Raw genomic sequence first — 72089 nt, 5'->3', positions numbered from 1 at the left:
AGTATGCTCTGCCGCTCTGTTGGATGTTAAAATAACCATTTTCTCCTAGAGAGAAATTGATAGTGATGATAATCATGGGAGGTTTCTCTCTTTAAGTCTTAATTAGCAAAGTGAAAAGTTGGCGCTCCTGCAGAGTCCCCTGAACCACTTCCCTCTGCTGCTGGAACATGGGCAGGGCCTTGGGTCACATTATCTTCCCAGCGCCTGGCACCAGAGCCCCTTGGTAAATAAATACTCGTTAAATTTGTTTTACTGGGTTGTGAAATCTAAAGGGCCAGGGAGAAGAAAAGCTGCTTGAAACATAGAAGTTATTACTGACGTGGATTCCAGACAGGTATGCCTGCACACTGACCCAGCCCCACACAGGCGTCTGGGATACCCCACTGAGGACACGGCTGTCCAGGCCTTCCAGCCCACAGGACAGCACCGCAGACAGGCCGGGATCCCCACATGTAATTCATACGCCACACATTTCACTTGGAACCTTTTATCCCCCAGGAGGGAAAGTATTGCTCTCATATGCCTCTCAGAAGCTAAGACGTGTCCTGACACCCCAAAGAGGATCACTTGGGATTTGATTCTTTCCAGTTAAGGAGGAAGAAAACGCCTCCAGTAATCACAACAGGGAGAACCCCGGAGCTCCCATCTGGGGTTTCCCTGCACTCTGGGTGGACACAGTGGGAAACTGCCACTTACTCCCCGAGACCTGGCTTCTTGGCACTTATACGCATCTACATACCCACCCAATGGTGGCTTCATTTTAGCTCCTGGATACAGCCATGCCTGAAGTTCAATGTTTTATATTTAATTAGGTCTAAGTTTTTCCAAGAGATAGAGAGCAAGAGAAAGGAGGGCTTCCTTCCTCCTGAAGACCTTCCACAAAGCATCCCTAACCCAAAGCATCCCTAACCCCACCTCCGGATGGGGGCAACAGCTGTCCTGCACAACTGGAAGCTGTCTTAGTCTGCTCCGAGTGTCAACGGAAACCACAGGCTCAGTGGCTTATATACTACAGACATTTACTGCTCGTGGTCCTGGAGGTTGGGAAGTCCAAGATCAAAGCACATCAGGTCCAGTGTCTGGGAGGGGGCGTCCTAGTCCACACAGGGTTGTCTTCCTGCTGCATCCTCACATGGCAGAAGGGGTGTGGGGGCTCTCTGGGGTTCCTTTATAAGGGAGCTAATCCCACTCATGAGCGCTTCACCCTCATAAACCATCACCTCCCAAAGGTCCTACCTCCTGAGGCCATCACTGTGGGGCTTAGGTTTCAACATACAGATTTAGGGGTACAAAGACAGCCAGCCCATAGCACTGACCCTTGTATTGGTTTTGAGCTCCGGCCTGTCTTTTGTTGTTGTTCCACTGAAATTAATGATTTTCATGAGATGGGAGTGAGGGACCAGTTGGTAGAGAAGGTAGGTTTCACACAGTGTTTGCTTTGACCTCAAGAGAGACAGGGTAAGGTTGCAGGGAGCTTCAGAAAGTTGCAACACTCTTGAGCAAGCCCAAGAGGGTGTCAGAACCCTCAGGCCTGGAAAACGGTGCCTGGCTTTGAATATCGGTCACTTTTGGGGCATCTTAATCTCTCCACAGGCATCCAAATCTCCAGTTACAGTTTGCCTATTAGGATGAAACAGAAAAGCTCCCCCTCCCTAAACCAACCCCTCCCCCCCAATGCCTCCAGTGTGGCAATGTGTACCTCTAAGACATTTCAGAAGAAAACACTCGGAAGGAAGTTGGAGCCCATGGAGATGGACGGGAATCGCCGAGGTCTGCAACGCAGCAGGGGCGCTTGGGATTACGGTTATTCAAGCATAAGTACATGGCAGAAAGAGGAGGGAAGAGCGAGACAGAGAGACCATAAACAATGCAGAGCGAGCTTCTGCCTCAGGAGAGCTCCAGGCGGGAGCTGGGAACACCTGTGTCCCCTGATCCCTGATCCCGTCCCTTGGGTGCGATGAATATTTAAAGATTGCTGGTTCCTGTCAACATGGCCCCAAGAAACAATCGCCTCGTAGCTCACCTGGAGAAGCACTGTGAGCTGGTCCAGGTCTGGACAGAAGCAGTCTGGCTGTGTGGTCTCCTGAGAGGCCGCACACGCTGTCTTTTCCAGGGAAGTCAACAAATCACTCCAGGGCGTCTTTGACAATACATGCCTTTCACCCCTCTGACTGACTGGAACCCCCATCTCATCCCTACCTGGCAGGGGTGGGGGATCACCCATCACTTCCCAGGTTCGAGCCCCAGCTCAGGCATCTCTGCGCCTCACAGCAACCCCTGTTCTTTGGCTTCATCCATGGGACCCTCTCGCAGCCCAGCCCCTGGCACCCTCTCTCAGCCCAGCCCCTGGAACCCAGCGCCAAGAGGGGGTGCTCCTCACACACTTGTGGCTGGCATGGCCAGTCGTCTGGGGCCCTGGGCAGCCTCCCTGACCCACCTCAGGGCCCAGCATGGCGGGGTTGAAAGGACACCGGGCTCTGGCACCCCAGCCGAGGCAGGATCTTTGCCCCGGGGCGGCCATCATCTTGACAAACGCCAGCCAGCCGCCTTTGTGCTTTTCACTTGGACACACAGCCCTGACTTTCCCTCCTTTGTTGATGGCGCACTGTGAGGAGAGAGGGAACAGATCCAGTTGTCTTTTCATAGCCCTTGCCAAAGGTCAGGCTTTTCTTCATGGCTGGACGTGCCCAGACACACTGAGCACACAAAAGGGCTGGGCTCGGCCCTGCTGTGCGCGGCTGGGCTGGGGCTGGGCCACCTCCCTCGTCCTGGGCACCCCCCACCCGGGGTGGGGGCTCCTGGATGTGTTTCATTTCTAAGCCTGTGTGAGGGCCATCAGCCTGGCTCCCCCATCTTAAAGAAGGCCTCGAATAACACTCCCCTTGTTGATGGAGATGACCAGGGTGGGGGCCACGCCCAGTGCTCCCTCTGCCCCACTGAAAACAAGCTGAACTGGGCACAGCCCATTGAACCAGCTGAGGACCCGGAGCCAGGCGTGCTGCTGTGCAGGCCCATTTCACCAGGACATGCCTCACCCCCCAGGGTCTGCTGAGAGCCAGGGTCCACTCCAGCCCATCCTGATCAGGTGCTTAGAACAGTGAGCAAAACAAAGGCCGTGGCCCTCACCACGCTGACCCTGGAGCCTTGCCCACAGCAGTGGGGGCCTGGAGCGTCTGTCCACACAGAGAGGGAGAGTGGTTGCCAAGGACAGTTTGGGCAGGCCTGGGCGAGCTGCTGAGGAGCTGCCTTGTAGCAGACCCAGTGAGACAGTTAGGTGCTTTGTGAGTGCCAGGTTTGAGCCCCAGCTCAGGCACTTAGTAAGGGCATCGTGGGCAGCACGTCCTTCTCCCTATGTTCATGTGCCAGGCAATGGGCCCGAGCAACAGGCCCCAAGGGCAGCATCGACTCCAGCCTGGGATACAGTCAGGAACTAACAAATATTGGTTGTCCAGGCCTCAACTCAATGCCACTCCACACACACACACACACACACACACACACACACGCACACACACACGTTTATGAGATTTGGAAGCTACTCTTTAATACCTAAAGCAACTGACCTGACTTTGCAGAAAATCTATCGGAAGTTTCTACTGCAGGTAAGGAGAGAGCAGCCAGCGAGATCACAACCCTTACACACGCACTGGGGTTTCCTCTCTGTGCTCAGCAGAGTTTATCTTCATCATGTCCCAAACGGTCACAATCGCTATAAACCACCCATGTTTCTGTCCACCCGCTTTAGAGACAGGGAGAGCGAGGCAGCGAGCAGGTTGGCCAGTGTTTTCCGCCAAGGACGAGGGCGTGAAGATGGCCAGACGGGCTCTGGGCGCTCTGGGCCGCGGTGCTGAAGCAGGAGAGCGGCCAGCACGTGCCGGGAGGGTGCGGCCCCGGCTCAGGAAAACCTTATTACAAAAGCGCTGCATTTGGCTCCCCGGCCATGGTTTGCTGCCCCCTGGCCTGGAGGGGGCGGTGGGATCGGAGCTGCACTCACTCACACTCCCGTTCAGGGTCTTGGTTGCCTCCAGCTCAGTGCTTCGGGGATTTTCCTCCTCACAACAAACAGAGCCCCTCGTCCTCCAAACAAGAGGTCCCCTCCCGGCAGGTACTCAGGTAGGTCACACCCTTGTTGTCACAGAAGATGTGACAGTAAATATCCTCTGGACAAATGTCCTTTGGCGCATATCCAACCGGATCAGATTCAGTTTTTTGGAGAGAAACTGGAAGCGGGGAATTGGGGTGCCAGCACCTAATGCACACAGCAGACAAACTAGACTCTGAAGAGACGGTACAAAGGGAGGGCAAGAACCTTCCTCCACCCCGTGCGTAGGCCTGGCATGGCTGACCCCCCTCCAGCCCCCTCACCATGAATGTGGAAACAAGAGACCAGTTCAAGGTCCCAGGGGATTCCAAGGAGGTGGGGGTGGCCCAAGCTGTCCCTTCCTGAGGTGGGAAGGGATAGCCTGAGAGTGAGGAGACCCTCGGGGAGCCGGATGCTCAGCCTTAACTGCCACACACGGTGCCACCTCTCCCCGCCATCTTTCCTCTACTCTTGGACCTGTTTGGACCAAGGGCATTTTCTAGAAAAATTGTAAATAACTCTTCCTTGGACACTATCTCACCGCTCCCCACCACCACCACCAATAAACCCTTAATGCAGTGAGCAACATCCCGTTTATCACCTTAAGTAAACGGAGCTGCAAAGCACACTGTATGTCCACACACTTGGATCAACACCAGTGCTTTCTACTTCCTAATTTCATACACAGCAGCTCTTCAAATACCTCAAATATTTCCGTGGTCCTCCTGAGCCCTAAGTGAGATCATCACACCACATGTGGGTCTAGCAGGAGGAGAGGATGGTGCTCCCCATGGAACCCCGCTCCACCTGCCAAGGACACAGGCTTGAAAGCTGGGTGAGGAGGGGGAATTATAGGTCATAAATTAATCTGATGGTGAAGGTGAGGCTGGAGAGAGAGTGGAGGATAGATTTTGGCCTCCAGTCTAGGTGACCAGCTGGATCTTTTAATTCCTAGCAACTGGCATGCTGTCTGGCACAGGGCAGGTGCTAAGCCCATTTTGTGAAAGAAACACCAGTCACTTCCCTTATTTGGATTTGCCAATTTCTATCCTATGTTTTCCTACTCATTCAGCCTGAAACTCACCATTGACTCATCTTTCCTTGTGGTCCTGTATTAATCAGGGTTCTCCAGAAAAACAGCCCATAAGATGTTACATATGGCCAACCTGCTTGCTGCCTCGCTCTCCTTGTCTCTAAAGTGTGGGGAGTGGGCTCATGTGATTATGGAGACTAAGAAGTCCTCAGATCGGCAGTCACAAGGTAGAGACCAGGAGAGGCCACAGGACAGCTATCCTTTGAAAGCTGGTCCCTCCAGAATCAGAAAAGACCAATGGTTCAGTTCAAGTTCAGAGGCAAGAGAAGGCTGATGGCCAAGTTCAAACAGTCAGGCAGGAGGCATTCCCTCTTACTCTCAGGAGGGTCAGCCTCTTTTGGTCTAGTTCTTCAACTGATTGGGTGAGGCCCACCCACAGGAGGGAGGGCAATCTGCTTCACCCAGTCCAACGATTCCAATGTGGACCTCACCCACAAACACCCTTATGGACTCACTCAGAATAATGTTTGACCAAATATCCTGGGCACCCCCAATTCTTCTAATTACCCTCACATGTTCTGCTCTTCTATGCAGTCAGCGGTTTGGCAGGAAAGAGAGATGCCCTCAAAAGGGGGGGGGTCACTGAAAGGAGTGGGACTTACTCAGAAAGGTGAGGGCAGGATGGAGGGAACAGAAGGTTAAAAGATGGTGAGGCCCCCAACAGCCTGTGAAGGTCAGAAGTTGCTATGACCACAGGCCAGGTGGTGCAGGCAGAGGGAATGTGTCCAACACTGACTGTCTTTTAAAAGAGTTTTATCAAAATAATAATTCACACACCACACAATTCACTCATTTATGGTGCACGAGTCAATGTCTTATATATCACCACAGTCAATTCTAGAATATTTTTATCACCCTCACAAATAATCCCTTTTTTTTTATCACCCTTCACCTTCCAATTCCCCCCATCCCCAGCCCCAGGTAATCACTAACCTAGTGTCTGTCTCTATAGATGAGCCTGTTCTGGACATTCTGGGTAAATAGAATCAAGTTAACACCTGACCCTTTCACTTAGCACACCGCCCAGAGGCAATTATTTTACAATGAAGGCACAGAGAGGTTAGGTAACACCTGGTGAGGAAGTGGCAGAGTAAGAATTCACCTCCTGGGGGTGCAGACCACTGTACCACACTGCCTCCTGTGCCACACACCCCTCACCACTCCTCCATCACTCCCAGGGGGTGCTATGTAATGACCCCTGATCCATCTTCTCTGCTCCAGCCTATCCTGAACCCACTGCCCCACTCACATATAAGTTCTGACCCCAACATGAGGTCCTGGACTTCTTACCTGCTCACCATCTGCTTTCTCGCCTCTGGCGAGAGGTCTCAGGCTTCCTTTGTGGGAACCACTCCCACCCCAGTCTCAATCCACTGGTTTCAGACTTGACCACATGACCAGGGCCCACAGGGATTGGTGAGGATTGGGAATGAGACCTAAGAGGAGAAAACAAGGCAAGAAATGAGGGAGGAATGTGTATGCTCAAGATTTTGAAAAAGCAGAGTTTTCTCTCTGCTCTGTAGAAACCAGAGGAATAGATCCTTGTTCTTCTTGTGGATGGAGGAGAGTTGGGGAGTGATGTGTGGAACAGCAGCGACAGTCCTGTTGCCGTCCCTGAGGAGGGCCTCTGGGGCCACCAGACGCCTAGTTCCAATGTTGCAGAAAGCAGAGGAGAGGGAGAGAAGCCAGGTATTTGGTTTGAGCTCCTGGAGCAAGCCGTGCCTGAAGAACATCAACTCTGAATCTTTCCTTTAGCAGCGCAAAATAGGTTCATGTTTGAAGCACAGATGAGATGTTTTGTGTTTCTTCTAAATGATACAAGGGGTGTGACTTTCATGTTCTAAAATCTGTTTCTCATACAGCACTTAGAATTTCTAACAGGCTCCCTTAAACCTGTTATATTCTCCCATAATAACTGAGATAATTATTCTTTTAATGCCCGTGTTCTTCTTTCAATGCACACACACAGCATCAGGAAGCAAGTGCAACAGGTGGCATCACCACGCAATGTTTTAAAACTGTGGCACAAAGCTCCTTGGAAGTAGGCCTGGAAAACACTACACAAAGGCAGCTTCCCCCGCAGCTCGGGGAGCATGGCTGCTCACCATTGTTCCCCACTGATGAAGACAACTTGGCCTGGAACATGTTCGCAGCTGTCACGGCACAACTGGGACGGGGAAACAGCCATCACAAGTCACATCCCAGCAGAAAGCAGCGCAGGGAAAAGCTGGAGAGAAGGCAGATCCTGCATCAGCCCAGAAAAATAGGGTGTAAAGCAGTGAGAACCATCTTTTCGGGGCAGCTTTTAAATAAGGCCTTTGTACAAAAGCAAAATAAGAAAAAAGGAAAAAAGAAGGAATATAAAAAAATCAACACAATAACCAAAAGGAAACAAGAAATGAAATAAATACAGTGGGTGGGACAGAGACATTGCTTCCAAATCAGAGCCACTCAGCAGAGCCCCTGGGAGCACTGCCTCTGGGAGGGCTTAAGGGGAGCACTATCCCTTAGCCCCACCCTGCAGGACTACTGGGTAGGGAAGGCACAGGAGCAGATTTCATAAGGGCATATTCTTTTTTTTTAAAGATTTGTTTATTGGGGCCTCCCCAGTGGCGCAGCGGTTGAGCGCTGGGTTGGGAAGCTGCCCGTAGCATCTGCAGCGCCGGTTCGATCCCCGGCTGCTCCCCGGCCACTGGGTGAGGGTCTCTCATGGCGCGCAGACCTCTCCTGCCGCCCGCTGCTCCCCTCAGCAGTGTGCTTCGGTCCTTCTGCCTGCTCTGCTCCCCGCTCTGGCTCTGGTGAATTCTCTCACCCTCCCACGCTTCTGACTGTACCCAGTGCTTGTATAAATAAATAAATAAATCTTTAAAAAATAAAAAAAATATTTATTTATTTATGCATACAAGAGCTGGGGTACAGGCCAGAGGTGTGGGGGGTGAGAGGATTCACCAGAGACAGAGTGGGGAACAAAACAGGCAGATCTACCGAAATACACTGCTGAGGGGAGCAGTGGGCGAGACAGGAGAGGTCTGCCGCGCCATGTGGGTTTCTCCCTGGTCGGGGATTGAACTTATGCTGCAGAGGCTGCGGATTCCTTCACAGTGTGGTGCTTAACCCCTTGTGCCACCAGGGAGCCCCTCATAAGGGCATATTCTGATGCGTGTGCCTGGTTGGTAAGTCCAGGGTCAAGCATCAGGACATTCTGTATAACCCTGGAAATATGATGGACACTAAAGAAGAAGAAGAAAAAAAAGGAAGACCACATGGTGGTGAGAAATTCTCAAGAAACGCAGCACAGCAGCCACAAATAAAAAGCATTTCGGGGGAGAAGAGTCAAAAATGGTCACCGGTTCAACTGTTTGCCAGGCTCAGGCCGGGTGTGCGGAGGGTGGACGGGGGACTGAAGGACGCTCACAACGTCGTCCCTCCTTCCCTGCTTCATCGGTTCATCCAGAACTTTCCAGGCCTGTTCACCAGCAGGGTGGTGTGTCGTCCCTGTCTCAGTTCTTACTTTTGCGGGTGGGCGCGACCCCGCCGCCTGCTCGCCTCGGCCGGGCCTCGGGCGCCCTCTGGTGGGCGCAGGCGGCGCCCCCACCGGCTCCCGCCAGACCCGCCGAGCCCCGCCCCGCAGGCTGCCCTTTGGGGAGGCAGGAATGGGAGGAAGCACGACCCCCGGGCAACGGAGTGTTTCCAGCCTTTGAAAGCAGAGTCAGCGGAAAAGGGCTGGGAAAGGTCGAGTTTTCTTCTCCCATGGCCCCATCCAGGGATCTTGAGGAGGGCTTGGAGGAGGCCCTGGGCGCAGGGCGAGAGTTTTATCACATCTCAGAGGGGTATGGGATCTCTAAGAGTAACAACCGCAGGGTCCCTGCGCCTGAAATTTCATACAAACCATGTCCAAAGGTTGAGGCTGCAAATTCTGTTATTAACCCACATGCTCGCCGTAGGGAAGAGGGGAAATCAGAGGCCAGGGGCCTAAGGACTAAGTTCACCGCCCCACTCCCCGCCATGGCTGCCAGGGTGCACAGTACCACCTGCTCTGCTGTAGAAGTGGAGCCAGAGCCAGGTAGAGGAATGAGGAGACTTGGCTAGACGGCCCATATGGGGGGCGCAACGAAAAATACACTACCAAGGCCTTCCTGGTGGTGCAAGGGATTAAGTCGATCAAGTCTTAGCCCTATCAAGCAATCAGCCACCACTGCAGCACGGGTTCAATCCCTACCCAGGGAGCAACCCACATGGCCCAGCAGACCACTCCTGACTTGCCCGCTGCTCCCCTCAGCAGCGTATTTCAGTCAGTCTATCTGTTCTGCTCCCCGCTCTCTCTGCTGAATCCTCTCACCCCCCACACCTCTGGCCTGTACCCCAGTTCTTGTATGCATAAATAAATAAAATAAATCTTTAGTAAAAAGAATAATGCAACATCAAGATACAGTGTTATTCCTTCCATTTGGGGAATAACAGAAACCCAAGTGTGTACCTGGGTAAGAGATTTTAACGAGTCTAAATGAATGAAGGAATCTGATGAATTACTAACACAGTGTTTACTGCCAGGGAATATGCTTGGAAGGGGCACTTTTCAAAAAACTTATATGCAATTTATGTGCATTGTAACAAGTATTACTTTTGGGAGGGGGTGGCCTGCCCCGCGTGGCAGGCAGATTGCCAGTAGTTCACAAAGGCAGGCAGGCCTCATGGGCAGGCAGCCTGGGGGAGGTTCTGGTTCACTGTAAATACCCAGCACGGTGGCAATGTCTCACCATGAACATGGATGCATTATTTATTAACAGGAAACTTTATTTTTTTTTTTTAAACAGGGCAATGTAACCTTGTATCCAGTGCAACAGAAATCACCTGAGTGATAAGAGCTGAAGATACAAAAATGACTAAGATGGGCTCTGCCTCCCAGGAGTTCAAGGTCTAGTTCAAGGCTTCTGAATGCCCTGTCTTTGTTGGATAACAGGTTACCCGGAAATTCAGCAGCTTTTCGCACACACGTACTATTTCATGTTGCTGGGGGTCAGGAGTTCAGAGTGACTTGCCTCTGGGTCTCTCATGAGGTCGTGGGCCAGACAAGGGGACCACGGGTCGTGGGGAGACTTGACTGGAGCCACAGGGTCCAGTCCAAGATGTCACACACCTGGCTGTAGGAAGAAGACCTCAGTTCTTGGCCATGTGACCCTCTCCCAGCTTAATGGCTGAGTGTGCTTGCCACAAGGTAGCTGAGTTCTCCCAGAGAGTGACCTGGAGAGAAAGGTGGAAACTACAATACCTTTTAGGACCTGACAGCCTCGGAGGTCACACTCTATCATTCCCACCACATTCTGTTTGTAAGAAGAACAGCCACACCCACGGCTACCGGGAACTGGCTCTGCCAAACAGAGGCAGTAGCAAGGAATCAGTGGGTACTTTAAAAACACCACCTCCGTTAAAAGCTGATTCTGATTCAGTCGGTCCGGGGTGGGGTTCCACATTCTGTACATCTCACATGTTCCCAGGTGACACCAACGTGTTGGTCCACAGGCCACACTGAGTCGTGAGGGCATCAAACACAGGCAGAGAACTCTAGTTTCAGATGGCAACTTAGGATCTGAACTGCATGCAGAATAACATCCTTTGTCATCCTGGCATCATCTCTGGATGGCATCCAAGTTTAAAATCACATTTCCCCTGAAAGGTCAGAGCAGTAAACGCAAGGAAAGACATGATTGCCTTGTTAATACACGAGGACAAGCTGTAATGGAATTAAAAACCATCAAAGAGGGATTCAGAAAGTCTCTCGTCTTGTTCTAGAAGCTCTCAGAGGCATAACCCATCAGCCATCGACTCTGAAGGGGATGCTAAACAAACAGCAGCAAAAGTCAGCTGTTCACAGGAGTGTGCAGAGGGCCCTTACATGACTAAGACTCCCGACCACAGCGAGCAGCGAATGGAAGCCAGAAACAGCGCCAGCATCTCAGAAGAGCAAGGTTTCTACTTGCAAGACCTGTTTGAAGACTGGAAGGTTGGAAAAATCTATTCCCTATTCAATGGCCTGAATCAAAATCTGCTTTCAAATACAGACTAAAATTATAGGCCCTGCATTTTTAAATTGCTATGATTCACATATAATTCACCATTTAAGGTGTATGATTCGGTGGGTTTTAGCACATTCACAATGTTGCCTGACCATCATCACCCATCAAATTCTAGAACATTCATCACCTCCAAAAGAAACGCCATATCCATTAGTGGCTACTCCTCATTCTCCCCACCCCTTGCAGGTCACTGTCAGTCTATTTTCTGTCTCTGTGGTCTAGCTGTTATGGACATTTCCTATAAATGGAATTCTACAATATATGGCCTTTCGCACCTGGGTTTTTTCACTTAGCACGTTTACACTATTTATTATTGTGGCCAAAACATATTTAACATCCTGACCATGTCCATGTGTGCCGTTCTGTGGCAGTAAGTAGGTTCACACCACCCATCTGCAGGGCTGCTTTCATTCCCATTGAGAAACCCTGTTCCCAAACATCATGTCTTTAAGGCTCATCCATGTCCTAGAAGGTATTGACACTTCATTCATTTTTTATGGCTGAATAATATTCCATTGTTTGGATGTACCACATGGTATCCATTCATCAGCTGATGGATGATGGGATTGTTTCCATTTCAGGATTAATATGACTCATGTTGAACAGTCACATACAAGTATTTATTTGGGGTTTATACAGAGGAGTTACTTACTGTATCTTGTGGAAACTGCCAGACTGTTTTCCCAAGGGGCTGTACCATTTTACAGTGCCAAGCAGTGGACGAGAGTTCCAATTTCTCCATGTCCTCACCAACCCTTTTCCATCTTTTTTACTACTTTCTAGTGCCTTGTGGGTAGAAAGTGATATCTCATCGTGGTCTTCTCTAACCATTAATAATGCTGACCATCTCATCAAAAGCTTATCGACCATGTGTAGGTCTCTGGAGAAATACCTGGCAATTCCTTTGCCGATTTTTAACCAGGCTGGGCTATTTATATTGTTGAGTTGTAAGAATTCCTTATATTTTTTAGATAGGTGTCTCTTATGTGATTTGCAAGTTCCTTCTCCCATTCTGTGGGTTATCTTTCCACTTTCTTTGAGATGCAAATGTTTTTATCTTGATGAAGCTCAATTTATTTATTTTCTTTTGTGGCTTGTGCAACAAGCAACAGATATGGTATTATAGCTTATATATCTTATCTAGGGTTGCCTAACCCACAGCTACACAGATTTAACCTTGTATTTTTTCTAGGGGCTTTAGAGTTTTAGGCATTACTATTTAATTTTTAGTCCATTTTTAATTAATGTTGGTATTTGCTGTGGAGGGGTCCAAACTCATTCTTTTGCATGTGGATATCCAGCCTGTATTTTTCCTTAATGATCAGCAAGAATAGAGAATGCCATGTCTTTGATTTTCTAGTAGCTTTTTTCCCCTTTCTTTCTGGCTGGAAGACTTTTGAGTTTTGTAGCAAAACAATTTGTGCAGACCAGGGGTCTAGGGACCCAGTCTTCATGGATACAGATTTTCAATGAACCTCCACTGAATTTTGCTGAGACACATACACAGACATAATCTTGAATTAATTATGTGAAAATGATATCCAACAAGGCAAAGTGATTTCTTTATTCAACCCCATCAAAAACTATTTAATGAGCACCTAATGTGTGTCAGGAATTAAAGAAAAGTTTAAGTCCTATAGAACTTGAACTCTTGCAGGGACAAAGACAAGAATCATAACCAGTAAGTATATTATATAAATGCTAGAAGGCAATAATTGGGGGTAGAGGAGCAGGGCAGAGCACAGCAAGGGGGTGAGCCATGTGGTATGTGGGGCTGCAATTTTACAAAAAGTGGTCAGGGTGGGTCTGCTTGAAAGGTGACATTTGAGCAAAAACCTGGTTGTTGGCAGGAATCCGAATGTGTGAGTATCGGGGGAAAGCATTCCAGGCAGAGGGATCAGCCACTGCAAAGATGAGGCAGGAACAGCAAGGAGGCCTGTGTCACTGGAGCAGCATGAGGAAGGGGGAAGGGGTCATAGAGGACCAGATCACACATGGTCTTTGAACCATCTTAGGGACTTTTTTTCTGAGGGAAATGGGAAAAGCTACTGGGGGGTTCTGAGCTGAGCAGTAACAGCGTGTGGCTGTCAGGTTGAGAAGGGACCATTGGAGGACAAGAGAAAGGCAGGAAGAACAGTCTTCTGAAATAATCCAGGTGAGCGATGAGGGTGGCTGGGCCTGGGCGGCAGCAGGTGAGGCAATGGAAAGCATGTGGGCGAGCATGCAGGATGACCTGCTCAACAGGTCGGGGGTGTGACAGAGGCAAGTGTCAAAGGTGACTCCAGAGATTTCATCCTGAGGAACAGAAGGATGGAGCGGCTATGAACAGCAATGGGGAAGACCAAGGAGGTTGTGGGGAGAGTTCAGCCTGAGGCAAGTGGAACTTAAGATTCTCTTTGAGTTCCAAGTGCAGGGGTCAGACAAGAAGTTGGGGGGGTCAGACAAGAAGTTGGAGATTGAGACGAGAAGGAATCTGCCAGAGGCCGGATGAGCCACTAAAGAGAAGGTGATAGATAAGGACCGAGGGCCACCACTGGGATCCAGCACTGAGATCCAGAGGACTGAGATCAGCTTTGAGGGTCCAGAGGAGGGAGCCGAGCCCAGCCCAGAGCCCTTCCCCCCATGTTTCTGCAGGGCTTTAGGAACATCTGCCTCTTCCGCTCTCTCCTGTTTCTTTTTCCTTTTCTCCCCTCCTTTCAATGGCACCTAGTGTGTGCCAGAAAACAGAAAAGGTGTTTTGCCTCAATAAACAGTCTATAAAAAAGACATAAAATGCACAGTTAAAAAGAATGTGACACAATAACTGCCTTGGAACTTGCCTTTTCTGTGGTTGCCAACTGAGCGTACTGCAGTCTGCTGTTCGTGACCCAGCACAAAAGGGCTTGAAATCTCAAGCTGTCTTTAACCTTTCTCTCCCACATTGAATTTATTGCAGTGATCAGAAGGCTGATTCACTTGATTAAATAAAATGAAATTCGCCCTTGGTTCAGGGAAAGAGAGGTTGGAGAGGATGAATCCACACTAACCCCGTGACCCCTGTCCTTTAAAACTGGACCCTGGTTAGTCACGCGTGGTCGTGAGGCCAGGGAAGAGGCAAAAACTGGACGACGTGGTTTCACAAAAGGCTTCCACTCTAGCCGGGGTGCCCAGCCTGACTCATACCCGGGAGCCCTGGGTCTGCAATCTGAACAATTTTATAAAGCTCCACAGCACATTCCAGTGTGTAGCCAGAGAGCAGAACCACGGATCTCAGATTCTCACAAATCATTTAAAACTGTGTAAATCACGTAAGATTTCTACAAAGTATGAAAACTATAGTGAGTTTTGGTTCATTCTTTGGCAACAGACCCAAAAAAAGATTATAATTCAATGCTGCGAAGAATCCACAACGTCTGTCTTCTGTGAGGGGACTACACCACCCTCCAGTACAAAGTGGACACAATGAGATGCTCCACAGCTCCTGGCCCGGGTCCACCTGATAGTCCTGCTCGGTCAGTCAACACCCTTGGGTTTAAAACGATCTTTCATTACCAGTAAACTCAGAAAAATTTTTTTTCTCTTCAAGATTCCTGTTACTTTAATGCTTCATGTTCCAGGAAAAATTAACTCTGGACCAAACAAGGACAACTGTGTTTGCTGCAGTTTGGACATTCCTGATAAATTGTCCGTCTATGGCATTAAGACAGCACAGAGAAAAACCAACGTTGGACAGTTCTATTCATGAAAACCCCCTCAGTTTATTAACAAAATTCATGTAACAGTAACTGTACAGTTCCTTTTCTGCCACTGTCACTGGCCAGACTTTAGAACCTCTCCGACAGATAGATCGCTGCACTGCATCCAGCCTGGATGACTCTCTTCAAAGCAGCATATGCCGGCGCCTGTTGAGAATGGCAACAGTCAGCCAACAGGAGACATGTCACGTGGCCACACTTGGTGGCTGTCAGAGGCTGGTCTGCACGGCAGGGGTGGGGGGGGCAGTTCTCCAGATAAGATCTGAGAAACAACTTCTTTTCATCTGGAAAAAGACCTATTCAAAAGACTTCAGTGCCCCTCCTCAGCCTCAGCCACAGCTCCCACTCATCTGGGTTCTCCCTGGAGGCACAGGGGCAGGAAGGAAGCACTAAAGAGGGATCGGATCAGGAGCAATGTGTTTGCTCACTTTTGGTCAAAGCAGTGTGTTAGTTTGCTTCCTTTGGGGTCTCTCTGCAATTTCTATTTTTCTGGGAACAGAAACCTTCCCACCTCCTCAGCCTTCCCAATAAGGCACCCCAAGCACTACAAGCGCACAGTGCCACAGGCCCTACCAGCTCTGCGTCGTGCTCGAGGCCTATGTCATGGTGCTCGAGCTCTTCGTCCCGAAATTTCTTTATCACCTGGACAGACAAAAAGGAATTGAAGCACGTCAGTGGTCCCGTCTTCTGCTGCACAACCTGATTCGGGAGGCGAAGGGCTCCCATCTCATCTAACAGCAGGGAAGCACACTTTCCCCCAAAGTGGGCACAGTCACGATTTTAAGCTTTGTGGGTTGTCTGGTCTCCGGTATGACTACCCAGCTCCGCCAAGGCAGGGACAGCAGGCCCAGACGTGGACACGGAGAGCGTGGCTGGGTTCCTAAGATGCTGTATGTACAGAAACTGGAGCTTGGCCACAGGCCGTGGTTTCCCAACCCCAGGTTCAGCTGCCTTATTTGCAAAGATAGCTTAGGCTATCTTTAATTATTAAAATTGAATTATTTAATTCTTTATTATTAATCCAAAGGGCTTGTGTACACAGCATTTAATGCTCAGAATCCACCAATGATCCAGAAGTGGAGAAACAGTGGTCTGGGTTCCGGAGCCACGGGTTCTAGTCTATCCAGAGCGCATGGCCCAGCTCTCTGCTCCTCAGCTATTTGCTTTAAAATGAGGCACTGACTAGACTTCTAAGGCCCCATCATTCCTTAATACTCTGCCTGTTTTCTTCTTCCTACTCACAGATCTGCCCTTTCCCCCGGAAGGGTCTTTTTCCAGAGCACAAATACCTGAAGCAGCTCCTGGTATTTCTCAGGATCCTCCTCCATCAGCGTCCTGATCTGGTTGTTATAGTGACGCGCTATGGACTCTTCCACAGCCACAGTGCAGGCCATGGCGCCCTCCTTCCCAAGAAGGGCAGTTCCCGCGCCTGGAATTGGCAAGTCCAGAGCAGTAAAGGCTGGGGTGGACACACTGGCATGGGAGGTGGTGGTAGGGCTGGGCTGGTCAGCTTCGGCACTATGGACCTTGGGGCTGGTCAGCCCCTTGCTGGGCCCTCCTGGGGGATACTAAATGGCACCCCTGGCCTCCACCCACTAGAGGCTAGTAGCATCAGTCCCTAGTGTGACAACCAGAATGACTTTTCTAGATATTGCCAAGTGCCCTCAGGGGCAAACTCACCCCGGTTGAAGACCACCATGTTAGGGGGTACCAGGTCACAGTGTCAAACCTTGAATCACAAGGTAAGGAAGCTGTTCTCTCTTCAAGCCTCTTTCTAAACTCCTGACTATGGCAAGGAGAAAGTCTTCATTTGGGGTATGTCTTTGATTCTTCTAGATCATTTACTCTTCTCCCTTTTAACAGTGAGCAGACCTCAGCTGAGCACCTCTGTCAGAGCGCATCCGCTGGCTACAGCTGAGTGACTCCAGCCTTTTCTTCTGTCGTGCTTATGCTTACTTTACCTTCCTTTTATGAAAGTTCTGATTCTGAGACTCACTTTAAATTTAGGCAAAAAAGAAAACTCAGTCCACTTAACTTCAGAAAATTATTAAAGAGGTCACAGCAAGAATTGGGGAAGTGGGCTCTAGTGATTCCACCCTCCCTGCTCTCTAAGCTCACACAGCTCCTGCGGACGGACACGGACCCAGAGCAAAACCCGCGACGTTCCAAAAGGGCATCAGGATTGTCGGCCGGACCCGGAACGCGACCATCAAGTCACTGAACTTTTTCAAATGATCCTTTTCTTGATCCCACATTTTCTATAAGAAACACAAATAATGACATGCAAGCTATAAAAGGAGGCGTGCTACATACACACCAGGCCACATGCCCATCATGTAGGGTGAAGAAGCAAAATGGAAATGGAGAAAATGACGCTATTTCCCCCATTCCTCTCAAGTCATCTTAGCAAATGAGCAAAACATCTGACTGAAAAAGACTCTGGAGACAAAGAGCGTGTCCGCAAAGCAAGAGAAGGGCATCCCTAGTGAGGGGCGGGGCCCAACCGCGAGAAATGCCACATCCACGCCATTTCAAACTAGGAGGGCAGCATCTTGCTGTCCTGTCTTGCGGACTGCTAGCGCGGTGGGGGGGAGGGGGGCGGGTGTCACTTCCATCAATGGGAAAGGCAGAACAGGAATAACAGCTAACACACGGCACTTGCTCAGTGCCAGGCACTGTGAGACAGCTTCACGCAGGCATCTTACTTAATCTGCACAACTGCTTCCTGAAGGACAACTGCTATCATTCTTATTCAGATGAAGAGAGTGAGGCACAGAGAGGTTAAGGACTAATCCAAGGACTCAGAGCAGGCAGTTCAACTCGTGCCAAGTGTCTGTTACAGGCAGGCGGGGGTCAAGTGTTCCACAGCAGCAGGCTCCTCACGCACAGCTCTGAGGTGGGATTAGCAGCCCACCTTGTGGCTTGGAAACAGAGACCCAGAGAGGCCATGGGGCCACCCCAGGTTGCACAGGTGGGTGCGAGCCATAATGTGAACCCAGGTGTGTGTGACTACAAAGCCCAGGACCTCCCTGTGCCCCCAGTGGAGGATTAAATACGATTAAATATCTCAGCAACTGGCATTTTCAACTAATGCAGCTACTCTCAAACCTACTGTGAAATTTAAATCTACAGATTTGTTTGTGTGCTACATGCTCTAGCTGTGCTTCATACATCAAAAAGAAAAACATGCTTGTCACTCCCCAACCCTAGTAACTAACTTGTGCTCTCTTGGGGCAACAGCAACCCCCTTTAAAATGCATAACCTGATGTGATTCATTACTGGCAAGTCTGGAGCATTTCTACCCAACCCCCCACCACCAGACCCACACTCCCAGGCTTGGTAGCTCAGGCTGAGAGAGGAATAAGAACCCACCTGAATGACCGGCCCGACACTGGTCCGACCCAGGACGGCCATCTGCCCAGCATAGATGCGGTTTGCTCCATATTCACCTGCATGATCCACCCGGATTATTCGATCCACAGTTGCTCGATTGATACTGTCTAAGGTCATTTGTGAACTACACAATCTGACACTGATTCTTCCTCCATGAGCTGCAAAGCAAGTATTTATTCTTTATTACTCTCAGTACATTAGGCCAAATGTCACAAAGGAGTTGCCTGTAGGTGACATAGGCCCACAGGTGTATTCTACGCACATTACTAAACATTATCTTTTTTTTTTAAAAGTGCATTACTTACCAACACTTAAGTCAGAGAAGATTTTATTTAAAGATTTGGATTTCTAACGCTACTTGAAATGTGGCCTTGAAATCCCGAGACTTCTTCTTAGTAGGTAGCTAACAAGGTAGCTAAAGGGGCATGATGCTTCAGATCACCCACCCCCCCAATCCAGTGAACCCCCTAGGGAGCATTCAAAGCCACAGATGCTCTTTCCCAGCAGATCTCTGGAAGTCAGGACCCTGCACTGGTATCTTTTAAAAATGCTAAATGAAATGTCTTTGCAGTCAAAGCTGGAAACCACAAATTCTCCTAAAACACCTTATTTTGAGGATAGGTTTTATCTCATTATGATACATAACAAATTCAACTGAATGCCTCTTGCCTTCAAAATGTAAATTCTTCAGGACTGACCAGACTTAGACTTTAAGAAAAATCTCCTAACACCTTGCTTATATTTTGAGCCATGCATTAGGGTATCTCCAAAGTATTCTTCCCTAAGAAAAGGGTTTTTGCAAAGTATTTAGGTACATCACGTGTTATCCTTCCATTTCACATATTTGGAGATGAAAACAGAAGAGGCAATTTAGTTTATAACGTGAACTCTGACCTTTACTGGTATCATCTTGAGATGTGTTTCAGAGTTCTTATGTCTGATGAGCATGTCTTTTATGGATAATTTTTTTCCACTTAGGTTAACTTCAACACTGAGAAACCATGTGGAAAAACTCATTTTCCTAATACTTCTTAATATCCCTTTTCCCCAGAAAGACAGTCTTGGATTCAAGCCTTGGTGAGCAATAGCATCTAAAATAATTGAACAACTTTTGGTTTTCTGCTTATTTTTCATGATTACTCCCTCTGGGGTAGGTGGTGCTATATCCCTATACTGCAAAGATTTAATTTCAATGGAATTATTTCATTTTAATATGGGACACAGTTATAGAAAAAAAAACTTTTTAATAATCAAAAGTACAACTAGCATTGGTACAGGCAAAAATCCTGGCGGTGACAGCCGAGTAAGTACTCTTAGGGGGGAAAGGATGTCCTGAGCTAATCCCATGCAGGCTTTGTGGACTCCACCCCCACTCCAGACCAAAGCCATCAGGACACTGGGAAAGACAAATCCCGTCACCACCAAGGGGAAGGTGGCTGGGACCTGAGGGTGGAGTTAAGCAGCCAGGGTTGGTATAAAAACCAGACACATGGGCCTTGGGGTCTCTCCCTCTCTCTCTGGCCTCCTGGCTTCACCGCTCCTGGCTTGCAGCCAGCTTTCAGAGTGCCAATTGGGGTTCCAGATCGGCGGATGGGGTAGGACGCATTTAAAACTTTGTCTCCCACTTTTCTCCCTGAGTTGCACATTTCCTCATTTCCCCTTCCCTTGTAAATAAACCTTTTATTAACCTTTCGTGTGTGCCTGCAGTAGAGCATTGATAAGTCCTTTTAAGAGCGCGGGTGAGGACCCACAGTCACGCAACCCGTTTAGTATCGGGGCTGCCCTATAACAGCATGAGTAAAGGACTTCGCAATTTTCTGAGGGAGCTCCGACGAAATGTGGAGCCTGGATTCAAATCCAACTCTCCCTCCTCTGCATTCCACGCTCCCGCTCCTTCCCCACCGCCGGTGCCTCTCAAACTTTATAGGGCGTACAGATCGCTGGAGGGAATTGTTAATATACAGAAAGGGCGACCATACAGTCGGTCGAGTGGGGGAACCTAAGAATCTGCATTTCTAACAAGCTTCGGGATGAACGGACGCTGCTGACTGGAAGCCCTGAGCGAAGGCTACGATGGACACTGAACTTTCAAGGTCGCCAAGAGCCTTGGGCCTGGAACGCCGACCACACCTGCAGGGACGTCAGGGCACAGGTGCGACAGCCACGCCCCCGGCGCCCACGCCGACCTCACGCCCCCACACCCCCTCCAGCCCGGCCCGCCAGCGCCCCCTCCTCGTCTCGCCGTACATCGCCCCGTCGCATTTTTGTGACGTAAAACGTCGGCCCGCGACCTCTCCGCCCAAGCCTGGGAGAATGCCCTGGCTCGCCCGCCCAGCGCGAGGCCGTGGCCGCGCTTCTCCGTTACCTGAGAGGGGCCACCGGGCGCCCGTGCGCAGCCGCCACAGGGAACGAGCCGCCCCAGCCCTGGCCCCGCTCATGGCCGCGGCAAGCGAGAAATCGCTCCCGTCAGCGAACTGGGCCAAAAGTACTCTTGGCACAGACTGATGACGCACGCACGTAAGGACGCTACTGCCCGCCCTTGTACCGGTGGGAACGCCCCTAGGCTCCCGCCTCCATTCGATTGGTTGGAAGCGGCAAATGGTGAGATTCTATTGGATACGATCAATAGCAATCACTCAGGAAGCTGACGCTAGGAGAGGGCCTTGGGTTGCCATGGAAATGAGAATGCTAAGTGGTTCATGGGTTAAGGCTTCTCACCCAAATTCTTAGGGTGGAGGACCGTGACGGACTTCATTATTGGCACAGCCATCGTATATTCTGCTTTGCCAACATGGAAAGGGGTTTTTGTTTCCGTCAACCACTTCAGCACAGTAGGAATTGCTGAAATTAAATTCTCCACATCATGGGCCTCCCCGGTGGTGCAGCAGTTGAGCGCTGGGTTGCGAAGCTGCCCGCAGCCTCTGCAGCGCCGGTTCGATCCCCGGCTGCTCCCCGGCCACCAGAGGAGGGTCCCACATGGCGCGCAGACCTCTCCTGCCGCCCGCTGCTCCCCTCAGCAGTGTTCTTCGGTCCTTCTGCCTGCTCTGCTCCCCGCTCTGGCTCTGGTGAATTCTCTCACCCTCCCGCGCTTCTGACTGTACCCAGTGCTTGTATAAATAAAAAAATAATAAAAAAAAATAAATTCTCCACATCGTCGATAGTGTATCTCTAGTGAGACTGACAAACTGTAATGTCTCACTTTTCTCTATTTTTAGATTTTTCTAGGACACTTTTCAAAATCCACTGTTGATGTGCATCTATGTTGGGGCAACTTGATTTTTTTGGGTAGGGAGGATGATTTAGAAATGTATGCCATATTTCAAAAGCGCATACCCGAGGTGTGAATATTGAGAATCAGTTTTAACAAATGTTCTTCTCTGGGGAATATGATAATGGAGGCTCTAAATGCGTGAGAAGAGGGAGTATGTAAGAATCTCTACCTTCCTCCCAATTTTGCTGTGAACCTAGTAACTTTTTGTTCATAATGTTTTAAGAAAATAACTGGACACTTTAAAAAAGATGCCTATCCACTGATAAAGCAATCCTACTTCTAGGGACCTATCCAGCAGAAATTTTTTTGAATGTGTGTATAAGAGGTCAAAAAATCAAAGATGTGTATCTGGATATGTAACAGAATGTTTAATATTGGTTAACTTTAGTGGATTGGGATTGTAAGAAAGTTTTCATTTCCTACTTTACATTCTTGGTGTGTGTGTGTCTTTATAGATAGATACAGAATGTATATATACACATATGTATTGTAAAAATAATTGAAATTGTAAAAATAATTGAAGTTACTAGTTGTTTTCAAATTCCTTTAACACACTGCAATATTTTAATATTATGAACTATTATATAGCTTTTTAAACGCACATACTTAGTGATGTCTAACATTCTCATGTAAAGCTACTGAGAGGGTGTATCTGGCTCTCAAAAGCTTTAAAATATCTTAAATCTGTCTTAACCCCACTTACAAATCTCTGTTCCTAAGAAGAAAAAAAGTTGACAGATTTATGGATACCCTAGTCATTTATTATCAGGAAAATTTAGAAACAAAATGTTAAGGAGCAAGAATATTGAAAAAAAGTTATCTGTATGATCATCTGTAATGTAATGAACATTATGAAATGTTCATAAAGGACTTTCTATAACATGAGAAAGCGTAGTAAGAGAAATGTGACTACCAAATAGTTTTTCTTTCCCTTCTTCCCATCCTCATCTCCCTTAGTACTTTCTATCTTAAAAGGAATTTTGTCAAGCTTAACAGTGGATGTCATAAACTGCTTTTAAGTAACTTTTACTCTTCCCTATGTAGCTTTTAACAGTCCCTACATTTAATAAATTTTTATGAGAAAACAAAATGTCAAGAGAAAACATCTTATTTCTGAATTCAGTTCTCAAAAATAAAAGTGATTTGTATTTTTTTTCTCCATGGTAAACATAAAGGAACTTTCTCTCAGAAAGGTGAAGACATTTGCAAAAAACACAAGTAAGGAAAAAGGCCACCCCATGTCCCAAGCATATCTCATGCACTGGAAAAGAAACCTACCAATGGAATTTGCTAATTCAGCCATATATATATATATATATATATATATATATATATATATATATATATATATATAGTACATACACACATATAATGTGTGTATATGTACAAAGGTATATATATACTTATATATATGGGTATAAAGGTATATATATACATGTGTATACAAAGGTACATTCAGAAGTTCTCTCTTCTCAGGGATCAGGCCCTGCAGTGCCACTGTGATAAGATTAATTCCTTTTGTTTCTAATACTTACATAAGTAGGTAGCTGTAATGAGATATGTAGCTGCAAGAATTTACTTTGTCATCTTAAGAGTTCATGCAAACTAAAAACTTACCTAACCGGATTTTTCTCTTTGCTGAGATGAGAATATTTTGTGATTGCAAGGATTTGCAAGGCGGCCTTAATAAAGAACTAGACCCTGGAGCAGCATGGAGACAGATCAGAGAAAGAGAGAAATGCTTTTAGACTTGAAAATTCCAGCTTTCAGTGTTTTTAAGGGGGGTGAGGTGGTATCCTACAAACAAGCTAAATATCCTGCCTGAGTTTATGGAAGTCTGTATTCACAGTGGAATGGAATGTAGCCATTAAAAAGAATGAGGTGGCTACTTATATGGAAAGATCTTCAAGATATTAAGGAGAAAAATGGAGAAGCTCAAAAATATATATTTCCCACATACAACCACAAATATATCATCTGCCTGAATATATTATAATTTTCTGGGAGCATAAAATCAACATCATTAACAGTGGTTCCCTCTAGGCAGCATGGGGTGGGGAGTGCTTGAAATAATTTTGTCTTTTAAGTTTAAAATATGTATCTATCCCTCCTTGGCTTCAACAGAGCTAAGGAATCGTAAAAGCCCTCATGTGCTGATTGCATTACTGCTTTTCTTCTCTGTGATTCTAGGAAAACGCAAAGTAACTTGACAAAATTGAGAGTTCCATGATCACTTGATCGCTGATAAGAAACCTCCATGAAATTCAAATGTACACCATCACATTTTAAAACCTTCAAGATACTGTTTAATCAGTAGTTTTAATGCACTTTCGCTAGAGCTGCATTTTAACAATTATGCAGATATTACCTGAAGTTATCAAAATACATACAAACATTCAAATAAGAGGTACACAAAGTAGCAGCATTTAACTAAAACTAACATGTTAGTACAGTATCAGTTTTATAACAGGGAAAGAAAATTTATTTTCTATCTCTCATACACACACACATAGAAAACCTCAGACATCATAAAGGCAGGAACATTTTATATAAAGGTACTAAGTGGAAAAATTGGAACTTACTTTTTACAGTGACTATGGTATGAGCTTTTAGTTACTCAAAATTCCATGGCACTAATTATTAGACCAAGAAGCTCATAAATCATAACAAGCCAGGGAAAGCTTAAAAAAACTCCTTAGTCTTGCAAGTACAAAAATATCCCATGTTAACTTTGTGGAAGAGCAAGAAAATGGCCTGGCAGAGGACAAACATACAGAAAGGTGTTAGTGCTGGAAAGCGAGCATTGCTCTCATTTTCAAGTAATGGGGGAGTACGGGTGGGATGGGGAGCTTTCTAAAATCTGCATTCAACTTTCAAGCTACAATCCAGGAACATTTTAGAGACAGTAGAGAGAAACTGGTCTGTTACCAAACTATACAGTACTTTGAAACAGATTCTTGAGATGATGAAATAAGAACTGATTACAGCAAATGATGTTAGGCTTATATTAAAAGGTTCAGAGCTATCAATTTGGGGTAAGCTTAGGATGAGGTATTTACTGCATACCGTTTTAACCATAACGGAAGTCTGAAGACACCCTGCATGTTTTATAAAATAAAGGCACGTGCAGTTAAAAAAATTTTAAGAACAAAGAAACACACACCAGCTCTTAATATGGATCTGTGCATGCAGGAAAGGAGCGTTCAGGCTGACTTGGTGCACTTGCCCAACCTAGGCTAGGCCTGCAACCTGCACCCCCAAACATTTCTGTACAAAAACCCACAGCTCAGACACCTTGCAGTCTGCCTCTGAAATGTGGAATGTCTCCCGGAAATGAAGCCCTCATGCAGGAGGGATATTGTATTTGGGAGATTGAGATAATTTCCACTTTAATTTTGACACTGGCCTTATGTCAATGCTCAGACCTCAGGACGAGGAAGCTGACAGCTGTGCATTTCCAGGCCCTTTGAATCAGCTTCCCCTGAAAAATAAGGCTGCAGCCTGATGCCCAGGAAGCTAAGGACACAAGGCCACCATCCTCCCAAGCTTCAGCCAGGGCATGCAGGGACAGCTCCTGCACAGGGCACGGATGGGCTTCTGTCTCCTCAGAGTGCTACCGTGGAGCTGAAATTCCGTAGCCCTGTTCTCCAAGTCCCTACCAGCTGTTTCAAACACCAGGATTCAAGAATTTCTCCTCACATGAAAAAGCTAGTATCATTTTAAGTCTATAGAACCATTCATATGGGTCAGTACGCGTGTGAGGCTCACATCTCAGTCGAAGCCTCTAGAACTGAGTTCAAAAGAAAGGGCTCAGCTGCCCGGTCAGTGACCACAGCATATAAGACAGTCAGCCACATGCACTTTGACCAAATAAAAGGTCTCTCCTCCTGAACCATTGCTGTAAACGCTTCCTAAGTTCACTCTTGGGTGGAGTCCTCACCGAGCTGTTGACATACAGGATAGCTGAGTTTGAACCCACTTTTTTCTAAGTCACTCAAGCCCTAAATAGGGCTGGGTTTCGTAAACATGCCTACCACAGCTGCATGGAGAAAGTCACTTTTTAGGAAAAGCCTGAACTCCAGAAAAATATATTTAAAATTTCCTGCTCAAAACCCAGGTGTGCTCAGCAGGCCCCTAGGTCAGCTTGTAAACAATAGGCAGCAGCATCTTCAGGTCATTCTAGTCGGCTCCTCATGTCCTTCTGGGCTTCCGTCAGCTTCTGGATTAGGTAACGCTTGTCCCGGCTTTCCTAAAAAAGAAACAGGTTCAAGAAATAAAAAATATTTGGAAAGAAACATCATTATTTTGACCTAATGAATTGCCTGTCAGCCTCAGCCATCAGGACCTTAACATGGAATGCTGTAATGGCCTCCAAACTGTTCCCTGTCACTCTTGTTCCTTCTCTGTTCCTTGACCCCAAAGCATCCAATGAGATGTTTAAGATGCACATCTGGCTTCTAGTTAACACACTGGAGTAGCTTTTCATAGCACTCAGAATTAGACCCAAACTTCTTACCAGAGCCCTAAGGCTATGCTCTGGCTGATCCTGCAGCCTCATCCTGCCCCTCAGCCACACCTCATTCCTCATGCACTTTGACCAAATAAAAGGTTTCTCCTCCTGAACAGTAGCTGTAAAAGCGACCTCTCTTCTCATGGTGCAAGTGTCCGCTGCAGCATCCGTTCCCCCAGGAGGCCTTCCGCGGCCACCATGCACAGGCAGACCCCGTCTACTGCTCTCCACAGGTACTGTGTTGTTCACAATCTGGAGCTGGGGGGTCACCCTGCATGGAACAAGCCTATTGGTGCCATCTCCCAACAGCTCAGAGAGTGGTTAGCATTTTACAGCAATAAAGTATTTTTTAATAAAGAGCTATATGTTGATTTGTTTTTAGACATAAGGCTACACACACTTAACAGGCCACCTTGTAGTGTAGAAGACACTTACAGGTCCTGGGAAACCAATGAATTTATGTGAGTTGCTCTCACTTTCTTGGGGTGGCCTGGAGCCCAACTGTAGTATTCCCAAGATGTCAGCATAGTAGTGGGGGCCCCTCATCACTTGAACTGCCTCACTTACATTATCTTCCTCACAGTTGTTGTTCTGGGAACTTACCTTTTGTCCCTAACCATTTAGCAATCCTGCCTCCTTCCTGCACCAGTGTGCCCCCAGCCCCAATACAGCAGAGCAGACCCTTGAACATGGGGGTTAGGGGGGCTGGTCCTGATGCAGTAGAAAAATCCAGTCACTTCAGATTCCCCACAACTTAGCTAGTCATCCCCTGGTGCCCCCGGGAGATTGGCTTCTGGACCCCTCCCCCTTGACTCAAACCCACAAATGCTCAAATGCAGGCATCTGGAGTCACCTCAGTTGGTTGAACCCATGACAGCAGAGCTCGCAGGTAGAAAAAAAATTTGCATGGAAGTTTGAACCTACACAGCCTACACCTGTGTCCTGCAAGGGTCCACTACGTGAAGAACAGATGTGTCAGGGAGGGAGGACGCTGGAGGAGGCCCAGCCTGATGGCAGTCAGGGAGTGGGGGGAGCTACAGCCTCCTACCCCCTCCCTGGGAAAAGTGCCACTTTCTGTTGGGTGTCCTGGAAAGGTCCTTTGCCACAAGCCTCCTCACCAGGGACAGCTGCTCTCGGAGCTGGACCACCACGCGCTTGTGGGCCCCGGCGAGGGCGATGAAGTAGAACATGATGAGGCTGCAATGCAAGGAGCAAAGGTCACTAGGGGGTCTCAAGGCCACTAGAAAAATACCTCGATATGTTTACTTGGGAGAGTTTTGCTTTTGGCTTAATGCACCTTCTTTAATAGTATTGGTCAATTCATTCAAATGGTGCCCACAGCCCTGTTACTCTTGCCTGCAGGAAGCTCATGGGACACATTTTCTCTGTGAAGCCCATCCCCTGCTTGCAGGAACACCTGCCAGCATCTCAGCGCTACGCTGGGGGCCATGAAAACAGCGAAGTCAATCACCAGCCAAAAGCACAGAATGGCAGAAATGCGGCTCTAACCAATCACGGTGAAGAACACTTGTTCACAGTACACGAGACAAACAAGAACAAGGACGGGGCCGCTCAGCCTCCACTGGGGACTGTGTGCTGGGCACTAATGTCTGCATCCCCTCCTAATTGCCATGTTGAAATCCTGCCCCCAGTGTGATGATATAAGAGGAGGGGGCCCTTGGAACTGGTTAGGTCACCGGGTGGAGCCCCGAGGAAGGGGCTTAGTGCCTGGCTCTGTGAGGACACAAGAGGCCCCCACCACCCACACTGGCACCTGACCTTGGCCTTCCAGTTTCTGGAACTTCAAAAAAGAAGTGTCTATTTTTTTCAAGCCACCTGCTCTGTGACATTTTGTTGAGTACCCAGACAAAGACAGTGTAGGTTGGAGAACTCAAACGCTTCACTACTCTGCATGTTCACAAATGACTAGGCAAACCCCTCCAAGTACTGATTTTGGGACTACACAAGTATTTTAGTGACTAGGTACATTTGCAATCAGAATGCATGAGTACTGAGTATCACCTGTCACCAGGACAATGCCTAGCACATAGCGAGCACGCCACACACACTTGGATTCTGGAAATGAAACCACCATGTAGAAAAGACTGTCTTCTCCCCAACACAACACTTGTCACTTGCTGAGCACGTCACAGGCATCATCACTCTTCCTCCTCACAGCCCTACGAAGTATGTGCCATTTTTACCCCCACTTTACATGGGAGGAAACTAAGGCTCAGAGACACTACAGAATGACCCAAGGTCACGGAGCATCTAAGTGGTAGAGCAGGGGTCAAGTGCATGCCCTATTCAGGTGTTCTTCCCTCTGCCAGGTAAGCAGTTCTTTTTCCAAAGAGTAAGTGACTTAGTGACGAATGAGCAGTAACAGGCAAAGCTTCCTGGGCGTTTCTAAGGTATTGGGCTAAGTGACCTCTGGGTGGGAGCTCTGTGAAACAGCGGACCCCCTGCAAGGACTATGATGCTGGTGTCCACTTTGGAGCTGGATAAGGAGGCTTGGAGAGGTTCAGTAACTGTACAAGTGTAGCAGGGGGCCCCTGACTTCCCAGTGGAGGGGAGCTAGTAGGGCCTCCGCTGGTGGCGCAGCGGTTGAGCGCCGGGCTACAAAGCTGCCCAGTGGAGGGGAGCTGATGCATGTCAGCGGGAAACACAGGATCCAGCCGGAAGCCACTCACCAGATGATCATGAAGAAGGGCACCGCAAAGGCTTCCGACGTGATGCTGTACACCAGCGACTGCAGCGAGCTGGGGAACGTGCTCACCGTGCGGGGAATGACCTCCCAGGTGGTGTTGAAGTTGGTGAACGGTCCACAGGCTTTTGAGGAAGGGATGCTGCAGGGACACAGACCCAGGGGGCGACACTCGAGGTGTGAGGCTTGGCTGGACATCCCTCCTCCCTGCACCCAACGCTCTATGGGACCCAGCAAGGAACCACTTGACCTCATGGGCCTTCTGGAATATTCCTGAAACGCCTCCCCTGATGTTTCACCAAATCTCTATGGACTCCCAGCTTATGGGACATTTAGGACAGAAGAGCAAGTTACATGATACCATGAGAAAATAATCAGACAATTCCAGAATGTGAGGTGTTTGATTCTCCAGGCTCTTAATGTAGAGGTAAGGAAGCTCGTGTGAACACTTTGAAAAAGTAAAGATCAGAAGAGATTAAGGAGACATAATAACTGGAAACAATGGGTAAACCTTGAGATCCTCATCTTTACAATAAAGCTGTAAAGACTATTTGAAGACAAATGGAGAAATCTGAAATTGGCAGGAATACAGCATTATTTTCTTAAATGTAATATCACTGTGGCCACATAGGAAGGGAGACTGTCCTTATTTCTAGGTGCTGTGTGCTCAAGTACATAGGGATGAATTGCCACAGCACCTACAACTTAATTTAAATAGCACATCCACATGCAAATGTATGGCCAGGGAGAAAGAAGACAAGCCAGCAAAATGTTAACAACTGGGACAGCCAGTTGGAGGGCACATGAATTTTTATTGCTGTTATCTCTTTCCCTTTTCTAGAGATTTGAATTTTTTCAAATTAAAAGAGGAAAAACTTTTAATTACAATAGAAACATTTTAATAAAAGCCTGAAAAAAAATTGGCTACATTCACATCAAAGTTGTGTATACAAGATTTGTCACTATAGTCCTAATTTTAGGGACAGAAGAAAATTTCTAGAAACAGCCTAAATGTTATTTAAGAAAATGGATGAACATTTACAGTTCATTCACTCAATGGAATGCTAAAGGAACACATAGATAAGAAACGACTATCTCACCCCGACAGAAATGAAGCAGTGGGAAAACAGAATTGAAAATGAATTTTCTCCACGTTCTTTTATACGTTTTGAATTTTGTGCCATTTACAGAAAAATCAAAACTAAAAAAATATTGTCAGAGAGTTAAGAGCTGTGTATATGCTGACAAGGAAAAAATAAGTGGCCAAACAGGGTTATAGCATTATGCTGTACTCTAAAAAAATCTGTATTTATCTTAATGAATTTCTAGAAGAATTCACAAGAAAATGTTAACAGTAGCTACCTTTGCAGAGGCAGGACACTAAGAGATGAGGAAAGAGGGTATGCTTTTCCCTTTAATTTTTACTTTTCTGGACTGTTTGAGGTTTTAAGATATTATCATAAAAACAATAAAAAATACATAGATGCAAATTAGTTTAAAAAATAATAAAATCTGAGCGTGTCAAGCTGAATTTCAGGCTTTTAATTTAACATCAAAGAAACAAAATTCCCTAAGTGTGTAAATCAGGGATTGGCAAACTACATATAGTTCAAGGGCCAAGCCTAGTCTACTGCCTGTTTTTTATAAATGAAGTTTTATTAGTACAGTCATGTCTGTTCGTTTATGTAGCATCTATGGCTGCTTTGTGACACATCAGTAGGGTTTCAAGAGTTTACTAATGAAACTACAAGGCTGGGAAAACCCAAATTATTTACTATACTCTTGCTTTTACAGAAAACGCTTTCCTGCCTCTGGCATACATGGTTACCCCAGCGGAGAAAAGCATCCCTGGGGTCTGAATCCTTCACTTCTAATCCTAAATTCAGAGCATTTGTGCTCCTTTCAAAGTCCACGCTAGACTCTGCCCTCCTGTGCCAGAGCCCAGGACTGGGCCGACAAGTGGGAGACACTCCCAATTTTCTATAATATTATCTAGTATTATCTTCATAACTAGAAACAACCCAAATGAGGACCAGAGGAGTCGTCCAAGGAAAGTGGAGCTGCAGGACAGACCCAAACCACACCCTCATAAACTATGGCAACCCTCTGAGTCCAAGCCTGCAAGGGGACTGAGATACCCCAGTGTCGGGGACTTAAACAAAGGTCACCCGGCTAAGCCAGGAGCAATGCCCTACCCTCTGGGGTGGGAACCCATGAGGTCAGCCAGTAAAGAAAGCAATGGGGGTGATGAAATTGGCCAGTAAAGAAAGCAATGAACGCTTTAGCCAAAAGGAGGCATGTATCAGGAAGCATGGAATGTTCTAGAAAACAAAATCACACTTACCGGGCCATGCTGATCGTCAAAGGTATTATTGCCAAACACAGCCCAATCAACAACACCAACAGGAAGAAGAAATTAGAATTGGACGCTCTGAACGGCCTCGGGGAGGGTCTGCAGGTATACAGAAGACTCATCTGGCGGGAAGAGAAAGAGGAAAATGAAGAGTGATGGGCAGCTTCCAGAAGGAAAATGGAGCATAGTCTTGCATGCACCAACACTTTTGGACACGGGAAATGTTTTGTGAGCTTTCTTGCATCCATCTCTCCCTTCTGACTCCAGAAAAGTGAAGTTTCCAAGAGAGCATCAAAACATTCCTCAAAGACCAAAACATTTAGGTACAAAACTGGACCAAAGTTCAAGGCCCTGATTACCAGGTTAAGAGCTTAGGCTCTGGAGTGAGGTAAACCAGGGTTTAAATCCCAGGAATCACTTATAAGCTGTTTGACTTTGGAGCAGTTACTTAACCTCTCTGAATTTCAGTGTCCTAATTCATAAATTATGTATGGTTAATAGCAGGATCCACTTCAAAAGGTGAGTGTAAGCATTACACAATTATCTCTATATGTTGTCAGCACTGTAGGGGCACACGGTATTATCATTCACTGTTATTGTTGTCATTATCACTGATATTAGTTCCATTTCTGAATCTTTAGATCTTAGCATACTAGGTAATCAATAAATATTGGGCTAGCTAACAGAGGGCCCTCTGATAGAAGGCGTGTGTGGAAAGTTACTCTCTACATATCTATATTGTGTATATTTTTAATAGTAAGCATATTTTGCCTCTGTAATAAAGGAAAAAAAATTTTGGTAAATAAACCAGATGAATGACTCACGACAGGGCCACTTCACCCACTAAGCTGAGTTCAATATAGTGGCTGGGGCCTGCGAGCCAGTCAAGGACATGCATGGATAACTTCAACCTGACACATAATGGATTGGCTTCCAAATCCCAACAGAAAGTCAAAAACTTGAATCAAGCAACATTGTTAAATGGCACCAAAATATACCTGTCCACTGATTAATTCATGCAACTCAACTCTTAGGCAATGACATATAACCCCATTTAAATCACAGGAAGGGGACCTCCTTGGTGGCGCAAGGGGATAAGCACCACACTATAAAGCAATCCGCAGCCTCTGCAGCACGAGTTCGATCCCCGGCCAGCCAGGGAGCAACCCACATGGCGGGGCAGACCTCTCCTGGCTCACCCGCTGCTCCCCTCAGCAGTGTATTTCAGTCAGTCTGCTGGTTCTATTCCCCACTCTGTCTCTGGTGAAAGCTCTCACCCCCTGCAACTCTGGCCTGTACCCCAGCTCTTGCACGCATAAATAAATAAATCTTAAAAAAATAAATAAATAAATCACAGGAAGGAAACAATTCATCTGAACATAACTCTGGAAATAATGAGAATGTGAAAACCCATTCACAGTCTTCTCCAGAATGAAAATACACGTCAAATGAGGGGGATGACTCTGGTATGTCTGATGGGAAGTAGCAGTTTCCCCCCCAACAGGAGTGAGTGCCAAATGCCAGTCAAGAACAGTCCAGGGTACCATCCCCTGCCCCACCTCCTCTCCTTACCTCTTTCACATAAAAGATGACAATGAATTTCAAGGTTGCAATTGCAGGGAGGAGGGGTGAGAAAAAGGCTCCGATCCAGCAAATGGTTTGCCCATAAACAATCCCTAGAACGTTATCAGGAATGGCAAATTCCTGCTGCCCCCAGCACTGAATCAGCTTTGAAGAGGAACAGTAGGTCACCAGGAGCCTGGAAACAAACAGGACAATTTCTCCCCTGGACTACCAGTGTCTGTCGAGGCCACAGAACCATGTCTACAAATCCATGCCTACATAGTTCACACAGCCATTATCTCTGGGGAAACTAGCTAGTGAGTGGTAAGTCCAGAAAATACAGGACATAGGAAATTCTAGAATTACTAAGACCAGCATCCCATCTCGGGGCTACAGTTTATGAGTCAAATAAAATGAGACAAAGCTCATTTTTCTCACCTGGAATGTGGGGGATTATACCACCAGCTCCTTCATTGGGTCACAATGGCAATAAAGGACACAGGCAGCCCCTGTGCTCTAACTTGCCACTCAGTCCAAAAAGCAATGTGTATCCATACAGAAAATCCACCTCACATGCATGTCCCAGGAACTTGGAAGATTCCTGCAGGGCCCCTAGGACCATGAGTCTGAGAGGAACTGATGGGTGTTCACTGAAGCAAGAATACTGGAAACCACCTAACTGCTCACAATGTAGGGACAACATGGACAAATTATGAGCCATGGATACAGTGGAGTATTATATAGCCTTCAAAATGGGAGACACAGGTGTCCTGTCCTGATATGGAAAATTGTTCGTGATACTGTTTGGGGGGAAGCCGGCTGTACAGCAACATGGAAGTCCGTGATCTCATTTATGAGGGAGAAAAAGAACACTTCCAACAAGACTGTACACCGTGCACGTGTGCAAAGGTGTGCTTTTAGTTGTCCGGAAAGCTGGATCTACCCCACACTGGAAATGGTAGTAATGGCTATCCCCTCCGAGAGCAGGAGGGACTGGGAGTTAGGGGGTGTGGTAACGAGAGACAACAGTCTACAGACACACTAGAGATTTCTGTATTTAGATTCTAAATACTTTTACTTCTTTAACAAGCATGTATTCATGTCATATTTGTGCTATTTTTAAATTAAACGTTTATTTAAATCCTGTTTTAAATATTTCTTTTTAAGGCTGACTGCAGCTGCGTTGTGCCGGGATAACTGGTCCATTTGAGTAAAAAAGGGTGATGAAGTGGTCTCACTTGGGACCCAAGGAGACGTGGAGGCAAACAAGAAGCACGGCAGCACAGCCATGCGGTGAGCCTGGGTCTCGCGGTGCTCTCACCTGCATTCTCACTGAATCCTCACCTGAGAGCCAGGAGGTGATGCTGCTACTCTCCCAGGTGAGGTAACAGGCTCAGAGCTTAAAGACCCTGTGTGAGGCCACATGACTAGCAAGAGACAGCGCTGGACTTGAAGCCAGATCAGGACACTGGGCGTCCAGCTTGGGGGGTTCCCTGTCAGGGTCCACAGCTATGCTAATGGCAAGCAGTCGTCCCCATGGAACCCTCGCCCTTACTGCCTTTCATTCGAGGAGACACCTAATTCACGACGGGGTCAACCTGTCTGCAGCTGCCTGCAAGTCACTGGGTGGTGTTGATGGTTTCAGGGACTCACCCAGCACTTTACAGAGATGCTGGCGGTCCCCAGTGGAGGTGGGGGAGACAAGAGAGGTACCTCTCATACTTACTTTCTAGGAAAATCCACAAACAGGGTCACAGCCAAGGTGATGATAAGGTCAAAGATCATCAGCTTGTACATTTCCTGCCCAACTTGGGTCTCCCAGCACTGAAACCCGAGAGAGAGCGAGAGAGAGAGAGAGAGAGAGAGAGAGAGAGAGAAGGAGAGAGAGTGAGACCCAGCTGGCAGAGAAAGTCAGGTTCTCAGACTCCTCCCAACGCCCTTTCTCGCCCCAGATCCTGCTGCCTCTGGTTTGATCACCAGCTGGTGGGCCCCGATGCCACAGCACAGACTGGTTCTCAAGCCCTGAAAAGGGACTCCATTGCACGGCCAGAAGTGGGTCACCTGGGATTCAAACTCATGGCTCCAAGCTCTGCTCTCCTGCTGCTAAGCCTATTCTCCAAAATAACATACCCAGCAGGATGCTCCCATCCCTGCAGCCTCACCGGGTAGAGTTTCTGGTTGTAGCCGCAGAGCTCACAGGAGCTGTCACCACAGGAAGTGATCTTAGAGCCCAGTGTGAACACCAGCACGCAGATGGTGGCCAGCCGCATGAAGACACACCTGCAGGGAAGGAGGGAAAAGATGGGGGGCCCAGACCCCAGAACTGGTGCTGCAGAGCAGAGAAGCCACCTTTCTTAGAAGCAAACCCACAAATGGGTAACAGCTTTTCTATATGGGATGGCGAGAAAGTTCTAGAAATGGATGGTGGTGATACAGGCAGGACATGTGGAATGTACTTAATGTCACTGAATGGCACACTTAAAAATGGCGTCTATGGTAAAGCTAATGCCTGTACATATTTATCTCTTTTTTTCCTAATGGCAGGAAAAGGTAAGAAAACTGGGCACTCCTGAACCCATGACAACACAGCCACAGCACAGAACATGCCTCATTCCTGGAAAGAACTCACTGAACTTCACAGGTTTCAGCTTCGAGCTACAGCAGATACATTGGAAAGTGAAAAAAGTCCAAGCAGAGTTGAGTAGATGTGATCCTATTTTTAAAGAAATGTGGGAAAACTGACAATAGCAACAGAAGTTGCAATGAGGGTCGCCCGAGAAGGCCAAGTGCAAGGGAGGAGGGCTGGGAGCTCTCCGATGTTTTAAAAGATGTTTCTTCTATTCTTTGGTTTGTAATTGAAATTAAAGCAGACACATTCAGCAGTGTGTGTGGGGGGGTGGGAGGAGCAAACCCTCACCATCTGCTCCTCTCTCGTCACTGAGCCTGCCACCTTCCGGTGTCATGAGGTCCCAACACCACCGAAGGCTATAACTGAACACTAAAACGGAATCTAATGAGAAGTCTGCAGCAGCAAGGCAGTTCACACTGACCACAGGGTACAGAAAAACCAAACACCCCAGGAAGACACAATGAACTAAAATTCAAAGGACAGGGCATTCTAGGGGTCAAATTCCCCAGCTTTTCCCACAAATCAAAGGCAAAACACACAAGGAGGGGGAGTCTTAAAAGAAGCTAACAGGCTTAAGAGAACAGTCAAGGCTACACCATTTTTTGGATTCTGATTTGAACAAACCATGTGCAATGCCACCGAGGAAGTGATCTTTATTAGGTGTGGTAACGGTTATGTTTTTTAAAAGGCCCTTGTCAATTCCAGTACTAGATATCTGGGAGAAGAATGCAAAAAACACTCATTCCAAAGGAGATAAGTCCTCTTATGTTCATTGTAGCACTGTTTACAATAATGGGAACAATCTAAGTGACCAAGGACAGACGAGTGGGTTAGGAAAATGTGGCATATCTATGCAGTGGAATACTATGCAGCTATAAAAAAGATGGTTTTTTTTTTTTGTCATTGACAACAACCTGGATGAAACCAGATGCTAGGTGAAATAAGTCAGGAGAAAGACAAATACCAGATAGTTTCATGTGGTATATATAGAATCTAGAGAAACAAAAGGGTCAGACAAAACCAAATCAACGACAAACCCCAGAAATTTGACAACAGACTTGAGGCACCAGAGGGATAGGGGGAGAGTGGAGAGCAAAGTGGGGAGAAGGCCCAGTGGACTACGGTGGAGGGTGATGGCCGCCTTGGTGGTGGGAGTAGTGTGGTGACATATATCTGGAAATAGATCCTACACCTCTGAATTACAGATAGAAGTATAAACCTATGTTACTGCAATAAAAAAATATAAATAAGAGATATTTATAAAACACACACACAGATCTGTACGTACATTGGTAGCGAAAAGTTTACATGTGTGATGACATGTTGCCTGAGATTTGCTTAGAAAAATCCAGCAAAAGTGGCAGGAGGGAGTAGATGAGATGAGATCAGCAAAATGTTGGGAATACTTGAAGTGATGGATATTATTACTTCAACTAACTTAATTTCTGAAGGAAACCGGTTCTTTGAACCATTCATTCTGTTGAAAATTTCCAAACAAAAGGTTTTTCTAAAAAAGATGCAGATGCAATTTGAGGCAATTGATAAGCAGAAAGAAAATTCTCCAGGCTTGTGTCTGGTGCTCAGCACACATGTTTGTGTTAACTACTTGGACCCTGCTTTACTCCTGCCTTTTTTTTTTTTAATGAGACTGAGTATTTATTTAGAGTAAAAGCTTTGAGAACAGATTACAAAAAGTCAACTGTAGCACACACAATTGGTGACTTGGCCACATTCCGGGGTATGACTACTACTACTGCAGGCTTCTACTGCAGGCACTTTTAACTCTCCTCCCCATGCCCCTGCCTGAGGGTAGTGGGGTGGAAGAATTGGGAGCTAACGCCTCTGGGAGACGGCCACCCATAGGTTGGGTGAAAACTGAAGATATTTTCCACACAAGATTCACAGTTTCCCAGTTAGACCACAACCCAGTAGCCAACTCACCAACACGCCTTTATCAGTTGTGTGCCCTGCTCTCACTTCCTCTCTCTCCTGCTGGTACACAGCAGTTATTTCTAATATCTCAGAGCAATGCCGCCTCCTTGGGCCCCACCTCACACCCTCAGCTTTCATGTGCTAACATATGAACCAAAAGTATAATACTGATGAGCAGTCAAGTCAATAAGATTTTGAATCACATGCAAACTCTGATTCACTCATGGGGCTGCCTGAAGGTTGAAGAGGATTCTTGGCTCAGCAGGAAAATGTATCACTACTGATTAGTAATGTCTGCCACAGGCAAGGGAGTAGGCAAGTGTGGTGTGCTTGACATGTGCAGGCATTACCTAAGGATTGTCAGCCGGATCTCAAAGCCTGGGGAATAATCCTCATAGTGGATGATCCTGGCAAAGATCATGGGGGTGATAAAATTGGCCAGGGTGATCACAATAGAAGGCAGGTACATTATTAAGAGGTTCTCTCCAAAAACCATCTTGTCAATTTCCTATGGAGAGAACAAAACTTGTCAGGAGTAAATAAGGAAAGTTGCATGACAAATGAATCTATGTAGTCACTGTAATAGATAATTTAAACTATTTAAATTATCTAATTCACTTAGAATAGCCATTTTCTCTTCTTTCATAGTAATAGACAATGTAGCCACATAAATATATAGCTATCAAGGATTAAACTGCATTTCCAGGCTTCCCTGGAAGGCCTGTGGCTAGGCACAGCCATCTGACTACATTTTGGCCAAAGGGATGTAAGTGGAAGTTTTAGGTGCAACCTCCAGGTCATGCCCTAGAAGCTTTTGTGTTCCCCCACATCCTTCAGCTTCTTCCCACTGTCTAGAACATGGATATGGGGAGATATCATGCAACATCTACAGAAGAAGGCACACCCTCAGGATGGCAGAGCCACAGGTGGAAGGGACCTGGGTCCCTCATAACTAGTTGTATTGAGCAGAGCCCCTAGACCCACTTGGATTTTAAAAAATCACTGTGTTTTTTAGGTCAACTGAGACTGCAGATAGTAAGTAGAGGAGTTAGACTTTAGTAATTCAGGCAGTCCAGCCTGGATTTGAATGCTGTGAATTCTAGGAGGAGTGGGTATCTTAAACTCTGTTTTGGATGTGTTTTTGTTTCTATTATAAGTGGAAATTGATCACCTCTGATTTTCAGGTCTCCGTCACATCAGCCAAAGTCACAGCCCCATATGACAAAGAGAAAGAGGGCTGGTATCTACCTGCCTTGGAGGTTTGCAATGGTACTTAAAAATAGCCCCACCACCAGGGAAAGTTCAATAGATTTTCATGAGGCACTGACTTTTTTCATGTGCTCTTGCGAGAATATAGTGGCTCTGTAGATGGCATAGAAGCAAGCTGCTAACACAGCCAGGACAATACAGTTCAAAAATAGTCGTAGGGAGTAAATCTTTATGGTTTCTTCTGAGGTCCTTTCTGCTATTTTCTGCCGTATTCTTTCTTCCTCCAGATCTGCCTGAGGAGCAACAAAAATGCACTGTGATTCTTGGGGTGGAGAACCTATGATTCAGCCCCCCCCCCCTCCCAGGCATCTTTAAGGTGTTCCTTAAATAGTCATCTCGTTCAAGATACCGTCCCAGACTAAGCCCAGGTACTTTCATGTTTACTAAAGGTCTAAGTCAAGACAGAACCTCCTATTTAAGAATGCAGTTACTTTGCAATAAGCGGAAAATAGAGCCCTAATGACTGATGCCGTTACTTACATGGCGCACGTACTGCTTCTTTAAACAGACACACTGGTGACCATCCCCCATCTGACTTTATAATTGCCCCTTTCTTCGGGGCAGATTTGCTCAAGAAGCTACTGATCACTTCTCTCCTTATTCATTAGGAAAGTCTCTTCTATTTTGTATTCGCTCCACTCCACCTTATCATCAGAACTTCCCTCCCCAGTCCTATTCCTCCTGAGAGAAATGGAGGACAAATTCTCATCAAGTAGAAAAACCACAGTAGAAGGTGCAGAGGGAGGAGGGAAGCCGCCACCTGTTCCCACCATGTCATGTCTCTGCCTCCCTTCCCAGCCCCGGTTCCCAGGCTCCACACCTGGGCCTACGGTGATCAAGCTCAAGCAGCTATGCTCTGCGGAAAGAGCTCGAAGGGACGTAGGGGAAACCTGCTAAGCGCTGAGGAGAGCAGGCCCGCACCTCACCCTAAGGCTCAAGCCTGCTGGCAAGGAGCCCCTCGGAGGAAGCCCCCACACTCACTCGCAGCTCGTACCGCAGGCTACTGTGCTTCAGCTCGGCCATGCTGCGGTTGGTGATGCAGAAGTCCCAGCCGGCAAAGATCTTGTTGCAGTAACTCTGGAAGTGCTCCTCGCTCCGGATCAGGTTGTATTTGAACCCTTCCACAGACCTGTGCCCAAAACAATGTGATCCTTCGCAAAATATTGGCCTGGTCTCAAAAAAGTTTCAAAAGGCTGCAGGCTGGCATGGTCAATGGCTGGACAATTCTAGAGGTATGTGGCCACTAACAGGTATCTCACTGTTGAAAATGACTTGCTTTCACCCATCCCGTGGCTCCTCCCACAGCTGGGATAAAAGCTAAATTCTTTAATGCAACCTTGCAGCCCTGCGGGATCCGATGTGACACCATCTTTCCTCCACAGGGCCAGTGTGCTGTAACTACAGGGGCCTTATCCTTTCCATAAACACACAAGCCTCTGCTCCTGCCTCAGGGCTTTTGCACGTGAAATTCTCCCCCTACCCTCTCCTGGGACAATTCTTCCCCTGCCTCTTCCTACCCTTTGGCTCTCAGCTCAGATATCCCCTCCACAGATTCCCTACGACTGCACCCCTAGTTGTGAGTCCTCCGACTTCAAGTTAGTCTCTCTTATTTCCTCCACAGCAATGACTGCAAACATTTATTGCTGTAGTCCCTGACTCTTACTTAATTTTAAATTCCGGGCCTCCCTGGTGGCCTAGGAGTTAAGTCTCAGTGCTATCACCACAACGGCCCATGGTGATGGCCTGAGTTGGACGCCCAGCCAGGGAGCTGTGCAGCAGATCTTTCCTGTCTCGCCCGCTGCTCTCCTCAGCAGTGTTATTTCAGTCAGTCTGCCTGTTCTGCTCCCAACTCTGACTCTGGTGAATCCTCTCACCTCTGGCCTATACCCCAATTCTATCAGTCAATAAATTAAAACAATTTTTTAAAAAGAAAGTATTTAATTCCTCAAGGGCAAGTAACCTTGTTGTTTTGTCACCTTTGTAAACTGAAATGCCTGGCCCATGATGTGGGCTTTCATTTGACATTTGATATATATACATCAAATGCCACACACCCTGTAGATGAAACAGGATATTTTTAGGATTTGCCAGTAAGCTGTGAAGGCAATAGAACTGGAAGGATTTATAGTGATTATTCATTCTGCCAAAGGTTCATAGCCAAGAATTTAGCAGATGCACCTGAGGTGCTTTACCAAAATGTAGACTGTACTTCTGCGAAGAGCTGTTTATTATGTCCCACTAAACCACTTGTTTACCCTGAGAAATGGCACTCTGAGGCTATTAATTTAGTAGGTCTCAGGGGATCAGAAATAAGTTATGTCATAAAGCTCAGTGGAGATTCCAAAGTCCCGCCCTGTTGAAAACCTCTGATTTTACAGATGCGAAAGCTAAGGTCCAGAGAAGGAACATTATCTCCCTAGATCCAGAGTTAGTAGCAGAACTGGAGCAAAGTCAATGACAACAATTTTAATTTAATAAATAACTACACATCACCAGGACCAGCGCCAAGACCTTCACCTGTCTTCCCTTGAACCCGCCCATTTCTTAGGCAGTGACTCCCAGTCCAGGCACCGCCAACAGACTCCAGCCATCAAAAATAATGTAATGAGATAAACTTACCTTTTCACAATCCAAAGAAGGCTGAGGGCTAGGTAGACAATTGTGCTTAATAAATAAGCCAGGGGCAGATCATAGGTGAAGTTGTAAAATTTCACCCCATCAATGGTGTAATGTCCATAAAAGAGCGAGGTCTCCTCCAAAAAACCCTGCAACAAAGCCATCAGCATGTGGTCAGACTGGTGAGCTCATTGCAGGAGGCCAGTCTCTGCATCAAGAATCTCATATTCCAATGTTTTTGTTCATCCCTGAACAACCAGAGACCAGAACAATCCCAGAGGTATTATGCTCTGGGATGCTCAGGCAGAATTTGGGGGAACAAAGGACATATAAAACCTGAGCATTAAAAATACACAGATATATCACAAAAATGAAATTAACAAAGCAATTCCATGTGCAATGCCCACAGAAAGAGTAACATACTTAGGGATAAATTTAACAAATGAAGTGGAGATCTTATATTCGGAAAACTATGAAATACTTAAAAAATTAAAAATAGCTAAATAAGTGGAAAAAAACATTTTTCCATGGCAAACTCTCCAAACTGACTCTCTAGATTCAACGTACCCTTATCTAATTCCAACTGGCTTCTTTGTAAAACCGACAAGCTAATCCTAAAATGCATTCGGAATTGCAACAGACCCAGAATAATCAAAAGAATCTTGAAATATAAATAGAAGACATCTTGAAATAGATGTGTGCAGGACTCACACATCCCAATTTCAAAACTTAGCATAAAACAACAGTAATCAAGAGGGTGTGGTACAAACATAAGATTAGCGTATGGCTATCGACAGAACTGCAGAGTCCAAAAATGAAGCATACACTCCACTACCATTTGATAAGGGAAAGAGCAGTCTTTTCAAAAAATGACACTGAAACAAATGTAGTCACAGCAAAATAATGAATCTGAATCCCTACCTTACACCATATATTAAAGTTAACTTAAAATGGATCAAACACTTACAGGTAAGAATCAAAACCATAAAACTCTTAGAAGAAAATAGAGGGATGAATCCCCACGACCTTGGACTTGGCAGTGGGTGGCTAGAGAAGACACCAAAAGCACAAACAATGAAAGAAAATAGAAATTTATTTAACTTCTTCAAAACTAAACTTCTATACATCAAAACACATTGCTAAGAAGGCAAAGGGGGCCTCCCTGGTGGTGCAAAGGGTTAAATCTCAGCACTATGAAGCTGTCTGCAGCTACTGCAGCACGAGCTGGATCTCCGGCCAGGGAGTTACCCACATGGCACAGCAGACCTCTCCTGTCTCGCCTGCTGCTCCCTTTCTGGTATTTCACGAAGTCTACCAGTTCTGCTCCCCTCTCTGTCTCTGGAGAATCCTCTCACCCCACCCCACCACCACCTCTGGATTACACCCCAGTTCTTCTACTCAGGAAAAAAGAAAAATCTGTATCATAAAATCTCAAAACCTGTAAATCCATGAGTGTGAGGAGGCTGTAACTAAGATGTAAAAGGTTGGTGGCCTTAAGGGAGGGGTACTTTTGCTTTTTACTTTGTAAATTTTATATTTTTAATGACCACTATGTATTCTTATGTGAATAATGAAGTAAAACTCTTAATAGGAAAAAAATCTAGGAACAGAGGACTCCACCTTCTCTAGAACCTGGAATACCAGAGACATAAGCCATAAAACCTTGCACAATTCCAAGAAACCAGTTTTTATTGCCCCAGGTTGGTATCAGGGATGTTAACAATCTCTCCCTCAAAACAACATAACATCAAAGGACAAAAGTCCACTGGGCCTGGTAAATAAGGGGTCTGATTTGATCATCAGCCTGTTTCAGTTGTTTTCAGTAAAGACCAACTACTTACCATCACGCATCCTCTCTTGCTATTTAAAAATAATGGGTAAGAATAAAATTTAAGTTCAGTAAAAGTAATTCAAAAATTATTTTGGACATGGCTGTTCTTGGTCATGATTCTTTTATGGAGCAGTTATAATCACGTGCGTCTAAGTCTCCCATAAAGCCTTTCCTAGAAGAAAGGTTCTGGTGCCTGGAGACCTAGAACAGAAATGTCTGCTGTGGTGGGTGCAGGGGTTAAAAGATAGTGCTATTGAGCCTCCCCGGTGGCGCAGTGGTTGAGCGCTGGGTTGCGAAGCTGCCCGCAGCCTCCGCAATGCCGGTTTGATCCCCGGCTGCTCCCCGGCAACCAGAGGAGGGTCCCACATGGCGCGCAGACCTCTCCAGCCGCCCGCTGCTCCCCTCAGCAGTGTACTTCGGTCCTTCTCCCTGCTCTGCTCCCTGCTCTGGCGAATTCCTCACCCTCCCGCGCTTCTGACTGTACCCAGTGCTCATATAAATAAATAAATAAATCTTTAAAAAAAAAAAAAAAGACAGTGCTATCAAGTTATCCTCAGCCACTGCAGCACAAGTTTGATTCCCGGCCAGGGAGCAACCCACATGGCGCAGCAGACCTTTCCTGGCTCGCCCGCTGCTCCCCTCAGCAGTGTATTTCAGTGAATCCACCTGTTCTGCTTCCCATTCTGTCTCTGGTGAATCCTCACAGCTGTCCTGGGGTTTGATCCCAGCTGACCTTCACCAGCAGGTGGCCTTGGGTGAGTCACTGAACTTCTCTGGCAGATTTGCATGTCTGCAGTTCTTTCATTTGCCTAATGGGCATTTTAACATTTGTATCTTGTAAACAACTAAAGGAGTGGCCCTCCATAAGGGGAATTTGTCCCCAGGAAACATGTGATGTCCAGAGCCAGCCGGTCACAGCTGCCAGACATTGCTAGAGACCAGGGGGGCGATGCAATACCCTATAGGCCCAGGGGCACCCCCAGCAGAGTTATTGGACTCTCAGTGACAATGGTGTAAGGCTGGGCAACCCAGGTCTTTCGGGTAATCTTATTTGCTGAAAAAAGGGGGACAAGAGCATACCAAAAAACCATTTTTACAAAAAGAGGATTTAGAAAGCCTTTGAACATACTCTAAGAAAGATAAGATTGATCCCACTCTAGCGCAGTGGGTGTCCACTTGGATAAACAGACTTTCAGGGATTTCTGGAAATGAGTAGTATGTGTGCATATATGGGGTGGGTGTGTATCACATCTGGCAACAGGTGTGCATGTGCAAGTCACATGTGTCTGGGTGTATAAATTCCAGGAAGAACTTAATTCAGGTGGGCTAGGACCCTAACATAATAAGGCTTTTCCATGTCAGAGATATTAAATCCATCCTTTTCAGGTTTATATTCCCTGAAACTTCTTTCAGGGGCTGGGGTCGGGTTCTGTGTTTGTTGCGGGTCAATAGAAGGGAGTAGGGTCTAGGAAGAGGATAAGGACTGAGAGTGATAAAGCCTAATTTCCTGCATTTTCTAGCAGGGGTGAGTGAGCACTGTCCTGGCTGACAGGTGAACTGCAAATCCTGTTTCTTTGGTTCAGGAAACTGATGTGTAAATTAACCTCCAGTCCATGGAGGGTCCCCCATGCAAAATCATGTTCAATACTCACAGTGCCAGAGAGCAAGTCTACGATGTAAGTGTAGAAGTAAACCAGTCCGGAGCTACTTATTGGATAAACCGTGCACTGAATATCTGTAAAATAAATAAAAAAAAGAACGTTAGTGGAAATGGTTTTAGTCTCTATAGCTCATCTATTCATCCATATCCATCTTTGTGTATAGACGTGTGCACACATAAGTGTATGCGCACATTTATTTAGACATGTCATACATGTATGTGTCTATTTGTGTATGGATGTGTCTGTGTGATCTTCCATCTGCAGAACAAACTCCAATGCACCAAGTCCTGTTGCATTTCCCTTCTCGCTATTCTCCCGATCACCTGGGGACACAGGCTTTTTCCTATTTATTTTCTATGTGGCTCCACTTATATTACAGGTTTTCTGTTCATTTGCATTTTGTTTTCTGAGGGTTCACATTTGCCCATGTTTTAGAATATCTGATTAGCAGAATTGTATCACTTTAAGCACACCCAACTGTGAAAGATCTCTCTGTGTGTAAGAAAATAATGCAGTTTCATAGAGAAACCCATGTTTACATATGTGCAATTAACCAAGGCGTTGTTTGAAAACTAATTTCAGTGACACTACTTTATGCCTGAACTAACTGACTTCTCTGTATATCAGTCAGCAACTGCTGCGTAACAACTAACCTTGATTAACATACCAAATGTTTATTTTCTCACTCATGAATGTGCAGCTTGAGTTCACTCCTTTGGGCTGAGCCAGAATGAACTCTCGGCTTCCACCTAGGCCCAGGTCTGTCCCACTAGACTTCATTCTGGGGTGCAGGCTGCACAGGCAACAGTTACCTTAGCACTGCTCCTTCCACAGCCACTGCACAGAGCCTGGTCAAGCTAGCGAGTCAGGTGGCCAAGTGCAGAAAGTACTCTCTGTCCACAGTGGGAGGCCCTACAAAGTCACAAGGACGGGGAAACAGCCCCATCTACCACCCCTCTCCGGACCTTTATTTCTCCTTAGTTATGTAATGGATCTGAATCAGTTCTCCAAGGCCAAGCCCAGCTCTGCCATTTAATAATTCTATCATGCATGTGTTCATTTATTCATTCAACAAACATGTCTTAATCACTATACACCAGGTAGCTAGGGATACAGAGATGAGTAAGAAACAGTTTCTGGGCCTCCCCTGGTGGCGCAGCGGTTGAGCACTGGGCTGCGAAGCTGCCCGCAGCTTCTGCAGCTCCGATTCAATCCCCAGCTGGTGGAGAGGGTCCCACATGGCATGCCACCTCTGCTGCCATGCCCGCTACTGGTCCCACCTCTGCTGCCATATACTCCCCTCAGCAGTATATTTTGGTCCTTCTGCCTGCTCTGCTCCCTGCTCTGGCTCTGGTGAATTCTCTCACCCTCTTGCGCTTCTGACTGTACCCAGTGCTTGTATAAATAAATAAATAAATCTTTAAAAAAAAAAAAAAAAGAAACAGTTCCTGTTATTGAAAAAAAACTCACCATCAACTGGGAGAGAAAGACAAGTAGCAGGATTTTATAAGGTGTTCAGGTGGCTACATGACATAGAATTAATTACATGCAGAGACACAGAAGACATTCATTTATCCAGAGAAGCATCAGGGAGATGGAATGAGAGGCCTGCAACTCCACTCCGCACTCGACCCTCTAGCCTTGAGGCTGGCAAACCATGACCCGAGAGTCCGATCTGGCCGGCAGCCTGTTTTGTTAGTAGATGTTATGGGAACAGAGCTATGCCCATCCACATCTGTCTGTGGCACTTTCACTCCACAGTGGCAACACAGAAGAGCTGCCACAAGATGGTATGGCCCACAAAGCTGAACATATTTACTTTATTATATTTATAAGGCCCGTCATAGGAAAAGCCTGCCAAGCAGCCACGTCATGCTTTCATTTCTAATATACAGGGTTATTTCCTGGCTCAGGACCCCACAAATGCCACTCCTGCTCGGCTTACATGTCCCTGCCTTCACAGAGGACTGTGGAGACACCTGCCCCTCCAGTGTCCTGGTGTCCACACCTACATACTTTAGCCTCAGGTTAGCCATGGCCAATGCATACATCATACACTCCTTGCCTGCTTTCTTCCTTAGCGCCCCGCCCCGCTCAAGTGCATTCACACCACGGAGGCAAGAACTTGCTCCCAGTTGTAGCTTAGTGTCTGACTCAGGGCCCTGCACACAGTAGGTGCTTAATAAATGCAGTTGACAGCATGAAGGGATGGAAGGAGAGAAGAGAAGACAGCTCTGATCCCTTTCTTAAGGGGCAAAGTTTAAAAAGTTTAAACTTCAAGTCAGTAGGCACTCAATATACATTCCTGTGCCCTGAACGAAGCTGTGTTTTTAAGAGTAATAGAATTAAGTCAGAAAAAAATAGGCAGAGAAAGAATGCGTAGAGCCGTAGAAGTGGCCCTGAAAAGGGCTCTTCCAGGAGAGGAGCTAGTGATAGGTGAAGCATGAGGTCAGAGCCCGTAGGAGTGCCTGGTCTAACTCTGCTCCTCCACTTCAGGCCCCTCGCAGTCTGGTGCCTAGAGGGTACTCAGTAAATGTCTGTGGACGATCTCCACTGGAACAAACAGGATGCCCGGAATACCTGACTTATATTGAGAATTCCAAAGAAAAAACAGGTCCAGCACTTGCTGTAGCTGCATAGGACTAGCTTTTAATAAACAGTATCTATGAGCATTATAATTACTGGAGATGAAAGTCTTGAAATGGTCAGTAGACTGCATGACGTTAGCTAAATATTCCACTTTCCCACCCTGCAGTGTTCCTCCCAAATGCCTTGCTGATCTCAGGAGTAGCCGAGTGCCTAGCAGCTATTGAGATGCAGCTGAAATGACATGTGTCATCTCTGGGCAGAAGCTGTGGGAGTCAGTGTGTATCTGTCATGGCTTTTTTCTTTTGGTCACAACCACTGTCAATGTTCCAATCAGAGGCTGCTCCATCATATTGGGCTCCAGAGTGAAGACAACATGGTAAAAAATCACCACCAAACAGCAATAGACAGGTATTATGAGGGGGGCAAGAACCTTTCATGGTTATTAGGTGTTGGAAGTTGCACAGGCATTTGTTTCTACAGCAGAACCTAGCCCATCCTGACTATACAGTCACCCAAGACTTAGAAGATCAAGATGACTAGAAAAGGAACCTCTTTATGGCAAATCATGCCTTAGACTCACTCACCTACGTCTTTGGTTGGAATGAGGACAAAGCTGCTGTTGGTGATCTTGTACTTGGTGAGCAAGATTGGGAGCAAAACCAGCATGAAGATGATCAGAAATATCACCAAGTTGAGTATTACCAGAAACCGCAAGAAGGAGAAATAGGACTGAATCCCAGTGCCAAATTTCCCTGGAACATAGAAATCCAGACATCAATGACCAGGAGTTTTGACTTCCACCCACTATAGATTCAAAGAGCCACAAAGGTTAGAGCAACCACTGTGAGGGAAGCAGGAAGAAACATTTTTTCTACTGTTGGCTTTACTGCTACTTAGTGATTTAACCTTTCGCATTCACCTACACTGCACTTTCAATTAATCATTTGGAATGATTAAGGGAGGATGCAGTATTTATCTTTTCTCATACAATTGTTAAATTACTCAGCACCGTTTATTCAAGAGGTTGTCCTTTTCCAAAGAATTACTGTAGTGTTTTTTGTAATTGACTGTAAATGTGTGACACAGTTTCTGAATTCTCTTTGTCTATCTTTTCACAAATAATAGATTGTCTGATTACTACACACTTACAACATATAGATCATTCTATAAGTCCTTTCATTTCTATATAAATTTTAGAATCAGCATATTAATTGTCACATACATGCACATACACATACAGAAAATCTGCTGAGACTTCAACTGGAATTACATGGACAGGTTGGGATTAGTGACCTTTTAAGAAAAGGCATCAGAGTTCCCTAGTATTCCCTTGATTGTCACTCACTGCTCCTCTCCCACCCCCCAAGTACACAAAGAAGAGATCATTTAATATATATATATGTATACACAAACATATATTGTATATATACCATATTGTGGTATATAGTGTGTGTATAGTATCTATATGGCATGTATATGGTGTGTGTGTGTGTGTGTAGCATTGGAGAACTTCTAAATTGCTCAGCAGCTCCTCTAGCCCCAAGTGTACTCAAAATGTAGAACACTGGAGGTGATATAGAGCCATGACACTATTTTCTATGGTTTTCTTCAATCTTTGAGCATCTATTAGAAAAGTTAAAGGTTCCCTGCACCCCTTACCCCTACCCTATAATATACAAAAGGACCTCCCTCGCTCTCCTGCAGCTTGATTCTGAACATTGGCTTATTCCTGTTTCTCTCACAAGTCTATTCTCTTCAATACTTCTAGCTTCTTCTGCATTACTGACTCTCCCACATTGGCCCTCCTCTAGCACTGCAGACCTAATAATCAACACTCATGTACCTGTTTTAGCCCTGGGTTCTCACTGAATATTCTGCAGCATCAAGCTGGTTTGACCGCACACACTTCCTAGTAATTCCATCTCCCACTGGTCTGCTCTTGGCACAGCTTTTGAAGCCAGAAACTATCTACTACAATATTACCCAGCATGTGTTCTATGTAGCAGAAATTCTGAGGAATATTAATATTGTACTAAGGGTAAATTACTACCAAATTTATAAATTTTTATTTACAAAAGGAGCATTTCATAAATTAAGGAACATTGTAAATCTAAAAAAAAAAAAAAAAAAGAGATCATTTAAGAACATGGTCAGAAGGCAGCCTGATCTTGAACTTCCAGGTTCCAGAACTATAAGGAAATTACTTTTTGTTGTTGAAGCCACCTGATCTATCACATTCTATCACGGCAGCTCCAGCTGACTACCACCACCAATCCCAAGTCTCACCATTAATGGAAAGTAGGGATTCCTACTATTTTCAGGGTCATGGACATTTTGGCAGTCTGGGAAAGCTAATGAACCTCCTCTCAGAACAACTGGACATATGGCAATCACAGTATTAAAAAACAAATGTGTGATACGGTAACACACGAGCATCTTCAGCAGTACATTAAGCGAAAGACAGAGTGGCAGCCTAATCACTGGCATCACTGGCATCACTTCAAAATAGGGATGAGTGTAACTGGTGTCCTAACTACACTTCTGAAAGGGACAGGAAAGTATCTGAGATCTCCAAAGACTATCCTAACTCTGGTTTGTTGCTCACATTCATCGTGATAAGAATTGCTAAATTTCAGCAAAAGGTCAGTGAAAGCAAAGCTACTCCACTCCCCCGACCCCCCATAAGCAGACTCCCTGGAGGAGCCTGTGCCATAGGGGTGGGGTACCTTCTATGCTGCGAATGTCCTCCCGCCACAGCTCCAGGTGGGCGGCCATCTCTCGAGCCTTCTCAACAAACCTCTTCCAAGACTTACTGCTATACCGTTTCCACTGGTCCCACTCCGATAAATACTTCATTTGGGTCTCCTGAATGTCCCTGCATTAAAAAAAAAAAAACAAAGACAGCATAGGAATTTTGAGGGGGTTTGATAGTCTAGGAGGGAGGAAAAATGTGCAGTTGTTCACTAAGTCAAAAGGGATAGATGACAAGTCCCCAGGCAGGTACAGGAAACTGAGATTTGCGTGGAACTGAAGCGGGACAGGGGGCTGGGAGCTGGGGCCTGGGAGAGAGGGACTTGGAATTCCAATTTGAAGGATGTGTTTCTTTTTTTAATTGCGATATAATTGACATATAGCATTATATTCACTTCAGGTATGCAGCACATGGTTTTGTATTTGTTTATCTATGAAACGATGACAACAGTTACTGTATGAGGGGCTAGGAAACCCCTTGAAGGAAGAAAATAGAGCTCCCGCTTGGGGGTGGCAACATTTAGTACGGAGCAATAGTATTTCATAAGAATTCAAATTTTGTGAATATGAAATAGTAGAAAATAAAGCACCGTCACGCCACTGTTTGAGAACACAAGTTCCCCCCCAGGCTCCCCCATACACACAAATTTAAAATGAAAATCACTCAGGTTTGTACGTTTTCAAGCTGCAAGGCATCGGCTGGGTTTAAGCCACTTCCCCTGGGAAGCCCAAACAGCTAAACAGAGACATTCACCTCTGTCATTATATCAGGCCAACAGGAAAATCATGTTTTGAATTCTGCAAGGATAGAGAAGATGGCCAGCTAGCCCCCAAATCCATTCTCCCCTTCTCTGGCACCAGCTCTAGACAGTACCCGGCCTCCCTGAGGGACAGGTACGGCCCCGTGACTATAAGTTCTCTCCAGCAGAAACGTAAGTAGAAGTGAGACGTGTCATCTCCGGACCCAGCTCATACTCACCCTTGTCACCCAGTAAACATGTGTGCGCTGTGTTTCAATGTGACTCTATGGCTCTTCCCTTTCAGACAAGCAATCTCTTTTCCCATCCATCGAGTTGGGGCTGGCCAGGTGATCGGCACAGACTATAGACTGCAGCGGAAGTGCTGCTGTGCCAGCTCTACCCCAGTGTCAAAAAGCCTACAGGTTGCTGCTCCTCCCCTGCACCCTGCTGCCACCATGCAGACGAGGCTAGGCTACTTTGCTGATGGAAGATCCATCCCACACTGGTCAACAGCCAGCTGATGCTCAGCTTCCACAAACAGTTCCATCTGCCAGACCACAGCTGGTCATGCATAATGAACCCAACTGGAATTAGAATGGCCCATCGGACCTGCAGACTTGTGAAACTGTTTGAAGCTACAAAATTGTGGGTGATTTATTATATAGAATAGTTAACTGGTGCACTCACTCCATGCTCTTTCTCTTCCTGCTGGCTGGAGGCAGACAACACTGAGGGCTTTGGGGGTGCTGCAGAACCACAAGATGGAAGGAGACTGGGCCCCTGAGGACAGCAATACCCCGCCTTGACCTGAACCCAGGAGTTTTTACATGAAATAAACTTCTAATGGGTTGAGCTACTACATGTTTGGGTATCTTTGCCACAACAGCTTGGCTTAGTAAGCTAATTAATATAGTTTTAATTATGTGAGCTATTCAGAAAATGCAGTCCATGCATAAAACAGCACCTTTGCCCAAAGCATCTATTACAGGCTTCCAGATGGCTATGGAACATACCTTAATCTCCGCTTCTCAGAAATGTTCAATGCATACTTTCGAATGGATTGGTTATCAAAGTTTTCAGAGATTCCTCCCTCCAGCTGGGAGGTATAAGAGTCTGTTGGCTTCAGCAAAGTGCCACTTTGCCTGTCTCGGGTAAGGATGTTCCTCTTCCGTGCAATAGACCGGTAGCTTGGCAATTCTTGAAGGAAATTCACAGGTGGAGGAGAAAAGCAACTGGAGTCCAAAGAAAGGCTCTCTGCATAGAAAAGAGACGACCGTCATTCACCCCAGCGGGCTTGGGAGCTGCAAAACAAGACTTGCACAGGAGACCTGGGTCACAGAGAACAGAACTAAACCTTGCTGACCCTCACAAGCCTGGGCCACTGCCAAAAGCATTTGTATCTTATTATTTTATTTATCAGGATGGTGCTTGGGACAATGACATCATCTCCAAGTAGATTCACTTTCGGCAAATGTCTTAGCAAGTAAGCATTCAGTTACCTGCCAGCTGAGTTCTAGTGTTTGGCTGCAGCCACTAACTCAATGTGTGACCTTGGGCAGGAATCTGAACTCTGCTCTTCATCTGTCAAATGGGGTGAGGACTACATGCCCCAACTATCCTCACAGTGCAGCAGATGACGACGTACAGGATAAAACTGTGAGAAGCATCAAGTGCCATGCAGGTACATAGCGATAATAACAGTAACAGTTGATAATTACGTTTCTAGAGCATTCCCTATGCACCAAACACTATGTTAGAGCTTCACAGCCCTCATGGGATTTGGGCTGGCCCCGTGATCTGCAGCAGAAGTGAGGTTGTGCTTGCATTACACTTCACTGGCTTCTGCTGCTCTCTGGATCCCAGCAGCAGCCCCATGAACAAGCCCAAGCTATCTGGGGAATGAGACCACGCATCCCAGCTGAGACCACCCCAGACCAGTATACAGGCAGCTGACCACAGGCAGAGGAAGGTACTATTGTTTTCCCCATTTTATGAGAAAATAAAGTCACCAGTGAGTGTGCCACCCCCTTGCCAGACCCACAACACTCTGCCCAATTTGACTTCTGCTCTTGTCTGCAGGTCCACAGCTCTGTGTGCTCCCACCACACATTTTTAGGATCTTTCAGATGCTAAAAGGGTAGGTGTTCCCTCTTCTTTGGAGCTTTTGCATGCACTGTTCCGCCCTCTGCCTTGATCCTATAAGCTCCTACTCCAATGTCACTTCCTTCCTTCCTCGAATGTCACTATTATTAGGTGTCGGGTTCCACATTTTCCCAAATACGGTAAGTCCTTTGGAGGATTTACCACAATTTGATAAATACATAGTTATTTGGGTAACTTTGTAAGTATGTCTGTCTCCCCCAGGGGCTGGGCTGACTTCCTCACCATTGCACCCCAGGACCCTGGCTTAACGCAAAAGTCCAATAAATGGTTACTGGATGGATGGATGGATGGATGGATGGATGGATGGATGGATGGACGGACAGATGGACAGCATTCCTGATTTTGCCCATGTTTGGAGAGTCTGCATGTGGGGACTCTGGAAACAGAAACACATCTTCCTGATTCAAACACTAATGTTTTTTCTATAACATCAGGTCAAAGCTGGAGGCCAAGCAAGCTTAGCTGTGCCTTGTGTACCCTAAGTAGTCTGGGCTTTCTATTGAAGATGCAGGATACCCCCAAGATGGGTTCTATGCATGATCTGATTTTTGTTGTGGGAGAGGTTAAAATTGCTTGGGTCTGATTCCTGTTAAATATCAGCTGTGTGCATTTTGGGAAAAGTTACTTAGCCTCTCTGAGCTTCTGTTTCCTCACCACAAATATTCAACAAATAGATCGACCGTGTGTCAAATCTGGAGCTAGGGATACCACAGTGAACAGGGTAAACACCCTACTCACTGGCAGGGGGAAATCAGACAATAAGCAGGCAATAAATTCTATGCTGGGAGGTATTAAAAAAATATGGGATAAGGCGATTGGTGGGGTGAGGTGATAAGGTGGGGTTAGGTCTGATGGCATCTGAGACAGAATGGAGGGAATAAGCCCCGTGGATATTTGGGCAAGAGCACTGTGGGGAAGGGAAACAGAAAGTGCAAAGGCCCTGAGGCACAGAGGTACATGGATTGATGAAGCATACGTGGGCCTACGTGGAGGGACAGGGGTATGGTAGGCTCTTTTTTTGGTGAACTCTCATGAGCCACATCAGCCCTTCTGTGGTCCCCTCCCCAAGTCTCAGTCACATCTATGACTTGCTTTAACCAAAGGTCAAAACAGAAATGACAATCTACCAGTTGGAGTCTGACAGTGAAGACCTAAACCTCCAAAGGGCTTGGAAGCTTCCATTTTGATGCTCTTGGGAGCCTGGGGCTACCATGTAAAAAGTCCAGCTATGCTGGGGGACGAGCTGATGGAAAAAGGCATCCCCAAGCCTCCAGAAGTCTCAGCGATGTCACCCCAGGGAGCCACTGCAGCCAGTCCCCAGCCTTCCAGGTCACCCTAGCCAGCGCCACCATGGGTGTGAAGAGGCCATCAGATGCTCCAGCCCCAGCAGATGTGACATGCAGCAAACTGCCTCCTCCTGCCTGATGACATCCTGATGCGCAGAATTCACAGAAACAATAAAAAAGCATAAACCTCTACATCTGGGTAGTTTGTTAGTGACAACTGGCAAGTGGGATGGAGAATGGAAAAATAGTCAGAGCGTGCCAGGCCAGGTGGGGCTCTGTGGGCTGCGATACCGCCCTCGCATACGGCAGATGGGAAGCCGCCAGGGGCTCTGGGCTGAAGCAGGCAGTGGGCTGATCACGTTTTAAAGGCGCACTTTCGAGGCTGCCAGGCAGATCTCCATTATTCAAACAACTCAACAAAACCACCCAGCCAAAAAATGGGCAGAAGATACAAATAGACGCGCCTCCAAAGAAGTCATACAGATGGCCAACAGGTACATGAGAAACTGCTCATCATCACTCAGCGATGGGAAATCCACATCAAAACCACAATGAGATACCAGCTCACACCTGTGAGAATGACCCACATCAAAGACCAGAAACAAGTGTGGGCGCAGGTAAACTGGTTTAGCCTCTATGGAAAATAGTATGACCCAGAAATTCCACTCATAGGTATCTATCGGAAGAACAAATATAAAACTCCAACTTGAAGGGATACACGCCCCCTTCTCTGTTCACTGCAGCACTATTTCCAACAGCCGAGCTAAGGAAACAACCTAAGTGCCCCAAAATAGATGAGTGGATCAAGAAGATGTGCTGTATCTGCAAAATGGAATATTACTCAGTGATCAAAAAAGATAAACTCATGCCATCTGTGACAACACAGATGGAACTAGAGGGGATGATGCTAAGTGAAATAAGTCAGAAGGAGAAAGACAACTATCACGATTTCACTCATGTGGCATATAAAGAACAAAACAGGGCCTCCTTATGGCACAAGGGGTTAAGCAATGCACTATGAAGCAATCCACAGCCTCTGCAGCACGAGTTTGATCCCCGGCCAGCCGGGGAGCAACCCACATGGTGCAGCAGACCTCTCCTGTCTCGCCCACTGCTCCCCTCAGCAGTGTATTTCAGTCAATCTGCCTGCTCTGTTCCCCACTCTGTCTCTGGTGAATCCTCTCTCTCTCACACACACACACTCCCCCCCGCATCTCTGGCCTGTACCCCAGCTCTTGTATGCATAAATAAATAAATCTTTTTAAAAAAAAGAACAAAACAAAGGAACAAACAAAATCAAACCCAAACCAACCCTTGGATCTGACTGCAGAAGTGAAGCTGGGGGTGGGTGAAGCAAAGGGTGGAGGATTACTGGTATTTTGATGGTGGGTGTGGTGTGATAAAGGTTTGAAGAGATGGGAACCTGCACTCCTGAAATATACACAGTGCTGTAAACCACTGCACTGTTACCACAATAAAAAAAAATTACAACTATCAGGGCCTCCCTGGTGGTGCAGGGGTTAAAGTTTCAGTACTATCAAGCCACTGCAGCAAGAGCTGGAGCCCCAGCCAGGGAGCTGACCCACATGGTGCAGCAGACCTCTCCTGTCTCTCCCGCTGCTCCTCAGCAGTGTATTTCAGTAGATCTGCCTGTTCTGCTCCCCACTCTGTCTCTGGTGAATCCTCTCTGCTCCCAAACCTCTGGCCTACACCCCAGTTCTTGTATGCATAAATAAATAAAAATGAATCTTAAAAAAAATTACAAGTACAAAAAAAACAAGACAGAACCCCACTTTCCACCACAGGGGTCACTTATGAGCCCTAAAGGTCACTGATGGTACAGGGACAGGCTAGGCTCTGTTGCCACACACAGTGGGAGCCATAAACCTACTGCCGGCTAGGAGGACAGAGAAGGGCTTCCACACAGGGAAGATGGGGAGCCTGGAGGAGGGCAGCCCCTGACCTCACTCTGTGCTGAGTCGGACAGGGCTATCTGCCTCCCTGGCGGGCATGTTCAGACACAAGGGAACAGCTGTGGCCCCACAGATGACACACAGCCACGCGCCTGGAGCCCCGCCAGTCTCCATGTGCCAGTCTGTGAGTTTCACTCAGCCTTTATTTCCTGGCGCCGGCCCCCAGGAGGATATGACACACTTCCATCAGTAACAGGGGCTTCTTAAAGCAAGTATGGGGATGTGGCAAGGTAGGACCTGAAGATAGAACGTCCAAATCTTGGCTGGAGGTCACTCCCTCGCTCTGCACAGCAACAAAGAGCTGTTATCAACTCTGAACAAAGGTCTTGCTATGGGCAGTGCCAGACACACTGAATATTCAGCGACTGTGGTCAGCGGGTCACAGCCCCCCTGCAGCTGGAGCCTGGGCTGGCCTGTCACCCACCAGCCAGGCCACCCCCAGGCGAGACAATGGCTGTCTCAGAGGACACGACACCATGGCTCTCAGTGATGGGGATGGAGTGACAAGTAGGAGTGGCTGCTATTTAACTGAGCGCTTACTTTGCACCAGGCTATTCGAGTCTCAAAATGCATCACCACTCTTAAGACTCTGCCCTACTCTCTGAACAGAAACAGAGACTCTGCGGCTCAGAAGGGAAGAACCTGATCCACATACACGGGCCGGAAGAGCCGGAGCCGGGAAGGGAGGCGTGTCAGCCGTGGGCCGTGGATCTGAGAGCGCTTCATAAATACCAGAAGGCCTCACAGAGGAAGTAGCTCTTTGTTCTTTCACAGGCTCCACCAGAAGAGTCTGTCCTGTTCACATCTCCGAACCACAGGCCCTGGAGGAAAACCCTATTTTCAAAGTGGAGGCCAGGAAAGAGGAAGGCAGTTTCCTCTCCAGCCATCCCCAGCTGCTCCAACTTCAAATGGAAAGTAAAATTGTAACCATACCATTGAAGCCAGACAGCATTACTTTTATTAGCTACAATCCGCATCCTCCTGCTTCTCATGGGACCACGCACCTTTCAAAGCTGACATCACCTGCTTTCTCATCGGCTTCGCTGCCCTGGCTCCTCCATAGTGAACCCGGGGCCCCCAGGAGCGGCTGCCCAAGGCTTGGACAGCCAGGCGGACCCCCAGCTCTACAGTCTAAGAAACGTGGCTGCGTGCTTTCTGAGCTCAGCTTTCTCATCTGCAGAGAATAAGAATCTCACATGGTTAATGTCAGACATGACCTGAGGTGGAGCAGCCAAAGTGCCATCAGCCCAGCTACCTAAGTCCTGTGGTCAGCGTGGGGCTGTCCACTTGTTATAGGGCAGCCCCGATATTGAACGGGTTGCCTGGCTGTGGGTCCTCACCCGCGCGCTTACAAGGGACTTATGAATACTCCACTGCAGGCACACACAAAAGGTTAATAAAAGGCTTATTTACAAGGGAAAAGGAAATAAGGAAAATGTACAACTCAGGGAGAAAATAGGGAAATAAAATCTTTAATGCGTCCTACCCGATCCGCCGACCTGGAAACCCAAAGGCACTCTCAGAGCTGGCCGGACGCTGCGAGCTGGTGGGGAGTCAAAATGGGGGACCCCCCAAAGCCCACGTATCTGGCTTTATACTAACCTGGCTGCTTAACCCCACCCTCAGGTCCCAGCCACCTTCCCTTTGGTGGTGATGGGGTTTGGAGTTCCCGGTGTCTTTGGCTTTGGCCTGGGGTGGGGGTAGAGTCCACAAAACCTGTATGGAATTAGCTTTAGGACAGCCTTTTCCCCCTAACACACTGACCACCTCTACTGGAGGGGGGAGCATATGTCAGATATTAGGGTGCTTCCAACTCAGAATGCCTAGAATGCTGTAAGAGCATTCAGCAATGAGATTACTATTTAGGGGGCAGGACTGAGCCATTACAGGAGTCATAAGTGTTGTATCTGGTATCCAGCATCTTTCTAGGTTAAGGGCAAAGTCTCTGAGCTTAGCGCAATGTCTTGCTCAGGTACAGGAAGACCCTCTGCCTGAAGGATGAATAAAGGGATGGGCAGGCAGAGGCAGCACATCTGGAGAGCAGGCTATGGCCAACTTCCTTGGCAGCTCTTTCCACAGGCTACCAAGTCCCACCAACAGGCAGAAACACTCCAAGAACATGGGCACAGGCCAAGGTGGCTCCAGACTCCCCAAGCCTCCTGAGTGCTTGCCCAGAACCCAGCCCAGCCGTATTTGGCGCTGGTTCACTTCAGGGCTTTTCTTCCCACTCACAGAATCATGAAAACTCTGGCTAAGAAGGGACCTTCCAGGTCAGCCAGTCTAGGCCTCTCGCCAGCTGCTGTGGGAACTGGTTCTGTTTGGCCATTTGCACGGACCCTTCTCTGTATGGGACTCTGACACAGATGAGACCGGCAGTCCTGCACGCTGCCCCGATAGTGCAGGCCACGCTGCACCCATCCCTGTCGGTAGTGACCTACTCAACTGCTTACCGTGAGCGGTCTCTGACCCTCAGCCTCTCCCACTAGACCGTGACCTCCATGAGGGCAAAGACCCATCTCTCTCCTTCACTGTGAGCCCAGGGTCCCAGCACAGAGCCACTTGTTATAGGGCAGCAGCTTCAGTAAGAACCTGCTGCACGCACGAACCGTGAATGAGCAGATCTGGCTCACCCTCCAGCTTACCCAAGTGCAAGATTATTAGCAACACCAGCTAAACACAGGCATCAGGGCCTCCCTGGCGGCGCAGGGGTTAAAGTCTCAGCCACTTATGCATGCATTAGATCCCCAGCCAGGGAGCTACTCACATGGCAGTGTGGCATGGTGCAGACCTCTCCTGTCTCCCTGCCGCTCCCCTCAGCAGTGTATTTCAGTCAATCTGCCTGTTCTGCTCCCCACTGTCTGGTGAATCCTCTCACCGCCCCCCCCACACCTCTGGCCTGTACCCTAGTTCTTCTATGCATAAATAAATCTTTAAAACACATACACACACACACAGAGGCACCGAAAGAGAAGAAAACAGGCCAAGCAGAATGCTGAGCTGCTGAGCATGTGTGCGTCCTTCCTCTCTTGGGTCCCACGCACTGTCAGAAATGTGCTCTGTCATTTCCCAGGAAATGACGGAGGGGCTGATATGCATCAATCAGTCTGCTAGCATCAGTTTACCATCTTCTAGATGCAACATGGTCCTCGATTTCTAAACTCTTTGGACTTCTTTCCACTCATATTCTATGGCTTGACACCAGCACAGACGAATGGGCACTGACATGGACAGTAAACGGAGGTGGGGCAACAGAGTCATCTGTGTGTGAAGCCAGAAGCTCACCGTCCAGGGCATTTAGTGCCCAGAATCCTCCAGGCCAAGCACTCGTCACTTCTCTTCTCCTGTAAAGGCCGCCCCAGCTTCCACTCACGCGTCACTCACCGCAACCAACCACAACATGCCCAGCACTTTCCTAGGACGGGGACAAAGCCTTGAACACAACACACAAGCGCCTGTCTCACTAGCGCTTACATTCCAGCTGGAGGAGACAGTGAACAAGAACAATATAAGGGCCTCCCCGGTGGCGCAGCGGTTGAGCACTGGGTTGCGAAACTGCCCACAGCCTCTGCGGCACCAGTTCGATCCCTGGCCACTGGGCGAGGGTCCCACATGGCACGCAGACCTCTCCGCTGCTCCCCTCAGCAGTATGTTTCGTCAGTCTGCCTGTTCTGCTCCCCGCTCTGGCTCTGGTGAATTCTCTCACCCTCCCGCGCTTCTGACTGTACCCAGTGCTTGTATAAATAAATAAATAAATAAATCTTTAAAAAAGAAAAGAAAACAATATAAGAATGTGGAGAAAAATGAGGGAGGGTGGGTTTGGGCAAAGCCTGAGGGAGGGAAAGAGCCACCTGGCGACCTAGGAGAAGGGCAGCATACAAGGGCAAGGAAAGTGTGATTGCAAAGGCCTTGGGGAAGGACTCGGCACAGGCAGTTCTAGAAACAGGAAGGAAGTCAGTACGGCTGGAGGAGTCAGCAGAGAGTGATGGGGTCAGAGGTCAGGAAAGAAACAGGCCCGTGGGTCAGAGTGAGGTCATGGATTTTATTTGGGTAACGTGGGAACTACGGGGGTCAGTGAGAGGAGAGAGGTGTAGTGTCTGAGCAAAGAATGACGTGGTCTGACAACAGCACCTCTCGGGTCAGCCCTGAGGCTATTTCTGTCCTCAAGCAGCACAGACTGGCACGGCCGCCCCTGCCAGGGCACGCACGCAGGCTGCTCGTCCTGCAAGGACAGGAACGCCGTCTGCACCGTGCAGTGGTGAGCAACCGAAACATGGCTGGTGAGACTGAAGGGAGGAATTTTTAATTCTTTCAGGATTCTTTTAATGTTTAATTCAGAAATTAAAATTCTTTTAATGTTTAATTCAGAATTTAAACATGCGTGTCCACAACAACTCGTGGCAGGTGTCCACTGCACTGGACAACATATGGGGGCCTCATCATAGGAGCCCAGACCAAGGCAGGAGAAGCCAGGGCCCTGGCAGTCTTCTCCATCGGCCAGATCTCCAGGGCTGGGAGGACCCATGAGTCAAGTTTGCAGGCTCCTGGGTGGGGACTGGCTGGGCGCAAAGTTTTCAGACTAGGTGAGTCAGTAGCCTTCAGAAGCAGTGACTCAGCAGGGGCTCAGAACTCCAGTCCCCTGGTTTTCAAGCCAGTTAAGCACAGGTGGCCTGCTGGGGAGCAGTTTCTGCAATTCCGTTTGCAGGGACAGCCAGCTAAGAACACAGCTCCCACAGCTGCTGCCTGGCTTCATTCCCCAGCCTCTGTGCCACCATGTGGGACCCAGCTAGTCTCCTGACCCTTCTGTGCCTCAGTTCTCCTGCCTGTAAAACGGGGATAGTCATTCCCACCTTGCACAGACCTCCTTGCACAAATGTCAGGAGATGATGTTTACATATAAAGTGCTGAGCAAAGAGGTTAGTAAACCTTTTCTACAGTCAGACAGTAATTACTTACTCTTTACTGCCCGGTCTCTACCACACTCAGCTCCACCCTTGTAGCTGGTGAGCAGCCCTGAGCCACGAATGAAACGGGCATGACTGTGTTCTAATAAAGTTTTATTTATAAAAACAGGTGGCCAGTGGACTGTGGCTTGCAGACTCCTGGCTTAGAGAAGTGCCTGGCACAGGGGGCTCAACAATTGTTGGAACATCGCTGCTTCCTTATTGATGAACTTAATGTACATGGAGATTCAGATCTGCAGCGGGTGGTCTCCTTCCATGGACCACACGGCCCCACAGGTGGAGTGTGCATGATCCTCGGCCAGGAACCTTCCGAGCAAGAACACCAACGTGTCTGGAAGCCACGATCATCACCAGCCTTTATTGAGCTTTCCCAGGCCACCACGATGCCACACCCTTTACAAACTTATCTCCTGGGAGCCTAACAAGGACTTTAATACTGGGATCCTTCATCTGTATTGCCCTCATTTTGCAATCTAGGAAGTTTGGAGAAGATAAGAAGTTTGACCAAGGTTGCGCTCAGATCTAAACCTTGAGGGTGTCACTGGGTAAAGAGAAGGTCCATCTGGCCTGGTAACCATGTTCCTCTGAACTAAGTCTGCTTACAGGAACCAGTAGGAGGCTAATAAGACCTCAGATGTAACCAAACCAACCATCCCCAAGATGGCGATGGGGTGGCGTGTGCAAAAAGAGGTGTGTGCAAAGGTGCCTAGTGCAAAAAGAAATTGTCTGGACATGACCACTAGAACCCAGTCCTAGCCCATGACATGTGGCTGTAACCCCATAAAGGATCAGCCAGAGGCTTGGCCCAAAGGGCTGGCACCTAAGAGGGCTGGCACATAACAGATGCTCAATAAACACCGTCCAATGAAGTCAATGATGGACTCAGCACTGGGAAGTTGCTTGACAAGCTGCTGAAACAGGACATTGATGTTGGAAGCTGCTTGGTTTCCAAAGGGGTAAAATGGACAAACAACAGCTACTCCCTTGAGTTGCCGTGAGAAACTCAAGGCAGTTACATGCGGAGTCCAAATTCCAACTGCTGACCCGGGCCTACCAGAGCTTACAGTCCCATCTCTTCTTCCCCTCAGCTCCAACGGGGGCCTCCTCAAATACATCAAGGTCATTCCCACCTCCAATACTCTGCTCTGCAGCTCTCTGCCCTTTGCTCCGGTTAATGCAGGCTCCTTTGAGTTCTTGGACCTCAGTGCTTAGTCCCTCTGGATCTCACCCCTGGTCTATAAACTTCTCAGCAACTACGATTAGCTGCAATACCTTCTTTTCCTCTTTACCAGTTAATGTGTCTTCCCTGTTGAAAAAGCAGCACTGTGAAAGCAAGCTTCTTTTTCCACAAGACCCCACGCCTGGTACAAGGTCAAGGCTCCTGGTCAGTTGAGTTCATGCCCTTCCTTCTCCACCAGTGATGAGGTGGGGAGGGTGGAAACTAGCACAAGGGAGGGGGGTCCCCACACCCAAACAATGCACTTTAAAAAGCAACAGATTGCAACAAAGCTTACAACACTGAAAAGTCATTTCCTCCTTTTTCCTTCCAAATTCTTCACTTCCTGAAAAAACAAAAACAAAAAAGGCCAGGAGGACCTCATCCAGCCTGAGTTGCTGGGCAGAGCTCAGCTTCTTCCAGAGTAGGGGTGGGGGTGGGAGCTGGGGATGCTGGGCCTTCCAGAGTAGGGATGCTGGGTCTGGGAGCAGCTGGGATCTCCAGCCAGTGTACCTCTGTCATTCCAGCCTGAGGCACCCTTAGAGGTAGTAAGTGGCCAGGCCTGGGGCACCATTAAAGGTAATAAGTGGCTCCGGTAAAAGGTAAAAGGGCTTCACCGACAGGGAGGAAATTAACACTGTAGGTTGAATTACTACTTGAGTTTCACATAATCTGTTAGACTGAAATAGCCCAAGGCGTAATTGTTCATGTATATAAACACTAAATAGCTAATAGACTACCCCCAGAAAGAATAGGCCTATAGCACACGGAATCATCATAACAACAGGGCTGGAGAAGGCGCAGATGATGGTGATATCGACAATGAAGGTCACAGCTACCACTGGAGTCCTCAGTGCCTTCGAGGGGCTGGTGCTAAGTCTGACAGGCTAATCTCTTTAAATCCACTGTGACCCTATTGGACAGAATTATTCCCATTTCACAGGTAAGCAACCTGAGGGTCAGTGAGGGAACTAACTGGACTTGCTCAAGATTAAACAGCCAAGTTGGGATTCACACCTGGACCAAGGAGGTTCTATAAGAACTACCACTGCTTTACCTTAAAAAGCAAACAAAAACAGGTTCTAGCCCCCCTGCAGGAGGAGTGAGCCAGGCTGTGTGGTTCCACTCCTTTTCCATTCCAGGTTTTCCAAGTCCCGACCCTAGCAGGTAGGGTCAGTCAACTACAGGCTCTCCAGGTTCTGCCTCCTCCCTGAGGAGGAGGGAAGACAATGTCCCCAGGACCTTTACAGGGTTTCGATCCTGCCGGCCACCATCTAATAGCGACCCAGAGATCTTGGCTGAGTCATTTCAGTTCCCCTAATGAATGGTGGGGTCATGGTCACAGTCACTCCCCAACAAAGGGTCAAACGTCCCCTAGTTTGGCCATGCCTCGAAAAGTTAAACATAAGAATTACAGGCAAATCTATTCCTAGATATACACCCTAAAGACTTAGTTGTAAGTTGAAGACAGATGTTCAAACAAAAACTTCTGCACAGACATTCACAGCAGCACTTTTTCTAACAGCGAAAAAGATGGAAACAACCTAAATATCCCTCAACAGATGAGTGACTCTAAAGCGGGGGTACAGCCTGTTAAAAAAAGAAGCAAGTCAAAACGGAGTCATTTATGCCAAGTCCCACTAAACCTTAATACCTGGGTTTGGTTTCAGCATCTCCCAGGGGTGGAATTTTCAACCAAACAATTTGGAATTTCGGGGCAGCACTAATGAGGTAATTGCATTAAGAATTCCCTGTCTTCCTTTCCAAAGGAAGGTACTGCCCGAAGTAATCTTTCCTTTGCTAACCACCTACTAGTCTAATGATAAAAACCTGCTATTCTGTACAACTCCTTGGAGCACCCTCTCCTCGCTATATGCGGGGCTGCCAGATTCCTGAGTTGCTTGGCAAAGCCAATGAGATCTCCAAACATACTCAGTCAAGTTTTGTTTTTAACAATCCATACAATGGAGTATTTATTCAGTCACAGGAAAGTAATGAGGTTGGAAACAACCTAGGTGCCCCAAAACAGATGACTAGATCAAAAAGATGTGGGGCCTCCCTGGTGGCACAAGGGGTTAAATCTCAGCACTATCAAGCTATCGGCACCATGAGTTCGATCCCCGGCCAGGGAGTTAACCTAAATGGTGCATTAGACCCCTCCTGTCTCACCCACAGCTTCCCTCAGCAGTTTATTTCAGTCAATCTGCCTATTCTGCTCTCTACTCTGTCTCTGGTGACTCCTGTCACCCCCACACCTCTGGCCTGTACCCCACTTCTTGTATGCACAAATAAATCTTTTTTTTTTTAATGTGGACTAGATCCACTATGGAATACTATTCAGCAATCAAAAAAGATAAACTCATGCCATTTGCAGCAACATGAATTACGGAGAGGATTATGCTCAGTGAACTAAGTCAGAAGGAAAAAAGAAAAACATCAGATGGTTTCACTTATAGGAGGACTACAGGGGAACCAAATAAGGGATCAAGGGGGAAAAAAAGACAAAACTAGCAGGCAACTATAAATCGGAGACATTCAGCAGGGGTGGGGGAGAGGAAAGAAGAGGGATTAAAACAGGGGTGTGATGAGCACAAGAGACCAATGGTGACTGTTCAGGGGTGACTGGGTGGTGAGAATTTTATGGGGACTACACCTGAGAGGAGAAATCAAACTGTACAAAAATGAATAATGATGTAAAATATATTAAGAGAACTTAAAAAATAAAAATAAATAAAAGTAACGAAGTATTACAACATGGATGAGTCTGGGAAACAGGTATGCTAAGTGAAAGAAGCCAGATACAAATTGTCACATAGTATGTCACCCCATTAATATGAAATATCCAGATTGGAGGGGTCCACAGAAGCAGATTCACAACCACCCACTATATGACAGCAGCCAGTGTGGCTGCAAGTACATCCCATAATTCACTCATTCATTCATTCATTCAACACATATTTAGTATCAACGAGGTGCCAGACATTGTCCTAGGGGAACAATACAAAGCCCCTGTTTTTTAGGGCATCGGTGTTCTAGAAGGAAGGACAGCTAATAAACAGAAAATAATCAAACCAGATGACCTCAGATGTGGTAAGTACTCCAAAGGGCTAAGCAAGCTAACAAGGCAGGGGAGTAAAGGGAGGGCAAGTCTCCACACAAGATGGCCCTGGAGGATACAGAGGTGATATTCGAGCAAAGACCCGACAGGAAGAAAGAAGAGGCTGGGCCTCCCCTGGTGATGCAGCGGTTGAGCGCTGGTCTGCGAGGCTGCCTGTAGCCTCTGCAGCCCCGGTTCGATCCCCGGCCTCTGGAGAGGGTCCCATATGGCGCGCAGACCTCTCCTGCACCCGCTGCTCCCCTCAGCAGTGTACTTCGGTCCTTCTGCCTGCTCTGCTCCCCGCTCTGGCTCTGGTGAATTCTCTCACCCTCCCGCGCTTCTGACTATACCCAGTGCTTGTATAAATGAATAAACAAATCTTTAAAAAAAAAATAGCCAACAGTTTGAAACAAAATAGAACTCTTTAAAAAAAAAAAAAAAAAGAAAGAAGAGGCTGTTGTGTGAAGATCAAACAGAAATGTAGTCCAGGTAAAGAGAACAGCAGATACAAGGGTCCTGAGGCAGAAATGACCTTGCTGCATGGAAGGAAGGGGAAGCAGCCCAATGGCAGGCGCAAGACAGGTTAAAGGACAGCGGCAGGTGTTAACCGTCTGGGGGGGTGAGTTGGGGTCTCATCGCCACACTCACTGGCTGCCATGGAAAAGCCTGGAGTTTATTCTCAGAGCAGTGGAAGTCCCTGTAAAGTTTTACAGTCCTGCATCATTGTGCGGATGTCACAGAGTGAAAAACACAAAGCTGAGTGGTGCAGCCTACTCCATACCTGGGTCCTCGGGACACAGTGGCCCATGTGGTCTGTGCTTTGGAAGAGGGGTGACGTGACCCGCTGCCATGTAGAAGGGTGCACACTTCCCACTCCTGAAACCAGACCCCACGGCCCCACTCTCTCCTCCTACTCTCCTCCCTTGAGGTCACACAGCAGGGCACGGTTCACAAAGTCTACAAAGTTCCCAGCACAGGCCCTTCTTAGCCTCCCACTTGCGCCAGTAGGCACAAGGTCATAAAACATGAGACAGGGAGACATTTGAAAGGGCCAGTTAGAATGATCAGAAAGAGATGCTTAGATAGTCCTCTGCAGATCCAAAAAAGATGCCCTCACTCCCTCGCTCTGGGAAACCTGGGTTGGCATCATAAATGTGACAGACTGTGCTCAAAGAAAAACCAACTAGAAAAATACTTGGACAGTCTTTACTGAAAGGCTGACACCCAGACGCCCTCAGCGGGGCTAATAACCAATCTAGAAAAGAGTTAGCATTAGTCCTGCACTGGCTTCCGTTTTCTGGTTACTGAGCAAGTTCCAGGGGTTTGGGTCTCTGCTCCATTTCCCCTTCTAATTCTAGATGGTAAGAACCATCCAACAGGAAGGGCCCAGTGCCCAAATTCACTCATGTTTTATTCAGATCCTTCAAACAAAACCTCTATTCTCAAATTGAAATAAAGAAAATGCTGCAGATAAAACTCACAGCAGGGTCTATAAAAGAAAGGGCATACAATATTAATGGGGATACGCTCAACAACTAACGTTGGCTTCTTTAAGTGTATATTGGTTGTTCTGAAGGGATATTTTTGGGGGTCTATTTGTGTGGGTTTCTTTTTTAAGAAAAAAGGAATATAATACTTTACTGGCTACTATTTACTGTGCCTTTCTAAGTTCAGGCACTGTGCTAGGCATTTCATTTGTCTCAATGAATGCCTCCAATGTCCTATTCCCATTTTTTTTTTAAGATTTATTTTTTTTTTTTATTTATGCATGCAAGAGCTCGGGTACAGGCCAGAGATGCAGGGGGTGAGAGGATTCACCAGAGACAGAGTGGGGAGCAGAACAGGTGGATCCACTGAAATCCACTGCTGAGGGGAGCAGCGGGGGAGACAGGAGAGGTCTGCCGTGCCATGTGGGTAGCTCCCTGGCTGGGGCCTGAACTCAGGCTGCAGAGGCTGGTGATAGCTTGATAGAGCTGAGACTTAACCCCTGCGCCACCAGGGAGGCCCCCCCATTCCTATTTTAGTGCTGAAAGAAAGCTAAGGCTCAGAGAAGGCAAGTCACACAGCAAAAGCTCACACAGCAATAAACCGCTAAGGCAGAATCGGTTCCAAATTCGTCTCCCGGTAAAGCCTGAGAGGTCTGGGGGGGCGGGCACCCCGGGCTGGCAGGCGGGGCCCGCGAGGGTCTCTCCAGCTTGTGACTGAACAGGTAAGAGGCGGCCGGGGTCCCTCGGGAAGGCAGCCCCCTCGCCGCGGCTCCCTCCAGTCTCCTCGGGGGTCGCGGGCCCTGACCGGCGAGCGGGACGCGAGAGCCCGCGGTGCCCACCCGGCGCCCCATTCCCGGCGGGGGAGCCCCGGGACACCCCCCGCGCCCCGACCCGCGGCCGCGCCTTACCTTGGTGGAGGAGGGGCTGCCTGCCCGGCCCGCCGGGCGGGAGCGCGCTGCCGCTGCCCTCGCTCATGGCTGCGCCCCGCGCCCGCGAGAGCCGCGGGGGACCCGCTCGGCCGCCGCGCCCCGCAGCCCCCGCCCGCCCCGCCCCCGGGCCCGCCCCCGGGCCCGCCCCGCCCCGCCCCCGGCCTGCCGGGATTCCAGGCTCCCGCCGACGTCACAGAGGGGGGCGGGGCTACGGGAGGCCACGCCCATCCGCGCATTTGGGCCCACGCGTGGGGCTGGGTGGGGGAGAGGGGCTGGGTGGGGGAGGGGGCTGGGTGGGGGGCTGGGTGGGGGGCTGGGTGGGGGAGGGTGCTGGGTGGGGGAGGGGTGGGCTGGGGGAGTGGGCTAGTGGGGGAGGGGTGGGCTGGGGGGAGGGGACTGGGCGGGGGAGGGGTGGGCGGGGGGAGGGATGGGCGGGGGGAGGGGGCTGGGTGGGGGAGGGGTGGGCGGGGGGAGGGGGCTGGGTGGGGGAGGGGTGGGCGGGGGTGGGAGCTCGCTGGAGACCTGGAGACCCGCGAAGGCTCCAGCCCGCCCCCGAGATCAGGGGCGATCTCCCCAAGTCTTATTAGTTTAAAACAGTAGAATAAAAATAAGCAAGACATCAAACAAGTGTATCTAGTAGGTTACCATGTGGATACCAAGAGGAAATATGTATGCGTGGGTGTGGAGATAGATACATAGATAAGTAGACGCATAGATGGATACATAGATAGATAAGTAGACGCATCAAGGTCACCACAGGTACATGGATACATAGACACTAGACAGGTAAATCCCTGAGACAGCTCGCGGGTGGGAAGCTGGGTGGCAGAAGCAACAGGGAGAATTTTCCCGCGCGCTGTTTCCTTACAGGTGGCACCGTCCCCACGGTTCACCTGTGTTCATTCCTACCTACCTGAGCACGAGCAACTTAAAACTTGCAATTGAAATAACTGCCAAATATAAACGCATGCTAAATAATTACATTAATGTATTTATGATTATTTTATATAACATATTCAAATGTATATGGAGATAATTGTATATATGGTTTTGCCAGATGAGATAAATAAATGGGGAAGAGTGGATAAATCTGTGCACAAGAATTCCCAGGCATTTCTACCTGTCCTTGGAGGAGGCGGAGCCTGACCCCTCTCTCTTCAGGTAAGGGCTGCAGCAGTGACTTCCTTCCCAAGGACATCGTGGAAGGGGAGGGCAGTGACTTTACCTTGCTAAAACCTGGCACTTTCTCAGACAGATGGTCAAAGCCAACTTCCATGGGGAGACGTCGATTTGATAGTGTGCCCCCTGGATACCTGTGATGAGAGGACACTTTACCTGTGGAGTCTTTCTCTCCAAAACCCAAAGCCCCTGCCCAATCATAAGAAAACATCACACACACCCCATCAAGGAACACTCTACAGCAACACCTGGTTGGTACTACTCTGACCTTTCAAGGTCACCACAGAGGAAAAAACCTGAGAAACTGACCAGAGGAGCCTAATGAGATGTGACTGCTAAGGGTAAGGTGGTAGCTGGGACGGGGTTATGGCACCCAAAATAGTAACAGATCAGCAAATCTGAATCAAGTTTGGACTTTATGTTATTATGGTATGTTGCTATTGGCTCATCCACTGTGTGAAATGCCCTAGACTGATATAAGGTAATAACAGAGACGCTGAGCCTGAGATGGATGTAAAACGGGGTTCTAGTTCGAGGTCCCTCCATTCTATGTTGAGCTCAATCACCTGAAGGGCCTGGCAGAGTACCTGGGGAGAAAAGTGGAATCTGGATGCCGAGATTACACTTATGCAAAAGAAAATCCAGAGACAGATATTAATGCAAAACATAAACCAGGGAAACACTAAAAGGCAAGGCAGAGGGAGTGAAAAAGGGTAAATATCCAGATAGAAACCAAGTCCCGGGATGCCACTTACGGCAGTGACTACAGAGAATAATACCATATCATGCATTTGAAAGTCCTTAAGGGAGTCTATCTCAAAAGTTCTCATGACTAGAAATTGTGTGACTATGTAGGGTGACAGGTCAACTCCGCTCATTGGGCCAATCACTTCACATGCATGAATATCAAATCACATGGCACACCCGAAAGGAAGGTATTTTACATGTCAATCATAAGAGTGGAAGCCCTTCCTAAGTCTGACCCAAACCCAGAAGCCAAAAACACATAAGGTCAAGTATATACACGTTTTGAATTCTACACAAGCGATGACATTTGTACATTTGCCTTGAGATGCTGTTTATAGTAGCAAAAGACTGGAAGCAGCCCCCACCTGCAGAGCTGGGGACTGATTAAATATAGTTTGACACACACATCCAGGTATTATATAGCTCTGGATGGAGACACAAGAGAGTTCTTCATATAGAAGTGCTGAAAGTACAGAAGTGTTGTATTAGGTAAGTTACCCTTTGGGTAAAGAAAGAACAAAAAATATGCATCTGTTTGTAAATGCATAGTATCACCCATGGTCAGTGGGTCTGGTTGTTCAGGTAAGATTCTGGAATGTTCACCTAGGGCGTTCCCCTGGGTGCTGCCCTTATCACTGGGTCCCTAAGTCCATGTGGGGCTGTTTGATTTGCCTCCCCAAAGTGGGTTTATGCTTTGACATTGGTGACCTCATCTTATATTTGACATGAGTGACTTCATTCATAGCTTTGTTAAGCAACACAACCATTTAAGCAATAAAATGCTCTCCTCACCCTCTCTCTGGGAGGATCCATCTCAGCAAGAGTGGAATCTAACAAAGACCAAGCTAGGCAGTCCTCTCCCTGCTCCCGAACTCCAGCGCCCTGTGGACCTAATAGTGAGAGGGAGGGAACATCGGGGCAATTGTTATGTTACATTTGTATTACAACCCCCTGCATCTGTGTGTGTGTGTGTGTGTGTGTGTGTGAAGTTACAGAGTCCTCTTTCCAGGAAGGAACAATGTGTTATGATGTGTTATGCTTCTTTTCATGTTAAAAGGTTCCTGTTTGCACTGTACTCAGTTCTTGTATGCATAAATAAATAAATTTCTTTTTTTTTTTAAAAAAAAAAAAAAGGTCCTGTTTGCAGAGACGGGGGCTGGGGTGGGGGAGAGCTACAGTGGACTCTGGAATCAGAGCGCCTGGGGCTCACAGCTGGCTCTACCATGCACTAGCTGTGTGATCTGGAGCAAGTTGCCAAACCTCTCTGTGCTGCTGTTGTCTCATCTATCAAATGATTCTCTCATAATAGTATCTACCGCCAAAACTGGGCTGAGAGTAGAGTAAGGCAGGCAGGTCCCCAGGAGGAACTTTTAAGGAGACACTATGAGAGTTTTTCAAGTACAGGGTCAGCACCTAAGAGTGAGTATCCCCCTGCTTCCCCCTCCCGCTAGGCCCCAGTCTAGACCAGCCCTTAGGGTGCTGGGAGGCCATAATGAGGTCATCTTTGTAAAGCACTTAGAAAACTACCTGGCCCATAGTAAGTGGTGTATAAGTGTTTGTTAAATGCACTAGATCTTTTTCATTAAATACTTGTGTTACTAAAGGGTAAGGTTTTTCTTCTTTTTATGTAATTTTGCCTGGTGTTGGCCATGTAAAAAAACACCAAAACCAGTGACCTGGGTTTGTTGGAGAAATTCCTTCGCGCTGTAGACGTCCTGTTCCATCCCAAGAAGCGCGTGAAGTCAGCTTGCGCCTTGTGGGTGAGCATGTGCGTTTGCTTGTCGAGATGGCAAGTTGGGGGATTTTAAGGCATTCACAGCATGTGGGATATTTTGACTCATTAACATTCCAGTTATATCTGTAAATTATATTCCCTTTGTCAGCCTTTATTATCCTTCTTTAGGGTCTTTTTTCAGAGTCAAGACTTGGGTCCACCCAATCTTCGCAATTTCAGGAAAAGCCAAATGCTACAGCAATTTGTGGTCCTGGGCATGAAACACATTTGCGGACACTGATAAGAGACCACCAATGGGGGCCTCCCCTGGTGGTGCACTGGTTGAGCACTGGGCTGCGAAGCTGCCCGCAGCTTCTACAACGCTGGTTCGATCCCCAGCCACAGGCGAGGGTCCCACATGGTGCGCAGACCTCTCCTGCCACGCCCGCTGCTCCCCTCAGCAGTGTACTTCGTCAGTCTGCCTGTTCTGCTTTCCACTCTGGCTCTGGTGAATTCTCTCACCCTCCCCCACTTCTGACTGT

General features: G+C 47.4%; 2 protein-coding genes across 3 annotated transcripts; both read right to left on the bottom strand.

Annotated features, from left to right (window-relative positions):
* Positions 1-15051: 15051 nt before the first annotated feature.
* COQ7 (coenzyme Q7, hydroxylase) lies at positions 15052-20814 on the bottom strand (the record flags this gene model as incomplete). 2 transcript variants are annotated; one of them, XM_084251575.1, is made up of 6 exons in its annotated part: positions 15052-15129; positions 15556-15624; positions 16272-16411; positions 17126-17240; positions 18356-18515; positions 20720-20814. In XM_084251575.1, the coding sequence occupies 6 exons, from the start codon at positions 20812-20814 to the stop codon at positions 15052-15054; spliced, it is 657 nt and encodes a 218-aa protein (XP_084107701.1). The 2 variants fall into 2 exon arrangements, with proteins under 2 accessions (XP_084107701.1, XP_084107702.1); XM_084251576.1 differs by having other exon boundaries at positions 18356-18534; positions 20742-20814.
* Positions 20815-25821: 5007 nt separating this feature from the next.
* On the bottom strand, positions 25822-67953 carry TMC7 (transmembrane channel like 7; the record flags this gene model as incomplete). The annotated part of the gene is made up of 16 exons (XM_084250230.1): positions 25822-25896; positions 27276-27354; positions 28848-29003; positions 31206-31336; positions 32787-32973; positions 34504-34601; positions 34940-35057; positions 37689-37846; positions 38667-38840; positions 39589-39736; positions 41227-41372; positions 44707-44789; positions 47889-48056; positions 50031-50179; positions 51809-52049; positions 67887-67953. 16 exons carry the CDS (start codon positions 67951-67953, stop codon positions 25822-25824), a joined length of 2178 nt encoding a protein of 725 aa, XP_084106356.1.
* Between the last annotated feature and the right edge of the window lie 4136 nt (positions 67954-72089).

The sequence above is a fragment of the Talpa europaea genome (genome assembly GCF_964194135.1).
Source record: "Talpa europaea genome assembly, chromosome: 12".
In the NCBI taxonomy this organism is placed as follows: domain Eukaryota; kingdom Metazoa; phylum Chordata; class Mammalia; order Eulipotyphla; family Talpidae; genus Talpa; species Talpa europaea.
The sequence above is the reverse complement of the archived record's forward strand: the minus strand, read 5'-3'. Positions and strand labels throughout refer to the sequence as shown.